The sequence below is a fragment of the Anser cygnoides genome, chromosome 17 (genome assembly GCF_040182565.1).
Source record: "Anser cygnoides isolate HZ-2024a breed goose chromosome 17, Taihu_goose_T2T_genome, whole genome shotgun sequence".
NCBI classification, from domain to species: Eukaryota; Metazoa; Chordata; class Aves; order Anseriformes; family Anatidae; genus Anser; species Anser cygnoides.
In genome coordinates this window covers 15927531-15999120 of record NC_089889.1, presented here as the reverse complement: position 1 = coordinate 15999120, position 71590 = coordinate 15927531, and the positions used below count along the sequence as shown (strand labels likewise).

The window sequence follows — 71590 nt, the reverse complement described above, 5'->3', positions numbered from 1 at the left end:
TGGCACCACCTGGGATGCAGCGCAGTGAGTCCAGAGAGTGCACTGGCACCACTGGGGATGCACTGCAGTGAGTCCAGAGAGTGCACTGGCACCACTGGGGATGCACTGCAGTGAGTCCAGAGAGTGCACTGGCACCACTGGGGATGCAGCGCAGTGACTCCAGAGAGTGCACTGGCACCCCTGGGGATGCAGTGCAGTGAGTCCAGAGAGTGCACTGGCACCACTGGGGATGCAGTGCAGTGAGTCCAGAGAGTGCACTGGCACCACTGGGGATGCAGCGCAGTGACTCCAGAGAGTGCACTGGCACCACTGGGGATGCACTGCAGTGAGTCCAGAGAGTGCACTGGCACCACTGGGGATGCAGTGCAGTGAGTCCAGAGAGTGCACTGGCACCACTGGGGATGCAGTGCAGTGAGTCCAGAGAGTGCACTGGCACCACTGGGGATGCAGTGCAGTGAGTCCAGAGAGTGCACTGGCACCACTGGGGATGCAGTGCAGTGAGTCCAGAGAGTGCACTGACACCACAGGGGATGCAGTGCAGTGAGTCCAGAGATTGCACTGGCACCACTGGTGATGCACTTCAGTGAGTCCAGAGAGTGCACTGGCACCACAGGGGATGCAGTTCAGTGAGTCCAGAGAGTGCACTGGCACCACTGGGGATGCAGTGCAGTGAGTCCAGAGAGTGCACTGACACCACAGGGGATGCACTGCAGTGAGTCCAGAGAGTGCACTGGCACCACTGGGGATGCAGTGCAGTGAATCCAGAGAGTGCACTGGCACCACTTTGGATGCAGTGCAGTGAGTCCACAGAGTGCACTGGCACCACTGGGGATGCACTGCAGTGAGTCCAGAGAGTGCACAGGCACCACTGGGGATGCAGTTCAGTGAGTCCAGAGAGTGCACTGGCACCACTGGGGATGCAGTGCAGTGAGTCCAGAGACTGCACTGGCACCACTGGGGATGCAGTGCAGTGAGTCCAGAGAGTGCACTGGCACCACTGGGGATGCACTGCAGTGAGTCCAGAGAGTACACAGGCACCACTGGGGATGCAGTGCAGTGAGTCCAGAGAGTGCACTGGCACCACTGGGGATGCAGTGCAGTGCCTCCAGAGAGTGCACTGGCACCACTGGGGATGCAGTGCAGTGAGTCCAGAGAGTGCACTGGCACCACCTGGGATGTAGTGCAGTGAGTCCAGAGAGTGCACTGGCACCACTGGGGATGCAGCGCAGTGAGTCCAGAGAGTGCACTGGCACCACTGGGGATGCACTGCAGTGACTCCAGAGAGTGCACTGGCACCACTGGGGATGCAGTGCAGTGAGTCCAGAGAGTGCACTGGCACCACTGGGGATGCAGTGCAGTGCTTCCAGAGAGTGCACTGGCACCACTGGGGATGCAGTGCAGTGAGTCCAGAGAGTGCACTGGCACCACCTGGGATGCAGTGCAGTGAGTCCAGAGAGTGCACTGGCACCACTGGGGATGCACTGCAGTGAGTCCAGGGAGTGCACTGGCACCACTGGGGATGCAGTGCAGTGAGTCCAGAGAGTGCACTGGCACCACTGGGGATGCAGTGCAGTGAGTCCAGAGAGTGCACTGACACCACAGGAGATGCACTGCAGTGAGTCCAGAGACTGCACTGGCACCACTGGGGATGCAGTGCAGTGAGTCCAGAGAGTGCACTGGCACCACTGGGGATGCAGTACAGTGAGTCCAGAGACTTCACAGGCACCACTGGGGATGCAGTGCAATGAGTCCAGAGAGTGCACTTCACCACTGGGGATGCAGTGCAGTGAGTCCAGAGAGTGCACTGGCACCACTGGGGATGCAGTGCAGTGAGTCCAGAGAGTGCACAGGCACCACTGGGGATGCAGTGCAGTGAGTCCAGAGAGTGCACTGGCACCACTGGGGATGCACTGCAGTGAGTCCAGAGAGTGCACTGGCACCACTGGGGACGCAGTGCAGTGAGGCCAGAGAGTGCACTGGCACCACTGGGAATGCAGTGCAGTGCCTCCAGAGAGTGCTCAGGCACCACTGGGGATGCACTGCAGTGAGTCCAGAGAGTGCACTGGCACCACTGGGGATGCAGTGCAGTGAGTCCAGAGAGTGCACTGGCACCACTGGGGATGCAGTGCAGTGACTCCAGAGAGTGCACTGGCACCACTGGGAATGCACTGCAGTGAGTCCAGAGAGTGCACTGACACCTTCGGGATGCAGTGCAGTGAGTCCAGAGACTGCACTGGCACCACTGGGGATGCACTGCAGTGAGTCCAGAGAGTGCACTGGCACCACTGGGGATGCAGTGCAGTGAGTCCAGAGAGTGCACTGGCACCACTGGGGATGCACTGCAGTGAGTCCAGTGAGTGCACTGGCACCACTGGGGATGCAGTGCAGTGAGTCCAGAGAGTGCACAGGCACCAGTCGGGATGCAGTGCAGTGAGTCCAGAGAGTGCACTGGCACCAATGGGGATGCACTGCAGTGACTCTAGAGAGTGCACTGGCACCTTGGGGATGCAGTGCAGTGAGTCCAGAGACTGCACTGGCACCTTGGGGATGCAGTGCAGTGAGTCCAGAGAGTGCACTGGCACCACTGGGGATGCACTGCAGTGAGTCCAGAGAGTGCACTGGCACCACTGGGGATGCAGTGCAGTGACTCCAGAGAGTGCACTGGCACCAATGGGGATGCACTGCAGTGACTCCAGAGAGTGCAGTGGCACCACTGGGGATGCAGTGCAGTGAGTCCAGAGAGTGCACTGGCACCACTGGGGATGCAGTGCAGTGAGTCCAGAGAGTGCACTGGCACCACTAGGGATGCACTGCAGTGAGTCCAGAGAGTGCACTGGCACCAACGGGGATGCACTACAGTGACTCCAGAGAGTGCAGTGGCACCACTGGGGATGCAGTGCAGTGAGTCCACAGAGTGCACTGGCACCACCTGGGATGCAGTGCAGTGAGTCCAGAGAGTGCACTGGCACCACTGGGGATGCACTGCAGTGACTCCAGAGAGTGCACTGGCACCACGGGGGATGCACTGCAGTGAGTCCAGAGAGTGCACTGGCACCACTGGGGATGCAGCGCAGTGAGTCCAGAGAGTGCACTGGCACCACTGGGGATGCAGTGCAGTGAGTCCAGAGAGTGCACTGGCACCACTGGGGATGCACTGCAGTGACTCTAGAGAGTGCACTGGCACCTTGGGGATGCAGTGCAGTGAGCCCAGAGACTGCACTGGCACCACTGGGGATGCAGTGCAGTGAGTCCAGAGAGTGCACTGGCACCACTGGGGATGCACTGCAGTGAGTCCAGAGAGTGCACTGGCACCACTGGGGATGCAGTGCAGTGACTCCAGAGAGTGCACTGGCACCAATGGGGATGCACTGCAGTGAGTCCAGAGAGTGCAGTGGCACCACTGGGGATGCACTGCAGTGAGTCCAGAGAGTGCACTGGCACCACTGGGGATGCAGTGCAGTGACTCCAGAGAGTGCACTGGCACCACTGGGGATGCAGTGCAGTGAGTCCAGAGAGTGCAGTGGCACCACTGGGGATACAGCGCAGTGAGTCCAGAGAGTGCACTGGCACCACTGGGGATGCAGCGCAGTGAGTCCAGAGAGTGCACAGGCACCACTGGGGATGCAGTGCAGTGAGTCCACAGAGTGCACTGACACCACAGGAGATGCACTGCAGTGAGTCCAGAGATTGCACTGGCACCACTGGTGATGCACTTCAGTGAGTCCAGAGACTGCACTGGCACCACTGGGGATGCAGTGCAGTGAGTCCAGAGAGTGCACTGACACCTTCGGGATGCAGTGCAGTGAGTCCAGAGACTGCACTGGCACCACTGGGGATGCACTGCAGTGAGTCCAGAGAGTGCACTGGCACCACTGGGGATGCAGTGCAGTGAGTCCAGAGAGTGCACTGGCACCACTGGGGATGCACTGCAGTGAGTCCAGTGAGTGCACTGGCACCACTGGGGATGCAGTGCAGTGAGTCCAGAGAGTGCACAGGCACCAGTCGGGATGCAGTGCAGTGAGTCCAAAGAGTGCACTGGCACCAATGGGGATGCACTGCAGTGACTCTAGAGAGTGCACTGGCACCTTGGGGATGCAGTGCAGTGAGTCCAGAGACTGCACTGGCACCTTGGGGATGCAGTGCAGTGAGTCCAGAGAGTGCACTGGCACCACTGGGGATGCACTGCAGTGAGTCCAGAGAGTGCACTGGCACCACTGGGGATGCACTGGCACCACTGCAGTGCAGTGAGTCTGCAGGCACCACTGGGGATGACTCCAGAGAGTGCACTGGCACCACTGGGGATGCACTGCAGTGACTCCAGAGAGTGCAGTGGCACCACTGGGGATGCAGTGCAGTGAGTCCAGAGAGTGCACTGGCACCACTGGGGATGCAGTGCAGTGAGTCCAGAGAGTGCACTGGCACCACTGGGGATGCACTGCAGTGAGTCCAGAGAGTGCACTGGCACCAATGGGGATGCACTGCAGTGACTCCAGAGAGTGCAGTGGCACCACTGGGGATGCAGTGCAGTGAGTCCACAGAGTGCACTGGCACCACCACTGGGGATGCACTGCAGTGGGATGCAGTGCAGTGAGTCCAGAGAGTGCACTGGCACCACTGGGGATGCAGTGCTGCAGTGACTCCAGAGAGTGCACTGGCACCACGGGGGATGCACTGCAGTGAGTCCAGAGAGTGCACTGGCACCACTGGGGATGCAGCGCAGTGAGTCCAGAGAGTGCACTGGCACCACTGGGGATGCAGCGCAGTGAGTCCAGAGAGTGCACTGGCACCACTGGGGATGCACTGCAGTGACTCTAGAGAGTGCACTGGCACCTTGGGGATGCAGTGCAGTGAGCCCAGAGACTGCACTGGCACCACTGGGGATGCAGTGCAGTGAGTCCAGAGAGTGCACTGGCACCACTGGGGATGCACTGCAGTGAGTCCAGAGAGTGCACTGGCACCACTGGGGATGCAGTGCAGTGACTCCAGAGAGTGCACTGGCACCAATGGGGATGCACTGCAGTGAGTCCAGAGAGTGCAGTGGCACCACTGGGGATGCACTGCAGTGAGTCCAGAGAGTGCACTGGCACCACTGGGGATGCAGTGCAGTGAGTCCAGAGAGTGCACTGGCACCACTGGGGATGCAGTGCAGTGAGTCCAGAGAGTGCACTGGCACCACTGGGGATGCAGCGCAGTGAGTCCAGAGAGTGCACTGGCACCACTGGGGATGCAGCGCAGTGAGTCCAGAGAGTGCACAGGCACCACTGGGGATGCAGTGCAGTGAGTCCAGAGAGTGCACTGACACCACAGGAGATGCACTGCAGTGAGTCCAGAGATTGCACTGGCACCACTGGTGATGCACTTCAGTGAGTCCAGAGACTGCACTGGCACCACTGGGGATGCAGTGCAGTGAGTCCAGAGAGTGCACTGGCACCACTGGGGATGCACTGCAGTGAGTCCAGAGAGTGCAGTGGCACCACTGGGTGCAGTGGCACCACTGGGGATGCAGTGCAGTGAGTCCAGAGAGTGCACTGGCACCACTGGGGATGCAGTGCAGTGAGTCCAGAGAGTGCAGTGGCACCACTGGGGATGCAGTGCAGTGAGTCCAGAGAGTGCACTGGCACCACTGGGGATGCACTGCAGTGACTCCAGAGAGTGCAGTGGCACCACTGGGGATGCAGTGCAGTGAGTCCACAGAGTGCACTGGCACCACTGGGGATGCACTGCAGTGAGTCCAGTGAGTGCACTGGCACCACTGGGGATGCACTGCAGTGACTCCAGAGAGTGCACTGGCACCACGGGGGATGCACTGCAGTGAGTCCAGAGAGTGCACTGGCACCACTGGGGATGCAGCGCAGTGAGTCCAGAGAGTGCACTGGCACCACTGGGGATGCAGCGCAGTGAGTCCAGAGAGTGCACTGGCACCAATGGGGATGCACTGCAGTGACTCTAGAGAGTGCACTGGCACCTTGGGGATGCAGTGCAGTGAGTCCAGAGAGTGCACTGTCACCACTGGGGATGCAGTGCAGTGAGTCCAGAGAGTGCACTGGCACCACTGGGGATGCACTGCAGTGAGTCCAGAGAGTGCAGTGGCACCACTGGGGATGCAGTGCAGTGAGTCCAGAGAGTGCACTGGCACCACTGGGGATGCACTGCAGTGACTCCAGAGAGTGCACTGGCACCACTGGGGATGCAGCGCAGTGAGTCCAGAGAGTGCACTGGCACCACTGGGGATGCAGCGCAGTGAGTCCAGAGAGTGCACTGGCACCACTGGGGATGCAGTGCAGTGAGTCCAGAGAGTGCACTGGCACCACTGGGGATGCACTGCAGTGACTCCAGAGAGTGCACTGGCACCACTGCGGATGCAGTGCAGTGAGTCCAGAGAGTGCACTGGCACCACTGGGGATGCAGTGCAGTGAGTCCAGAGAGTGCACTGGCACCACTGGGGATGCAGTGCAGTGAGTCCAGAGAGTGCACTGACACCACAGGAGATGCACTGCAGTGAGTCCAGAGATTGCACTGGCACCACTGGTGATGCACTTCAGTGAGTCCAGAGAGTGCACTGGCACCACTGGGGATGCAGTGCAGTGAGTCCAGAGAGTGCACTGGCACCACTGGGGATGCAGTACAGTGAGTCCAGAGACTTCACAGGCACCACTGGGGATGCAGTGCAATGAGTCCAGAGAGTGCACTGGCACCACTGGGGATGCACTGCAGTGACTCCAGAGAGTGCACTGGCACCACTGGGGATGCACTGCAGTGAGTCCAGAGCGTGCACTGTCACCACTGGGGATGCAGTGCAGTGAGTCCAGAGAGTGCACTGGCACCACTGGGGATGCACTGCAGTGAGTCCAGAGAGTGCACTGGCACCACTGGGGATGCACTGCAGTGAGTCCAGAGAGTGCACTGGCACCACTGGGGATGCAGTGCAGTGAGTCCAGAGAGTGCACTGGCACCACTGGGGATGCAGTGCAGTGAGTCCAGAGAGTGCACTGGCACCACTGGGGATGCACTGCAGTGAGTCCAAAGAGTGCACTGGCACCACTGGGGATGCAGTGCAGTGAGTCCAGAGAGTGCACTGGCACCACTGGGGATGCACTGCAGTGACTCCAGAGAGTGCACTGGCACCACTGGGGATGCAGTGCAATGGGTGCAGAGAGTGCACTGGCTCCACTGAGGATGCACTGCAGTGACTCCAGAGAGTGCACTGGCACCACTGGGGATGCACTGCAGTGAGTCCAGAGAGTGCACAGGCACCACTGGGGATGTACTGCAGTGAGGCCAGAGAGTGCACTGGCACCACTGGGGATGCAGTGCAGTGAGTCCAGAGAGTGCACTGGCACCACTGGGGATGCAGTGCAGTGAGTCCAGAGAGTGCACTGGAACCACTGGGGATGCACTGCAGTGAGTCCAGAGAGTGCACTGGCACCACTGGGGATGCAGTGCAGTGAGTCCAGAGAGTGCACTGGCACCACTGGGGATGCACTGCAGTGAGTCCAGAGAGTGCACTGGCACCACTGGGGATGCACTGCAGTGACTCCAGAGAGTGCACTGGCACCACTGGGGATGCAGTGCAGTGAGTCCAGAGAGTGCACTGGCACCTCTGGGGATGCAGTGCAGTGAGTCCAGAGAGTGCACTGGCACCACTGGGGATGCACTGCAGTGAGTCCAGAGAGTGCACTGGCACCACTGGGGATGCACTGCAGTGAGTCCAAAGAGTGCACTGGCACCACTGGGGATGCAGTGCAGTGAGTCCAGAGAGTGCACTGGCACCACTGGGGATGCAGTGCAGTGAATCCAGAGAGTGCACTGGCACCACTGGGGATGCAGTGCAGTGAGTCCAGAGAGTGCACTGGCACCACTGGGGATGCACTGCAGTGAGTCCAGAGAGTGCACTGGCACCACTGCGGATGCACTGCAGTGCGTCCTGTTGTGGTTTAACCCGGCTGGCAGCTAAAAACCACACAGCCGTTCGCTCACCGTCCCTCCTCCCTCTCTGGAATGGGGGAGAGAAACGGGATAGTGAAGCCCGTGAGTTGAGATAAAGACAGTTTATTAAGACAGGAATATAATAATAACAATAATAATAATAATAGTGATAATGATAATAGTATTAATAATAATAATGTGTAAGAAAACAAGTGATGCACAATGCAATTGCTCACCACCCGCTGACCGATGCCCAGCCTATCCCCGAGCAGCCGGCCCCCCACCCCGGCCAGCCACCCCTATATATTGTTTAGCATGACGTCAGATGGTATGGAATACCCCTTTGGCCATTTGGGTCAGCTGTCCTGGGTCTGTCCCCTCCCAGCTCCTGCTGCACCCCCAGCCTGCTCGCTGGCAGGACAGAGCGAGAAGCCGAAAAGTCCTTGGCCTGGTGTAAACACTGCTCTGCAACAATTAAAACATCAGCATGTTATCAGTGCTCTTCTCACCCTAATCCAAAACATAGCACCCTACCAGCTACTATGAGGGAAAATTAACTCTGTCCTAAATGGAACCAGGACAGATATCCACCCCTTATTCCATACCATTTATGTCATGCTCAGGTTACACTCTTTCCAATACATTCTGATTAATCACCATTTTCATCTATGATATATAGCAATCATGGTAGTGATGACATACAGTATTATATAATAATTAACATACTACAATTCAACTCATAGGCTATTCTCACCCAGTATCAAATCCCCTTGAGGTACACACCGGACCTCCCCATTCTTTTGCATTACCCACCAAGTGCATCCAGGTCCCTGAGCAAAAGCAATTCCATGAATGGGTTTGCCTTTTCCTGAGGCAGGAGTAGCCCAGACTGTTTTACCCAGCATGTTTCTTACGTGCACTACAGGAACTTTATCCCCTTCTACAGTGCGTAACAGGTTTGATTGGGCAGGTCCAGCTCGGTTGGCAGATCCCCTGGTATTGACTAACCAGGTGGCCTTTGCCAAATGTGTATCCCAGTTTTTGAATGTCCCAGCACCCAGTGCTTTCAGTGTAGTCTTCAACAGTCCATTGTATCGTTCAACTTTTCCAGAGGCTGGTGCATGATAGGGGATGTGATACACCCACTCAATACCATGTTCTTTGGCCCAAGTGTCTATAAGGTTATTTCGGAAATGAGTCCCGTTGTCTGACTCAATTCTCTCTGGGGTGCCATGTCGCCATAGGACTTGCTTTTCAAGGCCCAGGATAGTGTTCCGGGCGGTGGCTTGGGGCACAGGATATGTTTCCAGCCATCCGGTGGTTGCTTCCACCATTGTAAGTACGTGGCGCTTGCCGTTGCGGGTTTGAGGGAGTGTGATGTAATCAATCTGCCAGGCCTCTCCATATTTATATTTCAGCCATCGTCCTCCATACCAAAGAGGTTTTGACCGTTTGGCTTGCTTGATTGCAGCACATGTTTCACAGTCATGAATAACCTGTGCTATAGTGTCCATGGTCAGGTCCACTCCTCGATCACGAGCCCATCTGTAGGTTGCATCTCTACCTTGATGGCCTGAGGTGTCATGGGCCCATCGGGCTATAAATAATTCACCTTTATGTTGCCAGTCCAGGTCCACCTGAGCCACTTCAATCTTAGCAGCCTGATCCACCTGCTGGTTGTTTTGATGTTCTTCAGTAGCCCGATTCTTGGGCACATGAGCATCTACATGGCGTACCTTTACAACCAGGTTCTCTACCCGGGCAGCAATATCTTGCCACAATGCCGCAGCCCAGATGGGCTTGCCCCTGTGCTGCCAGTTGTTCTGCTTCCATTGCTGTAACCACCCCCACAGGGCATTTGCTACCATCCATGAATCAGTATAGAGATAGAGAACTGGCCACTTTTCTCGTTCAGCAATATCTAAAGCCAGCTGAATGGCTTTCACTTCTGCAAACTGACTCGATTCACCTTCTCCCTCAGCAGCTTCTGCAACTCGTCGTGTAGGACTCCATACAGCAGCTTTCCATCTCCGATGCTTTCCCACAATACGACAGGACCCGTCAGTGAACAAGGCATATTTCTTCTCATTTTCCGGTAGCTTGTTGTACAGTGGGGCTTCTTCAGCACGAACCACCTCCTCCTCTGATGATATCCCAAAGTATTTGCCTTCTGGCCAGTCCATAATCACCTCCAAGATTCCTGGGCGACTGGGGTTTCCTATTCGAGTTCGCTGAGTAATCAGTGCAACCCACTTGCTCCATGTAGCATCAGTTGCATGATGTGTAGAGGGGACCCTTCCTTTGAACATCCAGCCTAGTACCGGCAGTCGGGGTGCCAGGAGGAGCTGCGCTTCAGTACCGACCACTTCCGAAGCAGATCGAACTCCTTCATATGCTGCCAATATCTCCTTTTCAGTTGGAGTATAGCGGGCTTCAGATCCTCTGTATCCCCGACTCCAAAACCCCAGGGGTCGACCTCGAGTTTCCCCAGGTTCTTTCTGCCAGAGGCTCCAGGTGGGACCATTCTCCCCGGCTGCGGTGTAGAGCACATTCTTTACATCTGGTCCTGTTCGGACTGGCCCGAGGGCTACTGCATGAACTATTTCCTGCTTAATTTGTTCAAAGGCTTGTCGTTGCTCAGGGCCCCATTCAAAAGCATTCTTCTTACGGGTTACTTGGTAGAGCGGGTTTACAATCAGACTGTAATTTGGAATATGCATTCTCCAAAACCCCACGACACCTAGGAAAGTTTGTGTTTCTTTTTTGCTAGTTGGTGGAGACATAGCTGTTATCTTGTTGATCACATCCATTGGGATTTGATGACGTCCATCTTGCCATTTTATTCCTAAAAACTGGATCTCTCGTGCAGGTCCTTTAACTTTATTCTGTTTTATGGCAAAACCGGCCTTCAGAAGGATTTGGACTATTTTCTTCCCTTTCTCGAAAACTTCTTCTGCAGTGTCACCCCACACAATGATGTCATCGATGTACTGCAGGTGTTCAGGAGCTTCCCCCTGCTCCAGCGCAGACTGGATCAGTCCATGGCAAATGGTAGGGCTGTGTTTCCACCCCTGGGGCAGCCGATTCCAAATATATTGGACTCCCCTCCAAGTGAAAGCAAACTGTGGCCTGCATTGTGCTGCTAGAGGGATGGAGAAAAATGCATTAGAAAAATGCATTAGCGATATCAATTGTGGCATACCACTTGGCTGCCTTTGATTCCAGTTCATACTGGAGTTCTAGCATGTCTGGCACTGCAGCACTCAGTGGTGGCGTGACTTCGTTCAGGCCACGGTAGTCCACTGTTAGTCTCCACTCACCATTAGACTTTCGCACTGGCCATATGGGACTATTAAAAGGTGAATGAGTCTTGCTGATCACTCCTTGGCTCTCCAGTTGACGAATTAGCTTATGGATGGGACTCAGGGAGTCTCGGTTGGTGCGATATTGCCGCCAGTGCACAGTTGTGGTAGCGATCGGCACTTGCTGTTCTTCAACCCTCAGCAACCCCACAACAGAAGGGTCCTCTGAGAGACCAGGCAAGGTAGACAACTGTTTAATGTCCTCTGTCTCCAAGGCAGCTATGCCAAAAGCCCAGCGGAACCCTTTTGGGTCCTTGAAATATCCTCTTCTAAGATAGTCTATGCCAAGGATGCACGGAGCATCCGGGCCAGTCACAATACGGTGCTTTTGCCACTCATTGCCAGTTAGACTCACTTCAGCCTCCAATACAGTTAACTGCTGGGATCCCCCCGTCACACCATAAATACAGATGGGCTCTGGCCCTGTATAGCTTGATGGCATTAGAGTACATTGTGCACCGGTGTCTACCAAAGCCTTATACTTCTGTGCGTCTGACGTGCCAGGCCATCGAATCCACACAGTCCAATAAACTCGATTGTCCCTTTCCTCCCCCTGGCTGGAGGCAGGGCCCCTCTAGTCCTGGTCAGAATCTTCGTTTCTGTGTCTAAAGGACTGCCTGCTGGAAGTTGGAGCAGCAAACTTTTCAGAGAATTCCTTTTTCCCAATTGTTTTCCTTTGCAATTCACGTACCCGTGCCTCTAGGGTCGCAGTAGATTTTCCATCCCATTTTCTCATGTCCTCTCCATGGTCACGTAGGTAAAACCACAGGGTGGTGCTTGATGTGTGCCCACCATATTGTCTTCCTTGCATAGATGGACATTTACCCCTAATAGCTGAGACACTGGTTTGTACAGGTGGGGAGGAAAATAATCTCTCTTCAAGTTGGTGGATCTTTTCAGAAAGTTTCTCCAAAGTATTCTCTTTTAGCTGGTGGACACTGGTTCGTTCAGGTGGAGGGGAAGATAATCTTTCTTCAAGTTGGTGGATCTTTTCAGAAAGTTTCTCCAAAGCATTCTCTTTTAGCTGGTGGACACTGGTTCGTTCAGGTGGAGGGGAAGATAAATTCTCTTTAAGTTGGTGGACCTCTTCAGAGAGTTTCTCCACAGCCGAGACACAGGCCTGTAGGGAAGAGGAGAGATTTCCTTCGTACTGCCGGAGTAATTTAGCCACTTCATTCACTGGGGGATTCTCCTCCGCTTTCCAGGCTATTATTGCCAATGAGCTGGCATATGATGATGGTGCACTCCGTACAAACTTCCACCACATAGGTGGTGTACACTGGACTGCATCTGGATCTGCGGATGTTTGTGCGTCGTCTAGGGCCTTATAAATTACTTCCCGTACGGCCAATTCCCTCAGGTACTGAATTCCCTTCTCCATGGTGGTCCATTTGCCTGGTAGACATACAAGTTCTTCCTTGAAGGGATACCTTTCCTGCACAGCTGACAGGAGACGCCTCCAGAGACTGCGAGATCGTGCTCCATCTCCAATTGCTTTGTCAATGCATGCGTCCCTAGCAAGGGATCCCAGCCGCCTGGCTTCCTTGCCCTCTAATTCCACATAATCGGCTCCAGTGTCCCAGCACCGGAGTAGCCAGGTGACAAGCTGCTCACCTATACAGCAACCAAAATCTTTTCGCACATCTCGTAGCTCACGCTGGTATAGAGTCCGGGTAGTTACTGTTGATTTTTCGACATCCCCATCCTCATCTTCAGTCTCCTGCACCTTTGATGGCCCAGCCTCGTCTTCACTATGCCCAGACTTAGCAGAAGACTGTTTGCGTTCTAAACGACCTGAGCCTCTATACCATTTCTTCACCTTGTCTACAGGGTCAACTTGCACTGCTACAGCTCGTTTCTCTGACCCAGACGCAGGGTCTGCCACAGGGGTTGGAATGCCCTCTGCGGGGTCAACTTGCACTGCTACAGCTCGTTTCTCTGACCCAGACGCAGGGTCTGCCACAGGGGTTGGAATGCCCTCTGCGGGGTCAACTTGCACTGCTACAGCTCGTTTCTCTGACCCAGACGCAGGGTCTGCCACAGGGGTTGGAATGCCCTCTGCGGGGTCAACTTGCACTGCTACAGCTCGTTTCTCTGACCCAGACGCAGGGTCTGCCACAGGGGTTGGAATGCCCTCTGCGGGGTCAACTTGCACTGCTACAGCTCGTTTCTCTGACCCAGACGCAGGGTCTGCCACAGGGGTTGGAATGCCCTCTGCGGGGTCAACTTGCACTGCTACAGCTCGTTTCTCTGACCCAGACACAGGAGTGGGAGCGGCTGCCGAGGCTGGAGCGGATGCCGCGGCTGGAGCGGCTGGAGCGGCTGGAGCAGCTGGAGTGGCTGGAGCGGCTGGAGCAGTGCAGTGAGTCCAGAGAGTGCACTGGCACCACTGGGGATGCACTGCAGTGAGTCCAGAGAGTGCACTGGCACCACTGGGGATGAAGTGCAGTGAGTCCAGAGAGTGCACTGGCACCACTGGGGATGCAGTGCAGTGAGTCCAGAGAGTGCACTGTCACCACTGGGGATGAAGTGCAGTGACTCTAGAGAGTGCACTGGCACCACTGGGGATGCAGTGCAGTGAGTCCAGAGAGTGCACTGGCACCACTGGGGATGCACTGCAGTGAGTCCAGAGAGTGCACTGGCACCACTGGGGATGCACTGCAGTGAGTCCAGAGAGTGCACTGGCACCACTGGGGATGCACTGCAGTGAGTCCAGAGAGTGCACTGGCACCACTGGGGTTGCACTTCAGTGACTCCAGAGAGTGCAATGGCACCACTGGGGATGTAGTGCAGTGAGTCCAGAGAGTGCACTGGCACCACTGGGGATGCACTGCAGTGACTCTAGAGAGTCTCTCTCAACTTTGGCCCTACTTTGGACGTAGCTGCATGCCAGCTAGCTACCTTTGCTTCCTCCACAAAAGCTTCTCAAAATGTATGGGATTCTGCCTGAGACACATTTAGCTCTGGGTACCAGCTGCAAAGCCCTTCAGGGTAGGGACACCACAAGTTTGGCCAAGTTTACAGGGAAGTGTATGCCTGGTAGCTACCCTTGCCTTCTCACCTCGGCATGCTTCTGCAAAAGATTTGGCATCCTCCAACAGAGATTTTTTCTTTGGGGATCCTAATCTCGGATTCCCCTGGGCTAGGTAACAGAGAATTTGGGCTAATTTGGAGGTTGGTACATGCCGGTAGCATACTTTGCCTCACCAGATTGTACTTTTGAAAACGTTTCGCCTCCCTGCGGCTGTTCTGGACAAAAGCAGTGTACCCTTCTGGGGTAGATAACTGAATTTTGGCCTAATTGGGAATTATGCGCCTGCCCAGTAGCTACCCGTTCCTCCTCCCAGGCATACTTTCTGAAATGTTTTGGCCTCTTCCAGAGAGAGAGGGACTTGTGAATTCGGTCCGCAGAACCCTTCAGGCTAGGTACATGAGAACTTGGGCCTATTTTCGACGGAGATGCATGCCAAGAGGCTTCTCTTGCCTCTGCCTGATCTGCTTTGCCAAAATCTTGTGGCTACCTCCACATACAGATTTACTTTGGGATCCTGCCCTCAGATCGCTTCAGGCTAGGTACCTGACAACTTTGCCCAATTTGGGACGGAGATACCTGCCTGGGTACCTTCACTTCCCTTCCCTCATCTTGTTTTCCAAAACTTCTGGGCTAGCGCCAAATACACAACTGCTTATCAATACCAGCTGAAGACCCCTCCACGTTACGTCTCTCTCAACTTGTGCCCTACTTTGGACGTAGCTGCATGCCTGCTAGCAACCATCGCTTCCTCCACAAAAGTTTCTCAAAATGTATGGGATTCTGCCTGAGACACATTTAGCTCTGGGGACCAGCTGCAAAGCCCTTCAGGGTAGGGACACCACAAGTTTGGCCAAGTTTATGCATAACTGTATGCCTGGTAGCTACCCTTGCCTTCTCACCTCGGCATGCTTCTAGAAAAAAGATTTGGCTTCCTCCAACAGAGATTTTTTCTTTGAGGATCCTAAACCCCGATCCCTCTAGGCTAGGTAACAGAGAATTCTGGCTAGCTTGGACGTTGGTACATGCCCGCTAGCTACCTTTGCCTCCACCACATTGTACTTAGGGAAAATTTTGCCTTACCTGCGTTAGTTCTGGAAAAGCAGCTTACCTGTCTGGTATTTGTTACCTGCCTGTGTCTGCATGTCCTGTAGCTCTCACGGATTACCTCAAATTGCACGGAGGTTCCCCACTTTTTTCTCCATTTGTTTAGGTTTGCTCCTGTTTGACCCTTAAGGCTCTTTCCAAGCATCTCTTTGAGCCTTTCCTTTTGGCATTCTCTGAACACAGCTGAAACCTCGGCTTGCTGCCTCAAACTCCTCCAAGGCTGTTGCTCTAATTCCTTTGTGTCCATCGGTGTACGTTCCCAACCCTGCAACAATGGAATAGACAGTTTTTCTTTGATTTTGTTTTGTCTGGTTGTTTCTTTTCATTATGACCTTTTCTTTCTTTGGTCTTTCCTTCAATCCTACCACTTTTGTTAGTTTGAATCCTCCTCTTAGTTTTGTTGTTTCTTTGCTTTTTTCAGACATCAGCACCCCACCCCATTTTCCCTGTGCACTGCCTCCCTCATAGAATCCTACAATGCCTGGGGTTGGAAGGGACCTTAAAGACCATCCAGCTCGAGCCCACCTGCACTGGTGCCCCAGGACCCTGTTGGGAGCCGCACGTCTGGGCTGGGGCCAGCTCTGCCTTGGGGGTGACTGAGGCTGTGCCTGTCAGCCCTGCACTGGGACATGGCGGTTGCCTAGCACCACTCTGGGTCACAATATGCACTGCCCCTCACAGCACAGGGCTGCCATGTGGTCACGGTCCCTGTCCTTGGCTTCCCAAGGAGCTGCGTCCCCATGCTTGGTCCTGAGCGAGGTGCTGGATGTGCGAGTCCAGGAGTCCCCAAGTGCCACAGGGTGGACTTCTCTCTCTTTCCCCTGGAGCTGAACACTCTCTTTTGGTTCCACCATACCTGTGCCCCTGAGAAGCTCCACAGCCAGGACGTCCATGGCCCAGCTCTCTCAAGCTCACGGCTGGGCTGTCCTGCCCCAGGGGGTCCTGACAGGTGCCTGGAGCACACTGGAAAAGTTGGGCCTACATGCCTTAGTTCTGAACAAAAGCAGCATACCCAGGCTGTGACAAACCCTCTCTGGGCATCAGAACAGAATCTTGAAGTCTGCGGTGCCCAAAGTGAAACCTTTTTCTTCATTCCTTATAAAATAAACATTCAAGTTAACTCTTAAGGAGATAATGAGATTAAGGAAGTACATGCTAAACATAGAAGACTAAAATACGCAACCTTTTGCCCAAAATATGCTCATTGTCATCCCAGGGTGGGACAGATAAGCTTAGGATATAAAAGTGTTAGGAGGTAGTGGTAAAAAAATTAATGACAGCAAAACCCTAGAGTGAGGAAAAAAGGGAGAGCTGGGGGGTTGGGGGGGAGAAGAAAAATTGAAAACCTACAAGAGGCAGTCGATGTTCTGTGCTCCTTCTCCACCAAGACAGGGACACCTCCTTGGTAAGCTCTGCACCTTCACCTTCACTTTGGTGAGGAATACCTGCGGTAGCATTTATACGTTAAATAAACATATTAACTGCCTATTGGGTTAGGGGCATAGATTCATTTTAGCTGCCTATCGGGTCAGTGGAATAGACCCACAGAAAAGAGGACAATCCCTTGTCATGAAGAACTCAGGGTTCTCCCATTTGGCTGCACCTGTTCAAAAACCAGCCTGCATACAAGCGATGCAGGAGAAGGATCTCACGGAGATCCCCAAAGCTAGCCCTGATTGATCTGGCAAGGTTAACTCCCCCTTATCTGTAGCCTCCCAGACAGCATAAAGACACACGTAGCTAGTCTCCAAGACCACATACAAACTGCCTGTGCTATCAATGCTGCCCTGGATGCCACACAGCTGGCAGATCTGGTTTGCCAAAACCTTGTGGCTACCTCCACATACAGATTTACCTTGGGATCCTGCCCTCAGATCGCTTCAGGCTAGGTACCTGACAACTTTGCCCAATTTGGGATGGAGGTACCTGCCTGGGTACCTTCACTTCCCTTCCCTCATCTTGTTTTCCAAAACTTCTGGGCTAGCTCCAAATACACAAATGCTTATCAATACCAGCTGAAGACCCCTCCACGTTACGTCTCTCTCAACTTTGGCCCTACTTTGGACGTAGCTGCATGCCTGCTAGCTACCTTTGCTTCCTCCACAAAAGCTTCTCAAAATGTATGCGATTCTGCCTGAGACACATTTAGCTCCGGGGACCAGCTGCAAAGCCCTTCAGGGTAGGGACACCACAAGTTTGGCCAAGTTGATGCATAACTGTATGCCTGGTAGCTACCCTTGCCTTCTCACCTTGGCATGCTTCTAGAAAAAAGATTTGGCTTCCTCCAACAGAGATTTTTTCTTTGGGGATCCTAAACTCGGATTCCCCTGGGCTAGGTAACAGAGAATTTGGGCTACTTTGGAGGTTTTTACATGCCCGATAGCTACCTTTGCCTCCGCCAGATTGTACTTTTGAAAAATTTTCGCCTACCTGCGGCAGTTCTGGACAAAAGCAGCGTACCCGTCTGGGGTAGCTACCGGAATTTTGGCCAAATTGGGAATTATGTGCATGCCAAGTAGCTACCCGTTCCTCCTCCCAGGCATACTTTCTGAAATGTTTTGGGCCTCTCCCAGAGAGAGAGGGACTTGTGGATTCGGTCCGCAGAACCCTTCAGGCTAGGTACCTGAGAACTTTGCCCAATTTGGGACGGAGGTGCATGCGAAAAGGCTTCTCTTGCCTCCAATTATCTTCTTGCCAAAACTTTGTGGCTACCTCCACATACAGATTTACTTTGGGATCCTGCCCTCAGATCGCTTCAGGCTAGGTACCTGACAACTTTGCCCAATTTGGGACCGAGGTACCTGCCTGGGTACCTTCACTTCCCTTCCCTCATCTTGTTTTCCAAAACTCCTGGGCTAGCGCCAAATAAACAACTGCTTGTCAATACCAGCTGAAGACCCCTCCACGTTACGTCTCTCTCAACTTTGGCCCTACTTTGGACGTAGCTGAATGCCTGCTACCAACCATCGCTTCCTCCACAAAAGTTTCTCAAAATGTATGGGATTCTGCCTGAGACACTTTTAGCTCTGGGGACCAGCTGCAAAGCCCTTCAGGGTAGGGACACCACAAGTTTGGTCAAGTTTACAGGGAAGTGTATGCCTGGTAGCTACCCTTGCCTTCTCACCTTGGCATGCTTCTAGAAAAAAGACTTAGCTTCCTCCAACAGAGATTTTTTCTTTGTGGATACTAAACTCGGATTCCCCTGGGCTAGGTAACAGAGAATTTGGGCTAATTTGGAAGTTGGTACATGGCCGGTAGCATACTTTGCCTCCACCAGATTGTACTTTTGAAAAAGTTTTGCCTCCCTGCGGCAGTTCTGGACAAAAGCAGCGCACCCGTCTGGGGTAGCTACAGGAATTTTGGCCAAATTGGGAATTATGTGCATGCCCAGTAGCTACCCGTTCCTCCGCCCAGGCATACTTTCTGAAATGTTTTGGCCTCTTCCAGAGAGAGAGGGACTTGTGGATTCGGTCCGCAGAACCCTTCAGGCTAGGTACCTGAGAGCTTGGGCCAATTTTCGACGGAGGTGCATGCCAAGAGGCTTCTCTTGCCTCCCGCTTATCTTGGTTACCAAAACCTTGTGGCTACCTCCACATACAGATTTACTTTGGGATCCTGCCCTCAGATCGCTTCAGGCTAGGTACCTGACAACTTTGCCCAATTTCCGACGGAGGTACCTGCCTGGGTACCTTCACTTCCCTTCCCTCATCTTGTTTTCCAAAACTTCTGGGCTAGCTCCAAATAAACAACTGCTTGTCAATACCAGCTGAAGACCCCTCCACGTTACGTCTCTCTCAACTTTGGCCCTACTTTGGACGTAGCTGCATGCCTGCTCTGAACCATAGCTTACTCCACAAAAGCTTCTCAAAATGTATGGGATTCTGCCTGAGACACATTTAGCTCTGGGTACCAGCTGCAAAACCCTTCAGGGTAGGGACACCACAAGTTTGGCCAAGTTGATGCATAACTGTATGCCTGGTAGCTACCCTTGCCTTCTCACCTTGGCATGCTTCTAGAAAAAAGACTTAGCTTCCTCCAACAGAGATTTTTTCTTTGTGGATACTAAACTCGGATTCCCCTGGGCTAGGTAACAGAGAATTTGGGCTAATTTGGAAGTTGGTACATGGCCGGTAGCATACTTTGCCTCCACCAGATTGTACTTTTGAAAAAGTTTTGCCTCCCTGCGGCAGTTCTGGACAAAAGCAGCGCACCCGTCTGGGGTAGCTACAGGAATTTTGGCCAAATTGGGAATTATGTGCATGCCCAGTAGCTACCCGTTCCTCCGCCCAGGCATACTTTCTGAAATGTTTTGGCCTCTTCCAGAGAGAGAGGGACTTGTGGATTCGGTCCGCAGAACCCTTCAGGCTAGGTACCTGAGAGCTTGGGCCAATTTTCGACGGAGGTGCATGCCAAGAGGCTTCTCTTGCCTCCCGCTTATCTTGGTTACCAAAACCTTGTGGCTACCTCCACATACAGATTTACTTTGGGATCCTGCCCTCAGATCGCTTCAGGCTAGGTACCTGACAACTTTGCCCAATTTCCGACGGAGGTACCTGCCTGGGTACCTTCACTTCCCTTCCCTCATCTTGTTTTCCAAAACTTCTGGGCTAGCTCCAAATAAACAACTGCTTCTCAATACCAGCTGAAGACCCCTCCACGTTACGTCTCTCTCAACTTTGGCCCTACTTTGGACGTAGCTGCATGCCTGCTAGCTACCTCTGCTTCCTCCACAAAAGCTTCTCAAAATGTATGCGATTCTGCCTGAGACACATTTAGCTCTGGGGACCAGCTGCAAAGCCCTTCAGGGTAGGGACACCACAAGTTTGGTCAAGTTTACAGGGAAGTGTATGCCTGGTAGCTACCCTTGCCTTCTCACCTCGGCATGCTTCTAGAAAAAACATTTGGCTTCCTCCAACAGATTTTTCCTTTGGGGATCCTAAACTCGGATTCCCCTGGGCTAGGTAACAGAATTTTGGCTATTTTGGACGTTGGTACATGCCCGGTAGCATACTTTGCCTCCGCCAGACTGTACTTTTGAAAAAGTTTCGCCTCCCTGCGGCAGTTCTGGACAAAAGCAGTGTACCCATCTGGGGTAGCTACCTGAAGTTTGGCCAAATTGGGAATTATGTGCATGCCCAGTAGCTACCCGTTCCTCTTCCCAGGCATACTTTCTGAAATGTTTTGGCCTCTTCCAGAGAGAGAGGGACTTGTGGATTCTGTCCGCAGAACCCTTTCAGGATAGGTACCCAAGAACTTGGGCCAATTTTCTACGGAGGTGCATGCCAAGAGGCTTCTCTTGCCTCTGCCTGATCTGGTTTGCCAAAACCTTGTGGCTACCTCCACATACAGATTTACTTTGGGATCCTGCCCTCAGATCGCTTCAGGCTAGGTACCTGACAACTTTGCCCAATTTCCGACGGAGGTACCTGCCTGGGTACCTTCACTTCCCTTCGCTCATCTTGTTTTCCAAAACTTCTGGGCTAGCTCCAAATACACAACTGCTTATCCATACCAGCTGAAGACCCCTCCACGTTACATCTCTCTCAACTTTGGCCCGACTTTGGACGTAGCTGAATGCCTGCTACCAACCATCGCTTCCTCCACAAAAGTTTCTCAAAATGTATGGGATTCTGCCTGAGACACTTTTAGCTCTGGGGACCAGCTGCAAAGCCCTTCAGGGTAGGGACACCACAAGTTTGGTCAAGTTTACAGGGAAGTGTATGCCTGGTAGCTACCCTTGCCTTCTCACCTCGGCATGCTTCTAGAAAAAAGATTTGGCTTCCTCCAACAGAGATTTTTTCTTTGAGGATCCTAAACCCGGATCCCTCTAGGCTAGGTAACAGAGAATTCTGGCTAGCTTGGACGTTGGTACATGCCTGCTAGCTACCTTTGCCTCCACCACATTGTACTTAGGGAAAATTTTGCCTTACCTGCGTTAGTTCTGGAAAAGCAGCTTACCTGTCTGGTATTTGTTACCTGCCTGTGTCTGCATGTCCTGTAGCTCTCACGGATTACCTCAAATTGCACGGAGGTTCCCCACTTTTTTCTCCATTTGTTGAGGTCTGCTCCTGTTTGACCCTTAAGGCTCTTTCCAAGCATCTCTTTGAGCCTTTCCTTTTGGCATTCTCTGAACACAGCTGAAACCTCGGCTTGCTGCCTCAAACTCCTCCAAGGCTGTTGCTCTAATTCCTTTGTGTCCATCGGTGTACGTTCCCAACCCTGCAACAATGGAATAGACAGGTTTTCTTTGATTTTGTTTTGTCTGGTTGTTTCTTTTCAATATGACCTTTTCTTTCTTTTGTCTTTCCTTCAATCCTACCACTTTTGTTAGTTTGAATCCTCCTCTTAGTTTTGTTGTTTCTTTGCTTTTTTCAGACATCAGCACCCCACCCCATTTTCCCTGTGCACTGCCTCCCTCATAGAATCCTACAATGCCTGGGGTTGGAAGGGACCTTAAAGACCATCCAGCTCGAGCCCACCTGCACTGGTGCCCCAGGACCCTGTTGGGAGCCGCACGTCTGGGCTGGGGCCAGCTCTGCCTTGGGGGTGACTGAGGCTATGCCTGTCAGCCCTGCACTGGGACATGGCGGTTGCCTAGCACCACTCTGGGTCGCAATATGCACTGCCCCTTACAGCACAGGGCTACCATGTGGTCACGGTCCCTGTCCTTGGCTTCCCAAGGAGCTGCGTCCCCATGCTTGGTCCTGAGCGAGGTGCTGGATGTGCGAGTCCAGGAGTCCCCAAGTGCCACAGGGTGGACTTCTCTCTCTTTCCCCTGGAGCTGAACACTCTCTTTTGGTTCCACCATACCTGTGCCCCTGAGAAGCTCCACAGCCAGGACGTCCATGGCCCAGCTCTCTCAAGCTCACGGCTGGGCTGTCCTGCCCCAGGGGGTCCTGACAGGTGCCTGGAGCACACTGGAAAAGTTGGGCCTACATGCCTTAGTTCTGAACAAAAGCAGCATACCCAGGCTGTGACAAACCCTCTCTGGGCATCAGAACAGAATCTTGAAGTCTGCGGTGCCCAAAGTGAAACCTTTTTCTTCATTCCTTATAAAATAAACATTCAAGTTAACTCTTAAGGAGATAATGAGATTAAGGAAGTACATGCTAAACATAGAAGACTATAATACGCAACTTTTTGCCCAAAATATGCTCATTGTCATCCCAGGGTGGGACAGATAAGCTTAGGATATAAAAGTGTTAGGAGGTAGTGGTAAAAAAGTTAATGACAGCAAAACCCTAGAGTGAGGAAAAAAGGAAAAGCTGGGGGACTGGGGGGGAAAAGAAAAATTGAAAACCTACAAGAGGCAGTCGATGTTCTGTGCTCCTTCTCCACCAAGACAGGGACACCTCCTTGGTAAGCTCTGCACCTTCACCTTCACTTTGGTGAGGAATACCTGCGGTAGCATTTATACGTTAAATAAACATATTAACTGCCTATTGGGTTAGGGGCATAGATTCATTTTAGCTGCCTATCGGGTCAGTGGAATAAACCCACAGGAAAGAGGACAATCCCTTGTCATGAAGAACTCAGGGTTCTCCCATTTGGCTGCATCTGTTCAAAAACCAGCCTGCATACAAGCGATGCAGGAGAAGGATCTCACTGAGATCCCCAAAGCTAGCCCTGATTACTCTGGCAAGGTTAACTCCCCCTTATCTGTAGCCTCCCAGACAGCAAAAAGACACACTTTGCTAGTCTCCAAGACCACATACAAACTGCCTGTGCTATCAATGCTGCCCTGGATGCCACACAGCTGGCAGATCTGGTTTGCCAAAACCTTGTGGCTACCTCCACATACAGATTTACTTTGGGATCCTGCCCTCAGATCGCTTCAGGCTAGGTACCTGACAACTTTGCCCAATTTGGACCGAGGTACCTGCCTGGGTACCTTCACTTCCCTTCCCTCATCTTGTTTTCCAAAACTTCTGGGCTAGCTCAAATAAACAACTGCTTGTCAATACCAGCTGAAGACCCCTCCACCTTACGTCTATCTCAACTTTAGTCCTACTTTGGACGTAGCTGCATGCCTGCTCTGAACCATAGCTTACTCCACAAAAGCTTCTCAAAATGTATGGGATTCTGCCTGAGACACATTTAGCTCTGGGTACCAGCTGCAAAACCCTTCAGGGTAGGGACACCACAAGTTTGGCCAAGTTGATGCATAACTGTATGCCTGGTAGCTACCCTTGCCTTCTCACCTTGGCATGCTTCTAGAAAAAAGACTTAGCTTCCTCCAACAGAGATTTTTTCTTTGTGGATACTAAACTCGGATTCCCCTGGGCTAGGTAACAGAGAATTTGGGCTAATTTGGAAGTTGGTACATGGCCGGTAGCATACTTTGCCTCCACCAGATTGTACTTTTGAAAAAGTTTTGCCTCCCTGCGGCAGTTCTGGACAAAAGCAGCGCACCCGTCTGGGGTAGCTACAGGAATTTTGGCCAAATTGGGAATTATGTGCATGCCCAGTAGCTACCCGTTCCTCCGCCCAGGCATACTTTCTGAAATGTTTTGGCCTCTTCCAGAGAGAGAGGGACTTGTGGATTCGGTCCGCAGAACCCTTCAGGCTAGGTACCTGAGAGCTTGGGCCAATTTTCGACGGAGGTGCATGCCAAGAGGCTTCTCTTGCCTCCCGCTTATCTTGGTTACCAAAACCTTGTGGCTACCTCCACATACAGATTTACTTTGGGATCCTGCCCTCAGATCGCTTCAGGCTAGGTACCTGACAACTTTGCCCAATTTCCGACGGAGGTACCTGCCTGGGTACCTTCACTTCCCTTCCCTCATCTTGTTTTCCAAAACTTCTGGGCTAGCTCCAAATAAACAACTGCTTCTCAATACCAGCTGAAGACCCCTCCACGTTACGTCTCTCTCAACTTTGGCCCTACTTTGGACGTAGCTGCATGCCTGCTAGCTACCTCTGCTTCCTCCACAAAAGCTTCTCAAAATGTATGCGATTCTGCCTGAGACACATTTAGCTCTGGGGACCAGCTGCAAAGCCCTTCAGGGTAGGGACACCACAAGTTTGGCCAAGTTGATGCATAACTGTATGCCTGGTAGCTACCCTTGCCTTCTCACCTCGGCATGCTTCTAGAAAAAACATTTGGCTTCCTCCAACAGAGATTTTTTCTTTGGGGATCCTAAACTCGGATTCCCCTGGGCTAGGTAACAGAGAATTTGGGCTACTTTGGAGGTTGGTACATGCCCAGTAGAATATTTTGCCTCTGCCAGATTGTACTTAGGAAAAGGTTTCACCTCCATGCGGCAGTTCTGGACAAAAGCAGCGTACCCGTCAGGGGTAGCTACAGGAATTTTGGCCAAACTAGGAATTATGTGCATGCCCAGTAGCTACCCGTTCCTCCTCCCAGGCATACTTTCTGAAATGTTTTGGCCTCTTCCAGAGAGAGAGGGACTTGTGGATTCGGTCCGCAGAACCCTTCAGGCTGGGTACCTGAGAACTTGGGCCAATTTTCGACGGAGGTGCATGCCAAGAGGCTTCTCTTGCCTCTGCCTCATCTGGTTTGCCAAAACCTTGTGGCTACCTCCACATACAGATTTACTTTGGGATCCTGCCCTCAGATCGCTTCGGAGTAGGTACCTGACAACTTTGCCCATTTTGGGACCGAGATACCTGCCTGGGTACCTTCACTTCCCTTCCCTCATCTTGTTTTCCAAAACTTCTGGGCTAGCTCCAAATAAACAGCTGCTTGTCAATACCAGCTGAAGACCCCTCCACGTTACGTCTCTCTCAATTTGGCCCTACTTTGGACGTAGCTGCATGTCTGCTAGCTACCTTTGCTTCCTCCACAAAAGCTTCTCAAAATGTATGGGATTCTGCCTGAGACACATTTAGCTCTGGGTACCAGCTGCAAAGCCCTTCAGGGTAGGGACACCACAAGTTTGGCCAACTTTATGCATAACTGTATGCCTGGTAGCTACCCTTGCCTTCTCACCTCGGCATGCTTCTAGAAAAAAGATTTGGCTTCCTCCAACAGAGATTTTTTCTTTGAGGATCCTAAACTCGGATACCTCTGGGCTAGGTAACAAAATTTTGACTATTTTGGACGTTGGTACATGCCCGGTAGAATACTTTGCCTCCGCCAGACTGTACTTTTGAAAAAGTTTCGCCTCCCTGCAGCAGTTCTGGATAAAAGCAGTGTACCCGTCTGGCGTAGCTACCGGAATTTTGGCCAAATTGGGAATTATGTGCATGCCCAGTAGCTACCCGTTCCTCCTCCCAGGCATACTTTCTGAAATGTTTTGGCCTCTTCCAGAGAGAGAGGGACTTGTGGATTCTCACCGCAGAACCCTTCAGGATAGGTACCTGAGAACTTGGGCCAATTTTCGACGGAGGTGCATGCCAAGAGGCTTCTCTTGCCTCTGCCTGATCTGGTTTGCCAAAACCTTGTGGCTACCTCCACATACAGATTTACTTTGGGATCCTGCCCTCAGATCGCTTCAGGCTAGGTACCTGACAACTTTGCCCAATTTTCGACGGAGGTACCTGCCTGGACACCTTCACTTCCCTTCCCTCATCTTCTTTTCCAAAACTTTTGGGCTAGCTCCAAATAAACAACTGCTTGTCAATACCAGCTGAAGACCCCTCCACGTTACGTCTCTCTCAACTTTGGTCCTACTTTGGACGTAGCTGCATGCCTGCTAGCTACCCTTGCTTCCTCCACAAAAGTTTCTCAAAATGTATGAAATTCTGCCTGAGACACATTTAGCTCTGGGGACCAGCTGCAAAGCCCTTCAGGGTAGGGACACCACAAGTTTGGCCAAGTTGATGCATAACTGTATGCCTGGTAGCTACCCTTGCCTTCTCACCTTGGCATGCTTCTAGAAAAAAGATTTGGCTTCCTCCAACAGAGATTTTTTCTTTGGGGATCCTAAACTCGGATACCTCTGGGCTAGGTAACAGAGAATTTGGGCTAATTTTGAGGATTTTACATGCCCGGTAGCATACTTTGCCTCTGCCAGATTGTACTTTTGAAAAAGTATTGCCTACCTGTGGCAGTTCTGGACAAAAGCAGCGTACCCGTCTGCGGTAGCTACCTGAGTTTGAGCCAAATTGGGAATTATGTGCATGCCCAGTAGCTATCCGTTCCTCCTCCCAGGCATACTTTCTGAAATGTTTTGGCCTCTTCCAGAGAGAGAGGGACTTGTGGATTCGGTCCGCAGAACCCTTCAGGATCGGTACCTGAGGACTTTGCCCAATTTTCGATGGAGGTGCATGCCAAGAGGCTTCTCTTGCCTCTCCCTGATCTGCTTTGCCAAAATTTTGTGGCTACCTCCACACATACAGATTTACTTTGGGATCCTGCCCTCAGATCGCTTCAGGCTAGGTACCTGACAACTTTGTCCAATTTGGGACCGATGTACCTGCCTGAGAACTTTCACTTCCCTTCCCTCATCTTGTTTTCCAAAACTTCTGGGCTAGCACCAAATACACAACTGCTTGTCAATACCAGCTGAAGACCCCTCCACGTTACGTCTCTCTCAACCTTGGCCCTACTCTGGACGTAGCTGCATGCCTGCTAGCAACCATCTCTTCCTCCACAAAAGCTTCTCAAAATGTTTGGGATTATTCCTGGGAGAGATTTACCTCTGGGTACCAGCTGCAAAGCCCTTCAGGGTAGGGACACCACAAGTTTGGCCAAGTTTATGCATAACTGTATGCCTGGTAGCTACCCTTGCCTTCTCACCTCGGCATGCTTCATCAAAAGATTTGGCTTCCTCCAACAGAGATTTTTTCTTTGGATCCTAAACTCGGATTCCCCTGGGCTAGGTAACAGAGAATTTGGGCTACTTTGGAGGTTTTTACATGCCCGGTAGCTACCTTGGCCTCCGCCACATTGTACTTTTGAAAAAGTTTTGTCTCCCTGCGGCAGTTCTGGATAAAAGCACCGTATCTGTCTGGGGTAGCTACCTGAATTTTGGCCAAATTGGGAATTATGTGCATGCCCAGTAGCTACCCGTTCCTCCTCCCAGGCATACTTTCTGAAATGTTTTGGACATCTTCCAGAGAGAGAGGGAATTGTGGATTCGGTCCACAGAACCCTTCAGGCTGGGTACCTGAGAACTTGGGCCAATTTTCGACGGAGGTTGCATGCCAAGAGGCTTCTCTTGCCTCCCGCTTATCTTGGTTGCCAAAACCTTGTGGCTACCTCCACATACAGATTTACTTTGGGATCCTGCCCTCAGATCACTTCAGGCTAGGTACCTGACAACTTTGCCCAATTTCCGACGGAGGTACCTGCCTGGGTACCTTCACTTCCCTTCCCTCATCTTCTTTTCCAAAACTTCTGGGCTAGCTCCAAATAAACAGCTGCTTGTCAATACCAGCTGAAGACCCCTCCACGTTACGTCTCTCTCAACTTTGGCCCTACTTTGGACATAGCTGTATGCCTGCTAGCTACCTCTGCTTCCTCCACAAAAGTTTCTCAAAATGTATGGGATTCTGCCTGTGACACATTTAGCTCTGGGGACCAGCTGCAAAGCCCTTCAGGGAAGGGACACCACAAGTTTGGCCAAGTTTATGCATAACTGTATGCCTGGTAGCTACCCTTGCCTTCTCACCTTGGCATGCTTCTGCAAAATTTTTGTCTACCTCCAACAGAGATTTTTTCTTTGGGGATCCTAAACTCGGATTCCTCTGGGCTAGGTATCAGAGAATTTGGGATAGTTTGGAGGTTTTTACATGGCCACTATCTAACTTTGCCTCACCAGATTGTACTTTTGAAAACGTTTCGCCTCCCTGCGGCAGTTCTGGACAAAAGCAGCGTACCAGTCTGGGGTAGCTACCTGAATTTCGGCCAAATTGGGAATTATGTGCATGCCCAGTAGCTACCCGTTCCTCCTCCCAGGCATACTTTCTGAAATGTTTTGGCCTCTTCCAGAGAGAGAGGGACTTGTGGATTCTCACCGCAGAACCCTTCAGGCTAGGTACCTGAGAACTTTGCCCAATTTTCGATGGAGCTGCATGCCAAGAGGCTTCTCTTGCCACTGCCTGATCTGGTTTGCCAAACCCTTGTGGCTACCTCCACATACAGATTTACTTTGGGATCCTGCCCTCAGATCGCTTCAGCGTAGGTACCTGACAACTTTGCCCAATTTGGGACGGAGGTACCCGCCTGGGTACCTTCACTTCCCTTCCCTCATTTTTTTTTCCAAAACTTCTGGGCTAGCTCCAAATACAAAACTGCTTGTCAATGCCAGCTGAAGACCCCTCCACGTTACGTCTCTCTCAACTTTGGTCCTACATTAGACACAGCTGCATGCCTGCTAGTAACCATCGCTTCCTCCACAAAAGTTTCTCAAAATGTATGGGATTCTGCCTGAGACACATTTAGCTCTGGGGACCAGCTGCAAAACCCTTCAGGGTAGGGACACCACAAGTTTGGCCAAGTTTATGCATAACTGTATGCCTGGTAGCTACCCTTGCCTTCTCACCTCGGCATGCTTCTAGAAAAAAGATTTGGCTTCCTCCAACAGAGATTTTTTCTTTGGGGATCCTAAACTCGGATTCCCCTGGGCTAGGTAACAGAGAATTTGGGCTACTTTGGAGGTTGGTACATGGCCGGTAGCATACTTTGCCTCCGCCAGATGGTACTTAGGAAAACGTTTCGCCTCCCTGCGGCTGTTCTGGATAAAAGCAGCGTACCCGTCAGGGGTAGCTACAGGAATTTTGGCCAAATTGCGAATTATGTGCATGCCCAGTAGCTACCCGTTCCTCCTCCCAGGCATACTTTCTGAAATGTTTTGGCCTCTTCCAGAGAGAGAGGGACTTGTGGATTCGGTCCGCAGAACCCTTCAGGCTAGGTACCTGAGAACTTTGCCCAATTTTCGACGCAGGTGCATGCCAAGAGGCTTCTCTTGCCTCCCGCTTATCTTGGTTAACAAAACCTTGTGGCTACCTCCACATACAGATTTACTTTGGGATCCTGCCCTCAGATCGCTTCAGGCTACGTACCTGACAACTTTGCCCAATTTGGGACCGAGGTACCTGCCTGGGTACCTTCACTTCCCTTCCCTCATCTTGTTTTCCAAAACTTCTGCGCTAGCTCCAAATACACAACTGCTTGTCAATACCAGCTGAAGATCCCTCCACGTTACGTCTCTCTCAACTTTGGCCCTACTTTGGACATAGCTTTATGCCTGCTAGCTACCTCTGCTTCCTCCACAAAAGTTTCTCAAAATGTATGGGATTCTGCCTGAGACACATTTAGCTCTGGGGACCAGCTGCAAAGCCCTTCAGGGAAGGGACACCACAAGTTTGGCCAAGTTTATGCATAACTGTATGCCTGGTAGCTACCCTTGCCTTCTCACCTCGGCATGCTTCTAGAAAAAAGATTTGGCTTCCTCCAACAGAGATTTTTTCTTTGGGGATCCTAAACTCGGATTCCCCTGGGCTAGGTAACAGAGAATTTGGGCTACTTTGGAGGTTGGTACATGGCCGGTACCATACTTTGCCTCCGCCAGATTGTACTTTTGAAAACGTTTCGCCTCCGTGCGGCTGTTCTGGACAAAAGCAGCGTACCTGTCAGGGGTAGCTACAGGAATTTTGGCCAAATTGCGAATTATGTGCATGCCCAGTAGCTACCCATTCCTCCTCCCAGGCATACTTTCTGAAATGTTTTGGCCTCTTCCAGAGAGAGAGGGACTTGTGGATTCGGTCCGCAGAACCCTTCAGGATAGGTACCTGAGAACTTTGCCCAATTTTCGATGGAGCTGCATGCCAAGAGGCTTCTCTTGCCACTGCCTGATCTGGTTTGCCAAAACCTTGTGGCTACCTCCACATACAGATTTACTTTGGGATCCTGCCCTCAGATCGCTTCAGCGTAGGTACCTGACAACTTTGCCCAATTTGGGACCGAGGTACCTGCCTGGGTACCTTCACTTCCCTTCCCTCATCTTCTTTTCCAAAACTTCTGGGCTAGCTCCAAATAAACAACTGCTTGTCAATACCAGCTGAAGACCCCTCCACGTTACGTCTCTCTCAACTTTGGCCCTACTTTGGACGTAGCTGCATGCCTGCTAGCTACCTTTGATTCCTCCACAAAAGCTTCTCAAAATGTATGGGATTCTGCCTGTGATACGTTTAGCTCTGGGTACCAGCTGCAAAGCCCTTCAGGGTAGGGACACCACAAGTTTGGCCAAGTTTATGCATAACTGTATGCCTGGTAGCTACCCTTGCCTTCTCACCTCGGCATGCTTCTAGAAAAAAGATTTGGCTTCCTCCAACGGAGATTTTTCCTTTGGGGATCCTAAACTCGGATTCCCCTGGGCTAGGTAACAGAGAATTTGGGCTAGTTTGGACGTTGGTACATGCCCGGTAGCATACTTTGCCTCCGCCAGACTGTACTTTTGAAAACGTTTCGCCTCCCTACAGCATTTCTGGACAAAAGCAGCGTACCCATCTGGGGTAGCTACCTGAATTTTGGCCTAATTGGGAATTATGTGCATGCCCAGTAACTACCCGTTCCTCCTCCCAGGCATACTTTCTGAAATGTTTTGGCCTCTTCCAGAGAGAGAGGGACTTGTGGATTCGTTCCGCAGAACCCTTCAGGATAGGTACCTGAGAACTTTGCCCAATTTTCGACGCAGGTGCACGCCAAGGGGCTTCTCTTGCCTCTGCCTCATCTGGTTTGCCAAAACCTTGCGACTACCTCCACATACAGATTTACTTTGGGATCCTGCCCTCAGATCGCTTCAGGCTAGGTACCTGACAACTTTGCCCAATTTGGGACTGAGGTACCTGCCTGGGTACCTTCACTTCCCTTCCCTCATCTTGTTTTCCAAAACTTCTGGGCTAGCGCCAAATAAACAACTGCTTGTCAATACCAGCTGAAGACCCCTCCAAGTTACGTCTCTCTCAACTTTGGCCCTACTTTGGACATAGCTGCATGCCTGCTAGCAACCATCGCTTCCTCCACAAAAGTTTCTCAAAATGTATGGGATTCTGCCTGAGATACATTTAGCTCTGGGGACCAGCTGCAAATCCCTTCAGGGTAGGGACACCACAAATTTGGCCAAGTTTATGCATAACTGTATGCCTGGTAGCTACCTTTGACTTCTCACTTTGGCATGCTTCTAGAAAAAAGATTTGGCTTTCTCCAACAGAGATTTTTCCTTTGGGGATCCTAAACTCGGATTCCCCTGGGCTAGGTAACAGAATTTTGGCTATTTTGGACATTGGTACATGCCCGGTAGCATACTTTGCCTCCGCCAGATTGTACTTTTGAAAAAATTTTGCCTCCCTGCGGAAGTTCTGGACAAAAGCAGCGTACCCGTCTGGGATAGCTACCTGAATTTTGGCCTAATTGGGAATTATGTGAATGCCCAGTAGCTACCCGTTCCTCCTCCCAGGCATACTTCCTGAAATGATTTGACCTCTTCCAGAGAGAGAGGGACTTGAGGATTCTCACCACAGAACCCTTCAGGCTAGGTACCTGAGAACTTGGGCCAATTTGGGACGGAGGTGCATGCGAAAATGCTTCTCTTGCCTCTGCCTGATCTGGTTTGCCAAAACCTTGTGGCTACCTCCACATACAGATTTACTTTGGGTTCCTGCCCTCAGATCTCTTCAGGCTAGGTACCTGACAACTTTGCCCAATTTGGGATGGTGGTACCTGCCTGGGTACCTTCACTTCCCTTCCCTCATCTTGTTTTCCAAAACTTCTGGGCTAGCTCCAAATAAACAACTGCTTGTCAATATCAGCTGAAGATCCCTCCACGTTACGTCTCTCTCAACTTGTGCCCTACTTCGGACGTAGCTGCATGCCTGCTAGCAACCATCGCTTCCTCCACAAAAGTTTCTCAAAATGTATGGGATTCTGCCTGAGACACATTTAGCTCTGGGTACCAGCTGCAAAACCCTTCAGGGTAGGGACACCACAAGTTTGGCCAAGCTGATGCATAACTGTATGCCTGGTAGCTACCCTTGCCTTCTCACCTCGGCATGCTTCTAGAAAAAAGATTTGGCTTCCTCCAACAGAGATTTTTTCTTTGGGGATCCTAAACTCGGATTCCCCTGGGCTAGGTAACAGAGAATTTGGGCTACTTTGGAGGTTGGTACATGGCCGGTAGCATACTTTGCCTCCGCCAGATTGTACTTAGGAAAACGTTTCACCTCCCTGCGGCTGTTCTGGACAAAAGCAGCGTACCCGTCAGGGGTAGCTACAGGAATTTTGGCCAAATTGGGAATTATGTGCATGCCCAGTAACTACCCGTTCCTCCTCCCAGGCATACTTTCTGAAATGTTTTGGGCCTCTTCCAGAGAGAGAGGGACTTGTGGATTCGGTCCGCAGAACCCTTCAGGCTGGGTACCTGAGAACTTGGGCCAATTTTCGACGGAGGTGCATGCCAAGAGGCTTCTCTTGCCTCCCGCTTATCTTGGTTGCCAAAACCTTGTGGCTACCTTCACATACAGATTTAGTTTGGGATCCTGCCCTCAGATCGCTTCAGGCTAGGTACCTGACAACTTTGCCCAATTTGGGACCGAGGTACCTGCCTGGGTACCTTCACTTCCCTTACCTCATCTTCTTTTCCAAAACTTCTGGGCTAGCTCCAAATAAACAACTCCTTGTCAATACCAGCTGAAGATCCCTCCACGTTACGTCTCTCTCAACTTTGGCCCTACTTTGGACATAGCTGTATGCCTGCTAGCTACCTCTGCTTCCTCCACAAAAGTTTCTCAAAATGTATGGGATTCTGCCTGAGACACATTTAGCTCTGGGGACCAGCTGCAAAGCCCTTCAGGGAAGGGACACCACAAGTTTGGCCAAGTTTATGCATAACTGTATGCCTGGTAGCTACCCTTGCCTTCTCACCTTGGCATGCTTCTGCAAAATTTTTGTCTACCTCCAACAGAGATTTTTTCTTTGGGGATCCTAAACTCGGATTCCTCTGGGCTAGGTATCAGAGAATTTGGGATAGTTTGGAGGTTTTTACATGCCCACTATCTAACTTTGCCTCACCAGATTGTACTTTTGAAAACGTTTCGCCTCCCTACCGCAGTTCTGGACAAAAGCAGCGTACCAGTCTGGGGTAGCTACCTGAATTTCGGCCAAATTGGGAATTATGTGCATGCCCAGTAGCTACCCGTTCCTCCTCCCAGGCATACTTTCTGAAATGTTTTGGCCTCTTCCAGAGAGAGAGGGACTTGTGGATTCTCACCACAGAAGCCTTCAGGATAGGTACCTGAGAACTTTGCCCAATTTTCGACGGAGGTTGCATGCCAAGAGGCTTCTCTTGCCTCTGCCTGATCTGGTTAACAAAACCTTGTGGCTACCTCCACATACAGATTTACTTTGGGATCCTGCCCTCAGATCGCTTCAGGCTAGGTACCTGACAACTTTGCCCAATTTGGGACCGAGGTACCTGCCTGGGTACCTTCACTTCCCTTCCCTCATCTTCTTTTCCAAAACTTCTGGGCTAGCTCCAAATACACAACTGCTTGTCAATACCAGCTGAAGACCCCTCCACGTTACGTCTCTCTCAACTTTGGTCCTACATTAGACGCAGCTGCATGCCTGCTAGCTACCTCTGCTTCCTCCACAAAAGCTTCTCAAAATGTATGCGATTCTGCCTGAGACACATTTAGCTCTGGGGACCAGCTGCAAAGCCCTTCAGGGTAGGGACACCACAAGTTTGGCCAAGTTTATGCATAACTGTATGCCTGGTAGCTACCCTTGCCTTCTCACCTCGGCATGCTTCTAGAAAAAACATTTGGCTTCCTCCAACAGAGATTTTTTCTTTGGGGATCCTAAACTCGGATTCCCCTGGGCTAGGTAACAGAGAATTTGGGCTACTTTGGAGGTTGGTACATGCCCAGTAGAATATTTTGCCTCTGCCAGATTGTACTTAGGAAAAGGTTTCACCTCCATGCGGCAGTTCTGGACAAAAGCAGCGTACCCGTCAGGGGTAGCTACAGGAATTTTGGCCAAATTGCGAATTATGTGCATGCCCAGTAGCTACCCGTTCCTCCTCCCAGGCATACTTTCTGAAATGTTTTGGCCTCTTCCAGAGAGAGAGGGACTTGTGGATTCTGTCCGCAGAACCCTTCAGGATAGGTACCCAAGAACTTTGCCCAATTTTCGACGGAGGTTGCATGCCAAGGGGCTTCTCTTGCCTCTGCCTGATCTGGTTAACAAAACCTTGTGGCTACCTCCACATACAGATTTACTTTGGGATCCTGCCCTCAGATCGCTTCGGAGTAGGTACCTGACAACTTTGCCCATTTTGGGACCGAGGTACCTGCCTGGGTACCTTCACTTCCCTTCCCTCATCTTGTTTTCCAAAACTTCTGGGCTAGCTCCAAATAAACAGCTGCTTGTCAATACCAGCTGAAGACCCCTCCACGTTACGTCTCTCTCAACTTTGGCCCTACTTTGGATGTAGCTGCATGTCTGCTAGCTACCTTTGCTTCCTCCACAAAAGCTTCTCAAAATGTATGCGATTCTGCCTGAGACACATTTAGCTCTGGGGACCAGCTGCAAAGCCCTTCAGGGTAGGGACACCACAAGTTTGGCCAAGTTTATGCATAACTGTATGCCTGGTAGCTACCCTTGCCTTCTCACCTCGGCATGCTTCTAGAAAAAACATTTGGCTTCCTCCAACAGAGATTTTTTCTTTGGGGATCCTAAACTCGGATTCCCCTGGGCTAGGTAACAGAGAATTTGGGCTAGTTTGGACGTTGGTACATGCCCACTAGCATACTTTGCCTCCGCCAGACTGTACTTTTGAAAAAGTTTCGCCTCCCTACAGCATTTTTGGTCAAAAGCAGCGTACCCATCTGGGGTAGCTACCTGAATTTTGGCCTAATTGGGAATTATGTGCATGCCCAGTAGCTACCCGTTCCTCCTCCCAGGCATACTTTCTGAAATGTTTTGGCCTCTTCCAGAGAGAGAGGGACTTGTGGATTCTGTCCGCAGAACCCTTCAGGATAGGTACCCAAGAACTTTGCCCAATTTTCGACGGAGGTTGCATGCCAAGGGGCTTCTCTTGCCTCTGCCTGATCTGGTTAACAAAACCTTGTGGCTACCTCCACATACAGATTTACTTTGGGATACTGCCCTCAGATCGCTTCAGGCTAGGTACCTGACAACTTTGCCCAATTTGGGACCGAGGTACCTGCCTGGGTACCTTCACTTCCCTTCCCTCATCTTCTTTTCCAAAACTTCTGGGCTAGCTCCAAATACACAACTGCTTGTCAATACCAGCTGAAGACCCCTCCACGTTACGTCTCTCTCAACTTTGGCCCTACTTTGGACGTAGCTGCATGCCTGCTAGCTACCTCTGCTTCCTCCACAAAAGCTTCTCAAAATGTATGCGATTCTGCCTGAGACACATTTAGCTCTGGGGACCAGCTGCAAAGCCCTTCAGGGTAGGGACACCACAAGTTTGGCCAAGTTTATGCATAACTGTATGCCTGGTAGCTACCCTTGCCTTCTCACCTCGGCATGCTTCTAGAAAAAACATTTGGCTTCCTCCAACAGAGATTTTTTCTTTGGGGATCCTAAACTCGGATTCCCCTGGGCTAGGTAACAGAGAATTTGGGCTACTTTGGAGGTTGGTACATGCCCAGTAGAATACTTTGCCTCTGCCAGATTGTACTTAGGAAAAGGTTTCACCTCCATGCGGCAGTTCTGGACAAAAGCAGCGTACCCGTCAGGGGTAGCTACAGGAATTTTGGCCAAATTGCGAATTATGTGCATGCCCAGTAGCTACCCGTTCCTCCTCCCAGGCATACTTTCTGAAATGTTTTGGCCTCTTCCAGAGAGAGAGGGACTTGTGGATTCGGTCCGCAGAACCCTTCAGGCTAGGTACCTGAGAACTTGGGCCAATTTTCGACGGAGGTGCATGCCAAGAGGCTTCTCTTGCCTCTGCCTCATCTGGTTTGCCAAAACCTTGCGACTACCTCCACATACAGATTTACTTTGGGATCCTGCCCTCAGATCGCTTCAGGCTACGTACCTGACAACTTTGCCCAATTTGGGACTGAGGTACCTGCCTGGGTACCTTCACTTCCCTTCCCTCATCTTGTTTTCCAAAACTTCTGGGCTAGCTCCAAATAAACAACTGCTTGTCAATACCAGCTGAAGACCCCTCCACGTTACGTCTCTCTCAACTTTGGCCCTACTTTGGACGTAGCTGCATGCCTGCTAGCTACCTCTGCTTCCTCCACAAAAGCTTCTCAAAATGTATGCGATTCTGCCTGAGACACATTTAGCTCTGGGGACCAGCTGCAAATCCCTTCAGGGTAGGGACACCACAAGTTTGGCCAACTTTATGCATAACTGTATGCCTGGTAGCTACCCTTGACTTCTCACTTTGGCATGCTTCTAGAAAAAAGATTTGGCTTTCTCCAACAGAGATTTTTCCTTTGGGGATCCTAAACTCGGATTCCCCTGGGCTAGGTAACAGAATTTTGGCTATTTTGGACATTGGTACATGCCCGGTAGCATACTTTGCCTCCGCCAGATTGTACTTTTGAAAAAATTTTGCCTCCCTGCAGAAGTTCTGGACAAAAGCAGCGTACCAGTCTGGGATAGCTACCTGAATTTTGGCCTAATTGGGAATTATGTGAATGCCCAGTAGCTACCCGTTCCTCCTCCCAGGCATACTTCCTGAAATGATTTGACCTCTTCCAGAGAGAGAGGGACTTGAGGATTCTCACCACAGAACCCTTCAGGCTAGGTACCTGAGAACTTGGGCCAATTTTCGACGGAGGTGCATGCGAAAATGCTTCTCTTGCCTCTGCCTGATCTGGTTTGCCAAAACCTTGTGGCTACCTCCACATACAGATTTACTTTGGGTTCCTGCCCTCAGATCTCTTCAGGCTAGGTACCTGACAACTTTGCCCAATTTGGGATGGTGGTACCTGCCTGGGTACCTTCACTTCCCTTCCCTCATCTTGTTTTCCAAAACTTCTGGGCTAGCTCCAAATACACAACTGCTTGTCAATACCAGCTGAAGACCCCTCCACGTTACGTCTCTCTCAACTTTGGCCCTACTTTGGACGTAGCTGCATGCCTGCTAGCTACCTCTGCTTCCTCCACAAAAGCTTCTCAAAATGTATGCGATTCTGCCTGAGACACATTTAGCTCTGGGGACCAGCTGCAAAGCCCTTCAGGGTAGGGACACCACAAGTTTGGCCAAGTTTATGCATAACTGTATGCCTGGTAGCTACCCTTGCCTTCTCACCTCGGCATGCTTCTAGAAAAAACATTTGGCTTCCTCCAACAGAGATTTTTTCTTTGGGGATCCTAAACTCGGATTCCCCTGGGCTAGGTAACAGAGAATTTGGGCTACTTTGGAGGTTGGTACATGCCCAGTAGAATATTTTGCCTCTGCCAGATTGTACTTAGGAAAAGGTTTCACCTCCATGCGGCAGTTCTGGACAAAAGCAGCGTACCCGTCAGGGGTAGCTACAGGAATTTTGGCCAAATTGCGAATTATGTGCATGCCCAGAAGCTACCCGTTCCTCCTCCCAGGCATACTTTCTGAAATGTTTTGGCCTCTTCCAGAGAGAGAGGGACTTGTGGATTCGGTCCGCAGAACCCTTCAGGCTGGGTACCTGAGAACTTGGGCCAATTTTCGACGGAGGTGCATGCCAAGAGGCTTCTCTTTCCTCTGCCTCATCTGGTTTGCCAAAACCTTGCGACTACCTCCACATACAGATTTACTTTGGGATCCTGCCCTCAGATCGCTTCGGAGTAGGTACCTGACAACTTTGCCCATTTTGGGACCGAGATACCTGCCTGGGTACCTTCACTTCCCTTCCCTCATCTTGTTTTCCAAAACTTCTGGGCTAGCTCCAAATAAACAGCTGCTTGTCAATACCAGCTGAAGACCCCTCCACGTTACGTCTCTCTCAATTTGGCCCTACTTTGGACGTAGCTGCATGTCTGCTAGCTACCTTTGCTTCCTCCACAAAAGCTTCTCAAAATGTATGGGATTCTGCCTGAGACACATTTAGCTCTGGGTACCAGCTGCAAAGCCCTTCAGGGTAGGGACACCACAAGTTTGGCCAACTTTATGCATAACTGTATGCCTGGTAGCTACCCTTGCCTTCTCACCTCGGCATGCTTCTGCAAAAGATTTGGCTTCCTCCAACGGAGATTTTTCCTTTGGGGATCCTAAACTCGGATTCCCCTGGGCTAGGTAACAGAGAATTTGGGCTAGTTTGGACGTTGGTACATGCCCGGTAGCATACTTTGCCTCCGCCAGACTGTACTTTTGAAAAAGTTTCGCCTCCCTACAGCATTTTTGGTCAAAAGCAGCGTACCCATCTGGGGTAGCTACCTGAATTTTGGCCTAATTGGGAATTATGTGCATGCCCAGTAGCTACCCGTTCCTCCTCCCAGGCATACTTTCTGAAATGTTTTGGCCTCTTCCAGAGAGAGAGGGACTTGTGGATTCTGTCCGCAGAACCCTTCAGGATAGGTACCCAAGAACTTGGGCCAATTTTCGACGGAGGTTGCATGCCAAGGGGCTTCTCTTGCCTCTGCCTGATCAGGTTAACAAAACCTTGTGGCTACCTCCACATACAGATTTACTTTGGGATCCTGCCCTCAGATCGCTTCAGGCTAGGTACCTGACAACTTTGCCCAATTTGGGACCGAGGTACCTGCCTGGGTACCTTCACTTCCCTTCCCTCATCTTCTTTTCCAAAACTTCTGGGCTAGCTCCAAATACACAACTGCTTGTCAATACCAGCTGAAGACCCCTCCACGTTACGTCTCTCTCAACTTTGGCCCTACTTTGGACGTAGCTGCATGCCTGCTAGCTACCTCTGCTTCCTCCACAAAAGCTTCTCAAAATGTATGCGATTCTGCCTGAGACACATTTAGCTCTGGGGACCAGCTGCAAAGCCCTTCAGGGTAGGGACACCACAAGTTTGGCCAAGTTTATGCATAACTGTATGCCTGGTAGCTACCCTTGCCTTCTCACCTCGGCATGCTTCTAGAAAAAACATTTGGCTTCCTCCAACAGAGATTTTTTCTTTGGGGATCCTAAACTCGGATTCCCCTGGGCTAGGTAACAGAGAATTTGGGCTACTTTGGAGGTTGGTACATGCCCAGTAGAATATTTTGCCTCTGCCAGATTGTACTTAGGAAAAGGTTTCACCTCCATGCGGCAGTTCTGGACAAAAGCAGCGTACCCGTCAGGGGTAGCTACAGGAATTTTGGCCAAATTGCGAATTATGTGCATGCCCAGTAGCTACCCGTTCCTCCTCCCAGGCATACTTTCTGAAATGTTTTGGCCTCTTCCAGAGAGAGAGGGACTTGTGGATTCGGTCCGCAGAACCCTTCAGGCTAGGTACCTGAGAACTTGGGCCAATTTTCGACGGAGGTGCATGCCAAGAGGCTTCTCTTGCCTCTGCCTCATCTGGTTTGCCAAAACCTTGTGGCTACCTCCACATACAGATTTACTTTGGGATCCTGCCCTCAGATCGCTTCGGAGTAGGTACCTGACAACTTTGCCCATTTTGGGACCGAGATACCTGCCTGGGTACCTTCACTTCCCTTCCCTCATCTTGTTTTCCAAAACTTCTGGGCTAGCTCCAAATAAACAGCTGCTTGTCAATACCAGCTGAAGACCCCTCCACGTTACGTCTCTCTCAATTTGGCCCTACTTTGGACGTAGCTGCATGTCTGCTAGCTACCTTTGCTTCCTCCACAAAAGCTTCTCAAAATGTATGGGATTCTGCCTGAGACACATTTAGCTCTGGGTACCAGCTGCAAAGCCCTTCAGGGTAGGGACACCACAAGTTTGGCCAACTTTATGCATAACTGTATGCCTGGTAGCTACCCTTGCCTTCTCACCTCGGCATGCTTCTAGAAAAAAGATTTGGCTTCCTCCAACAGAGATTTTTTCTTTGAGGATCCTAAACTCGGATACCTCTGGGCTAGGTAACAAAATTTTGACTATTTTGGACGTTGGTACATGCCCGGTAGAATACTTTGCCTCCGCCAGACTGTACTTTTGAAAAAGTTTCGCCTCCCTGCAGCAGTTCTGGATAAAAGCAGTGTACCCGTCTGGCGTAGCTACCGGAATTTTGGCCAAATTGGGAATTATGTGCATGCCCAGTAGCTACCCGTTCCTCCTCCCAGGCATACTTTCTGAAATGTTTTGGCCTCTTCCAGAGAGAGAGGGACTTGTGGATTCTCACCGCAGAACCCTTCAGGATAGGTACCTGAGAACTTGGGCCAATTTTCGACGGAGGTGCATGCCAAGAGGCTTCTCTTGCCTCTGCCTGATCTGGTTTGCCAAAACCTTGTGGCTACCTCCACATACAGATTTACTTTGGGATCCTGCCCTCAGATCGCTTCAGGCTAGGTACCTGACAACTTTGCCCAATTTTCGACGGAGGTACCTGCCTGGACACCTTCACTTCCCTTCCCTCATCTTCTTTTCCAAAACTTTTGGGCTAGCTCCAAATAAACAACTGCTTGTCAATACCAGCTGAAGACCCCTCCACGTTACGTCTCTCTCAACTTTGGTCCTACTTTGGACGTAGCTGCATGCCTGCTAGCTACCCTTGCTTCCTCCACAAAAGTTTCTCAAAATGTATGAAATTCTGCCTGAGACACATTTAGCTCTGGGGACCAGCTGCAAAGCCCTTCAGGGTAGGGACACCACAAGTTTGGCCAAGTTGATGCATAACTGTATGCCTGGTAGCTACCCTTGCCTTCTCACCTTGGCATGCTTCTAGAAAAAAGATTTGGCTTCCTCCAACAGAGATTTTTTCTTTGGGGATCCTAAACTCGGATACCTCTGGGCTAGGTAACAGAGAATTTGGGCTAATTTTGAGGATTTTACATGCCCGGTAGCATACTTTGCCTCTGCCAGATTGTACTTTTGAAAAAGTATTGCCTACCTGTGGCAGTTCTGGACAAAAGCAGCGTACCCGTCTGCGGTAGCTACCTGAGTTTGAGCCAAATTGGGAATTATGTGCATGCCCAGTAGCTATCCGTTCCTCCTCCCAGGCATACTTTCTGAAATGTTTTGGCCTCTTCCAGAGAGAGAGGGACTTGTGGATTCGGTCCGCAGAACCCTTCAGGATAGGTACCTGAGGACTTTGCCCAATTTTCGATGGAGGTGCATGCCAAGAGGCTTCTCTTGCCTCTCCCTGATCTGCTTTGCCAAAATTTTGTGGCTACCTCCACACATACAGATTTACTTTGGGATCCTGCCCTCAGATCGCTTCAGGCTAGGTACCTGACAACTTTGTCCAATTTGGGACCGATGTACCTGCCTGAGAACTTTCACTTCCCTTCCCTCATCTTGTTTTCCAAAACTTCTGGGCTAGCACCAAATACACAACTGCTTGTCAATACCAGCTGAAGACCCCTCCACGTTACGTCTCTCTCAACCTTGGCCCTACTCTGGACGTAGCTGCATGCCTGCTAGCAACCATCTCTTCCTCCACAAAAGCTTCTCAAAATGTTTGGGATTATTCCTGGGAGAGATTTACCTCTGGGTACCAGCTGCAAAGCCCTTCAGGGTAGGGACACCACAAGTTTGGCCAAGTTTATGCATAACTGTATGCCTGGTAGCTACCCTTGCCTTCTCACCTCGGCATGCTTCATCAAAAGATTTGGCTTCCTCCAACAGAGATTTTTTCTTTGGATCCTAAACTCGGATTCCCCTGGGCTAGGTAACAGAGAATTTGGGCTACTTTGGAGGTTTTTACATGCCCGGTAGCTACCTTGGCCTCCGCCACATTGTACTTTTGAAAAAGTTTTGTCTCCCTGCGGCAGTTCTGGATAAAAGCACCGTATCTGTCTGGGGTAGCTACCTGAATTTTGGCCAAATTGGGAATTATGTGCATGCCCAGTAGCTACCCGTTCCTCCTCCCAGGCATACTTTCTGAAATGTTTTGGACATCTTCCAGAGAGAGAGGGACTTGTGGATTCGGTCCACAGAACCCTTCAGGCTGGGTACCTGAGAACTTGGGCCAATTTTCGACGGAGGTTGCATGCCAAGAGGCTTCTCTTGCCTCCCGCTTATCTTGGTTGCCAAAACCTTGTGGCTACCTCCACATACAGATTTACTTTGGGATCCTGCCCTCAGATCACTTCAGGCTAGGTACCTGACAACTTTGCCCAATTTCCGACGGAGGTACCTGCCTGGGTACCTTCACTTCCCTTCCCTCATCTTCTTTTCCAAAACTTCTGGGCTAGCTCCAAATAAACAGCTGCTTGTCAATACCAGCTGAAGACCCCTCCACGTTACGTCTCTCTCAACTTTGGCCCTACTTTGGACATAGCTGTATGCCTGCTAGCTACCTCTGCTTCCTCCACAAAAGTTTCTCAAAATGTATGGGATTCTGCCTGTGACACATTTAGCTCTGGGGACCAGCTGCAAAGCCCTTCAGGGAAGGGACACCACAAGTTTGGCCAAGTTTATGCATAACTGTATGCCTGGTAGCTACCCTTGCCTTCTCACCTTGGCATGCTTCTGCAAAATTTTTGTCTACCTCCAACAGAGATTTTTTCTTTGGGGATCCTAAACTCGGATTCCTCTGGGCTAGGTATCAGAGAATTTGGGATAGTTTGGAGGTTTTTACATGGCCACTATCTAACTTTGCCTCACCAGATTGTACTTTTGAAAACGTTTCGCCTCCCTGCGGCAGTTCTGGACAAAAGCAGCGTACCAGTCTGGGGTAGCTACCTGAATTTCGGCCAAATTGGGAATTATGTGCATGCCCAGTAGCTACCCGTTCCTCCTCCCAGGCATACTTTCTGAAATGTTTTGGCCTCTTCCAGAGAGAGAGGGACTTGTGGATTCTCACCGCAGAACCCTTCAGGCTAGGTACCTGAGAACTTTGCCCAATTTTCGATGGAGCTGCATGCCAAGAGGCTTCTCTTGCCACTGCCTGATCTGGTTTGCCAAACCCTTGTGGCTACCTCCACATACAGATTTACTTTGGGATCCTGCCCTCAGATCGCTTCAGCGTAGGTACCTGACAACTTTGCCCAATTTGGGACGGAGGTACCCGCCTGGGTACCTTCACTTCCCTTCCCTCATTTTTTTTTCCAAAACTTCTGGGCTAGCTCCAAATACAAAACTGCTTGTCAATGCCAGCTGAAGACCCCTCCACGTTACGTCTCTCTCAACTTTGGTCCTACATTAGACACAGCTGCATGCCTGCTAGTAACCATCGCTTCCTCCACAAAAGTTTCTCAAAATGTATGGGATTCTGCCTGAGACACATTTAGCTCTGGGGACCAGCTGCAAAACCCTTCAGGGTAGGGACACCACAAGTTTGGCCAAGTTTATGCATAACTGTATGCCTGGTAGCTACCCTTGCCTTCTCACCTCGGCATGCTTCTAGAAAAAAGATTTGGCTTCCTCCAACAGAGATTTTTTCTTTGGGGATCCTAAACTCGGATTCCCCTGGGCTAGGTAACAGAGAATTTGGGCTACTTTGGAGGTTGGTACATGGCCGGTAGCATACTTTGCCTCCGCCAGATGGTACTTAGGAAAACGTTTCGCCTCCCTGCGGCTGTTCTGGATAAAAGCAGCGTACCCGTCAGGGGTAGCTACAGGAATTTTGGCCAAATTGCGAATTATGTGCATGCCCAGTAGCTACCCGTTCCTCCTCCCAGGCATACTTTCTGAAATGTTTTGGCCTCTTCCAGAGAGAGAGGGACTTGTGGATTCGGTCCGCAGAACCCTTCAGGCTAGGTACCTGAGAACTTTGCCCAATTTTCGACGCAGGTGCATGCCAAGAGGCTTCTCTTGCCTCCCGCTTATCTTGGTTAACAAAACCTTGTGGCTACCTCCACATACAGATTTACTTTGGGATCCTGCCCTCAGATCGCTTCAGGCTACGTACCTGACAACTTTGCCCAATTTGGGACCGAGGTACCTGCCTGGGTACCTTCACTTCCCTTCCCTCATCTTGTTTTCCAAAACTTCTGCGCTAGCTCCAAATACACAACTGCTTGTCAATACCAGCTGAAGATCCCTCCACGTTACGTCTCTCTCAACTTTGGCCCTACTTTGGACATAGCTTTATGCCTGCTAGCTACCTCTGCTTCCTCCACAAAAGTTTCTCAAAATGTATGGGATTCTGCCTGAGACACATTTAGCTCTGGGGACCAGCTGCAAAGCCCTTCAGGGAAGGGACACCACAAGTTTGGCCAAGTTTATGCATAACTGTATGCCTGGTAGCTACCCTTGCCTTCTCACCTCGGCATGCTTCTAGAAAAAAGATTTGGCTTCCTCCAACAGAGATTTTTTCTTTGGGGATCCTAAACTCGGATTCCCCTGGGCTAGGTAACAGAGAATTTGGGCTACTTTGGAGGTTGGTACATGGCCGGTACCATACTTTGCCTCCGCCAGATTGTACTTTTGAAAACGTTTCGCCTCCGTGCGGCTGTTCTGGACAAAAGCAGCGTACCCGTCAGGGGTAGCTACAGGAATTTTGGCCAAATTGCGAATTATGTGCATGCCCAGTAGCTACCCATTCCTCCTCCCAGGCATACTTTCTGAAATGTTTTGGCCTCTTCCAGAGAGAGAGGGACTTGTGGATTCGGTCCGCAGAACCCTTCAGGATAGGTACCTGAGAACTTTGCCCAATTTTCGATGGAGCTGCATGCCAAGAGGCTTCTCTTGCCACTGCCTGATCTGGTTTGCCAAAACCTTGTGGCTACCTCCACATACAGATTTACTTTGGGATCCTGCCCTCAGATCGCTTCAGCGTAGGTACCTGACAACTTTGCCCAATTTGGGACCGAGGTACCTGCCTGGGTACCTTCACTTCCCTTCCCTCATCTTCTTTTCCAAAACTTCTGGGCTAGCTCCAAATAAACAACTGCTTGTCAATACCAGCTGAAGACCCCTCCACGTTACGTCTCTCTCAACTTTGGCCCTACTTTGGACGTAGCTGCATGCCTGCTAGCTACCTTTGATTCCTCCACAAAAGCTTCTCAAAATGTATGGGATTCTGCCTGTGATACGTTTAGCTCTGGGTACCAGCTGCAAAGCCCTTCAGGGTAGGGACACCACAAGTTTGGCCAAGTTTATGCATAACTGTATGCCTGGTAGCTACCCTTGCCTTCTCACCTCGGCATGCTTCTAGAAAAAAGATTTGGCTTCCTCCAACGGAGATTTTTCCTTTGGGGATCCTAAACTCGGATTCCCCTGGGCTAGGTAACAGAGAATTTGGGCTAGTTTGGACGTTGGTACATGCCCGGTAGCATACTTTGCCTCCGCCAGACTGTACTTTTGAAAACGTTTCGCCTCCCTACAGCATTTCTGGACAAAAGCAGCGTACCCATCTGGGGTAGCTACCTGAATTTTGGCCTAATTGGGAATTATGTGCATGCCCAGTAACTACCCGTTCCTCCTCCCAGGCATACTTTCTGAAATGTTTTGGCCTCTTCCAGAGAGAGAGGGACTTGTGGATTCGTTCCGCAGAACCCTTCAGGATAGGTACCTGAGAACTTTGCCCAATTTTCGACGCAGGTGCACGCCAAGGGGCTTCTCTTGCCTCTGCCTCATCTGGTTTGCCAAAACCTTGCGACTACCTCCACATACAGATTTACTTTGGGATCCTGCCCTCAGATCGCTTCAGGCTAGGTACCTGACAACTTTGCCCAATTTGGGACTGAGGTACCTGCCTGGGTACCTTCACTTCCCTTCCCTCATCTTGTTTTCCAAAACTTCTGGGCTAGCGCCAAATAAACAACTGCTTGTCAATACCAGCTGAAGACCCCTCCAAGTTACGTCTCTCTCAACTTTGGCCCTACTTTGGACATAGCTGCATGCCTGCTAGCAACCATCGCTTCCTCCACAAAAGTTTCTCAAAATGTATGGGATTCTGCCTGAGATACATTTAGCTCTGGGGACCAGCTGCAAATCCCTTCAGGGTAGGGACACCACAAATTTGGCCAAGTTTATGCATAACTGTATGCCTGGTAGCTACCTTTGACTTCTCACTTTGGCATGCTTCTAGAAAAAAGATTTGGCTTTCTCCAACAGAGATTTTTCCTTTGGGGATCCTAAACTCGGATTCCCCTGGGCTAGGTAACAGAATTTTGGCTATTTTGGACATTGGTACATGCCCGGTAGCATACTTTGCCTCCGCCAGATTGTACTTTTGAAAAAATTTTGCCTCCCTGCGGAAGTTCTGGACAAAAGCAGCGTACCCGTCTGGGATAGCTACCTGAATTTTGGCCTAATTGGGAATTATGTGAATGCCCAGTAGCTACCCGTTCCTCCTCCCAGGCATACTTCCTGAAATGATTTGACCTCTTCCAGAGAGAGAGGGACTTGAGGATTCTCACCACAGAACCCTTCAGGCTAGGTACCTGAGAACTTGGGCCAATTTGGGACGGAGGTGCATGCGAAAATGCTTCTCTTGCCTCTGCCTGATCTGGTTTGCCAAAACCTTGTGGCTACCTCCACATACAGATTTACTTTGGGTTCCTGCCCTCAGATCTCTTCAGGCTAGGTACCTGACAACTTTGCCCAATTTGGGATGGTGGTACCTGCCTGGGTACCTTCACTTCCCTTCCCTCATCTTGTTTTCCAAAACTTCTGGGCTAGCTCCAAATAAACAACTGCTTGTCAATATCAGCTGAAGATCCCTCCACGTTACGTCTCTCTCAACTTGTGCCCTACTTCGGACGTAGCTGCATGCCTGCTAGCAACCATCGCTTCCTCCACAAAAGTTTCTCAAAATGTATGGGATTCTGCCTGAGACACATTTAGCTCTGGGTACCAGCTGCAAAACCCTTCAGGGTAGGGACACCACAAGTTTGGCCAAGTTGATGCATAACTGTATGCCTGGTAGCTACCCTTGCCTTCTCACCTCGGCATGCTTCTAGAAAAAAGATTTGGCTTCCTCCAACAGAGATTTTTTCTTTGGGGATCCTAAACTCGGATTCCCCTGGGCTAGGTAACAGAGAATTTGGGCTACTTTGGAGGTTGGTACATGGCCGGTAGCATACTTTGCCTCCGCCAGATTGTACTTAGGAAAACGTTTCACCTCCCTGCGGCTGTTCTGGACAAAAGCAGCGTACCCGTCAGGGGTAGCTACAGGAATTTTGGCCAAATTGGGAATTATGTGCATGCCCAGTAACTACCCGTTCCTCCTCCCAGGCATACTTTCTGAAATGTTTTGGGCCTCTTCCAGAGAGAGAGGGACTTGTGGATTCGGTCCGCAGAACCCTTCAGGCTGGGTACCTGAGAACTTGGGCCAATTTTCGACGCAGGTGCATGCCAAGAGGCTTCTCTTGCCTCCCGCTTATCTTGGTTGCCAAAACCTTGTGGCTACCTTCACATACAGATTTAGTTTGGGATCCTGCCCTCAGATCGCTTCAGGCTAGGTACCTGACAACTTTGCCCAATTTGGGACCGAGGTACCTGCCTGGGTACCTTCACTTCCCTTACCTCATCTTCTTTTCCAAAACTTCTGGGCTAGCTCCAAATAAACAACTCCTTGTCAATACCAGCTGAAGATCCCTCCACGTTACGTCTCTCTCAACTTTGGCCCTACTTTGGACATAGCTGTATGCCTGCTAGCTACCTCTGCTTCCTCCACAAAAGTTTCTCAAAATGTATGGGATTCTGCCTGAGACACATTTAGCTCTGGGGACCAGCTGCAAAGCCCTTCAGGGAAGGGACACCACAAGTTTGGCCAAGTTTATGCATAACTGTATGCCTGGTAGCTACCCTTGCCTTCTCACCTTGGCATGCTTCTGCAAAATTTTTGTCTACCTCCAACAGAGATTTTTTCTTTGGGGATCCTAAACTCGGATTCCTCTGGGCTAGGTATCAGAGAATTTGGGATAGTTTGGAGGTTTTTACATGCCCACTATCTAACTTTGCCTCACCAGATTGTACTTTTGAAAACGTTTCGCCTCCCTACCGCAGTTCTGGACAAAAGCAGCGTACCAGTCTGGGGTAGCTACCTGAATTTCGGCCAAATTGGGAATTATGTGCATGCCCAGTAGCTACCCGTTCCTCCTCCCAGGCATACTTTCTGAAATGTTTTGGCCTCTTCCAGAGAGAGAGGGACTTGTGGATTCTCACCACAGAAGCCTTCAGGATAGGTACCTGAGAACTTTGCCCAATTTTCGACGGAGGTTGCATGCCAAGAGGCTTCTCTTGCCTCTGCCTGATCTGGTTAACAAAACCTTGTGGCTACCTCCACATACAGATTTACTTTGGGATCCTGCCCTCAGATCGCTTCAGGCTAGGTACCTGACAACTTTGCCCAATTTGGGACCGAGGTACCTGCCTGGGTACCTTCACTTCCCTTCCCTCATCTTCTTTTCCAAAACTTCTGGGCTAGCTCCAAATACACAACTGCTTGTCAATACCAGCTGAAGACCCCTCCACGTTACGTCTCTCTCAACTTTGGTCCTACATTAGACGCAGCTGCATGCCTGCTAGCTACCTCTGCTTCCTCCACAAAAGCTTCTCAAAATGTATGCGATTCTGCCTGAGACACATTTAGCTCTGGGGACCAGCTGCAAAGCCCTTCAGGGTAGGGACACCACAAGTTTGGCCAAGTTTATGCATAACTGTATGCCTGGTAGCTACCCTTGCCTTCTCACCTCGGCATGCTTCTAGAAAAAACATTTGGCTTCCTCCAACAGAGATTTTTTCTTTGGGGATCCTAAACTCGGATTCCCCTGGGCTAGGTAACAGAGAATTTGGGCTACTTTGGAGGTTGGTACATGCCCAGTAGAATATTTTGCCTCTGCCAGATTGTACTTAGGAAAAGGTTTCACCTCCATGCGGCAGTTCTGGACAAAAGCAGCGTACCCGTCAGGGGTAGCTACAGGAATTTTGGCCAAATTGCGAATTATGTGCATGCCCAGTAGCTACCCGTTCCTCCTCCCAGGCATACTTTCTGAAATGTTTTGGCCTCTTCCAGAGAGAGAGGGACTTGTGGATTCTGTCCGCAGAACCCTTCAGGATAGGTACCCAAGAACTTTGGCCCAATTTTCGACGGAGGTTGCATGCCAAGGGGCTTCTCTTGCCTCTGCCTGATCTGGTTAACAAAACCTTGTGGCTACCTCCACATACAGATTTACTTTGGGATCCTGCCCTCAGATCGCTTCGGAGTAGGTACCTGACAACTTTGCCCATTTTGGGACCGAGGTACCTGCCTGGGTACCTTCACTTCCCTTCCCTCATCTTGTTTTCCAAAACTTCTGGGCTAGCTCCAAATAAACAGCTGCTTGTCAATACCAGCTGAAGACCCCTCCACGTTACGTCTCTCTCAATTTGGCCCTACTTTGGATGTAGCTGCATGTCTGCTAGCTACCTTTGCTTCCTCCACAAAAGCTTCTCAAAATGTATGCGATTCTGCCTGAGACACATTTAGCTCTGGGGACCAGCTGCAAAGCCCTTCAGGGTAGGGACACCACAAGTTTGGCCAAGTTTATGCATAACTGTATGCCTGGTAGCTACCCTTGCCTTCTCACCTCGGCATGCTTCTAGAAAAAACATTTGGCTTCCTCCAACGGAGATTTTTCCTTTGGGGATCCTAAACTCGGATTCCCCTGGGCTAGGTAACAGAGAATTTGGGCTAGTTTGGACGTTGGTACATGCCCGGTAGCATACTTTGCCTCCGCCAGACTGTACTTTTGAAAAAGTTTCGCCTCCCTACAGCATTTTTGGTCAAAAGCAGCGTACCCATCTGGGGTAGCTACCTGAATTTTGGCCTAATTGGGAATTATGTGCATGCCCAGTAGCTACCCGTTCCTCCTCCCAGGCATACTTTCTGAAATGTTTTGGCCTCTTCCAGAGAGAGAGGGACTTGTGGATTCTGTCCGCAGAACCCTTCAGGATAGGTACCCAAGAACTTTGCCCAATTTTCGACGGAGGTTGCATGCCAAGGGGCTTCTCTTGCCTCTGCCTGATCTGGTTAACAAAACCTTGTGGCTACCTCCACATACAGATTTACTTTGGGATACTGCCCTCAGATCGCTTCAGGCTAGGTACCTGACAACTTTGCCCAATTTGGGACCGAGGTACCTGCCTGGGTACCTTCACTTCCCTTCCCTCATCTTCTTTTCCAAAACTTCTGGGCTAGCTCCAAATACACAACTGCTTGTCAATACCAGCTGAAGACCCCTCCACGTTACGTCTCTCTCAACTTTGGCCCTACTTTGGACGTAGCTGCATGCCTGCTAGCTACCTCTGCTTCCTCCACAAAAGCTTCTCAAAATGTATGCGATTCTGCCTGAGACACATTTAGCTCTGGGGACCAGCTGCAAAGCCCTTCAGGGTAGGGACACCACAAGTTTGGCCAAGTTTATGCATAACTGTATGCCTGGTAGCTACCCTTGCCTTCTCACCTCGGCATGCTTCTAGAAAAAACATTTGGCTTCCTCCAACAGAGATTTTTTCTTTGGGGATCCTAAACTCGGATTCCCCTGGGCTAGGTAACAGAGAATTTGGGCTACTTTGGAGGTTGGTACATGCCCAGTAGAATATTTTGCCTCTGCCAGATTGTACTTAGGAAAAGGTTTCACCTCCATGCGGCAGTTCTGGACAAAAGCAGCGTACCCGTCAGGGGTAGCTACAGGAATTTTGGCCAAATTGCGAATTATGTGCATGCCCAGTAGCTACCCGTTCCTCCTCCCAGGCATACTTTCTGAAATGTTTTGGCCTCTTCCAGAGAGAGAGGGACTTGTGGATTCGGTCCGCAGAACCCTTCAGGCTGGGTACCTGAGAACTTGGGCCAATTTTCGACGGAGGTGCATGCCAAGAGGCTTCTCTTGCCTCTGCCTCATCTGGTTTGCCAAAACCTTGCGACTACCTCCACATACAGATTTACTTTGGGATCCTGCCCTCAGATCGCTTCAGGCTACGTACCTGACAACTTTGCCCAATTTGGGACCGAGGTACCTGCCTGGGTACCTTCACTTCCCTTCCCTCATCTTGTTTTCCAAAACTTCTGGGCTAGCTCCAAATAAACAACTGCTTGTCAATACCAGCTGAAGACCCCTCCACGTTACGTCTCTCTCAACTTTGGCACTACTTTGGACGTAGCTGCATGCCTGCTAGCTACCTCTGCTTCCTCCACAAAAGCTTCTCAAAATGTATGCGATTCTGCCTGAGACACATTTAGCTCTGGGGACCAGCTGCAAAGCCCTTCAGGGTAGGGACACCACAAGTTTGGCCAAGTTTATGCATAACTGTATGCCTGGTAGCTACCCTTGCCTTCTCACCTCGGCATGCTTCTAGAAAAAAGATTTGGCTTCCTCCAACAGAGATTTTTTCTTTGGGGATCCTAAACTCGGATTCCCCTGGGCTAGGTAACAGAGAATTTGGGCTACTTTGGAGGTTGGTACATGCCCAGTAGAATATTTTGCCTCTGCCAGATTGTACTTAGGAAAAGGTTTCACCTCCATGCGGCAGTTCTGGACAAAAGCAGCGTACCCGTCAGGGGTAGCTACAGGAATTTTGGCCAAATTGCGAATTATGTGCATGCCCAGTAGCTACCCGTTCCTCCTCCCAGGCATACTTTCTGAAATGTTTTGGCCTCTTCCAGAGAGAGAGGGACTTGTGGATTCGGTCCGCAGAACCCTTCAGGCTGGGTACCTGAGAACTTGGGCCAATTTTCGACGGAGGTGCATGCCAAGAGGCTTCTCTTGCCTCTGCCTCATCTGGTTTGCCAAAACCTTGCGACTACCTCCACATACAGATTTACTTTGGGATCCTGCCCTCAGATCGCTTCAGGCTACGTACCTGACAACTTTGCCCAATTTGGGACCGAGGTACCTGCCTGGGTACCTTCACTTCCCTTCCCTCATCTTGTTTTCCAAAACTTCTGGGCTAGCTCCAAATAAACAACTGCTTGTCAATACCAGCTGAAGACCCCTCCACGTTACGTCTCTCTCAACTTTGGCACTACTTTGGACGTAGCTGCATGCCTGCTAGCTACCTCTGCTTCCTCCACAAAAGCTTCTCAAAATGTATGCGATTCTGCCTGAGACACATTTAGCTCTGGGGACCAGCTGCAAAGCCCTTCAGGGTAGGGACACCACAAGTTTGGCCAAGTTTATGCATAACTGTATGCCTGGTAGCTACCCTTGCCTTCTCACCTCGGCATGCTTCTAGAAAAAAGATTTGGCTTCCTCCAACAGAGATTTTTTCTTTGGGGATCCTAAACTCGGATTCCCCTGGGCTAGGTAACAGAGAATTTGGGCTACTTTGGAGGTTGGTACATGCCCAGTAGAATATTTTGCCTCTGCCAGATTGTACTTAGGAAAAGGTTTCACCTCCATGCGGCAGTTCTGGACAAAAGCAGCGTACCCGTCAGGGGTAGCTACAGGAATTTTGGCCAAATTGCGAATTATGTGCATGCCCAGTAGCTACCCGTTCCTCCTCCCAGGCATACTTTCTGAAATGTTTTGGCCTCTTCCAGAGAGAGAGGGACTTGTGGATTCGGTCCGCAGAACCCTTCAGGCTGGGTACCTGAGAACTTGGGCCAATTTTCGACGGAGGTGCATGCCAAGAGGCTTCTCTTGCCTCTGCCTCATCTGGTTTGCCAAAACCTTGCGACTACCTCCACATACAGATTTACTTTGGGATCCTGCCCTCAGATCGCTTCAGGCTACGTACCTGACAACTTTGCCCAATTTGGGACCGAGGTACCTGCCTGGGTACCTTCACTTCCCTTCCCTCATCTTGTTTTCCAAAACTTCTGGGCTAGCTCCAAATAAACAACTGCTTGTCAATACCAGCTGAAGACCCCTCCACGTTACGTCTCTCTCAACTTTGGCCCTACTTTGGACGTAGCTGCATGCCTGCTAGCTACCTCTGCTTCCTCCACAAAAGCTTCTCAAAATGTATGGGATTCTGCCTGAGACACATTTAGCTCTGGGGACCAGCTGCAAAGCCCTTCAGGGTAGGGACACCACAAGTTTGGCCAAGTTGATGCATAACTGTATGCCTGGTAGCTACCCTTGCCTTCTCACCTCGGCATGCTTCTAGAAAAAAGATTTGGCTTCCTCCAACAGAGATTTTTTCTTTGGGGATCCTAAACTCGGATTCCCCTGGGCTAGGTAACAGAGAATTTGGGCTACTTTGGAGGTTGGTACATGCCCAGTAGAATATTTTGCCTCTGCCAGATTGTACTTAGGAAAAGGTTTCACCTCCATGCAGCAGTTCTGGACAAAAGCAGCGTACCCATCTGGGGTAGCTACAGGAATTTTGGCCAAATTGGGAATTATGTGCATGCCCAGTAGCTACCCGTTCCTCCTCCCAGGCATACTTTCTGAAATGTTTTGGCCTCTTCCAGAGAGAGAGGGACTTGTGGATTCGGTCCGCAGAACCCTTCAGGATAGGTACCTGAGAACTTAGGCCAATTTTCGACGGAGGTGCATGCCAAGAGGCTTCTCTTTCCTCTGCCTCATCTGGTTTGCCAAAACCTTGCGGCTACCTCCACATACAGATTTACTTTGGGATCCTGCCCTCAGATCGCTTCGGAGTAGGTACCTGACAACTTTGCCCATTTTGGGACCGAGGTACCTGCCTGGGTACCTTCACTTCCCTTCCCTCATCTTGTTTTCCAAAACTTCTGGGCTAGCTCCAAATAAACAGCTGCTTGTCAATACCAGCTGAAGACCCCTCCACGTTACGTCTCTCTCAATTTGGCCCTACTTTGGATGTAGCTGCATGTCTGCTAGCTACCTTTGCTTCCTCCACAAAAGCTTCTCAAAATGTATGCGATTCTGCCTGAGACACATTTAGCTCTGGGTACCAGCTGCAAAGCCCTTCAGGGTAGGGACACCACAAGTTTGGCCAAGTTTATGCATAACTGTATGCCTGGTAGCTACCCTTGCCTTCTCACCTCGGCATGCTTCTAGAAAAAAGATTTGGCTTCCTCCAACGGAGATTTTTCCTTTGGGGATCCTAAACTCGGATTCCCCTGGGCTAGGTAACAGAGAATTTGGGCTAGTTTGGACGTTGGTACATGCCCGGTAGCATACTTTGCCTCCGCCAGACTGTACTTTTGAAAAAGTTTCGCCTCCCTACAGCATTTTTGGTCAAAAGCAGCGTACCCATCTGGGGTAGCTACCTGAATTTTGGCCTAATTGGGAATTATGTGCATGCCCAGTAGCTACCCGTTCCTCCTCCCAGGCATACTTTCTGAAATGTTTTGGCCTCTTCCAGAGAGAGAGGGACTTGTGGATTCTGTCCGCAGAACCCTTCAGGATAGGTACCCAAGAACTTTGCCCAATTTTCGACGGAGGTTGCATGCCAAGGGGCTTCTCTTGCCTCTGCCTGATCTGGTTAACAAAACCTTGTGGCTACCTCCACATACAGATTTACTTTGGGATCCTGCCCTCAGATCGCTTCAGGCTAGGTACCTGACAACTTTGCCCAATTTGGGACCGAGGTACCTGCCTGGGTACCTTCACTTCCCTTCCCTCATCTTCTTTTCCAAAACTTCTGGGCTAGCTCCAAATACACAACTGCTTGTCAATACCAGCTGAAGACCCCTCCACGTTACGTCTCTCTCAACTTTGGCCCTACTTTGGACGTAGCTGCATGCCTGCTAGCTACCTCTGCTTCCTCCACAAAAGCTTCTCAAAATGTATGCGATTCTGCCTGAGACACATTTAGCTCTGGGGACCAGCTGCAAAGCCCTTCAGGGTAGGGACACCACAAGTTTGGCCAAGTTGATGCATAACTGTATGCCTGGTAGCTACCCTTGCCTTCTCACCTCGGCATGCTTCTAGAAAAAAGATTTGGCTTCCTCCAACAGAGATTTTTTCTTTGGGGATCCTAAACTCGGATTCCCCTGGGCTAGGTAACAGAGAATTTGGGCTACCTTGGAGGTTGGTACATGGCCGGTAGCATACTTTGCCTCCGCCAGATGGTACTTAGGAAAACGTTTCGCCTCCCTGCGGCTGTTCTGGACAAAAGCAGCGTACCCGTCAGGGGTAGCTACAGGAATTTTGGCCAAATTGCGAATTATGTGCATGCCCAGTAGCTACCCGTTCCTCCTCCCAGGCATACTTTCTGAAATGTTTTGGCCTCTTCCAGAGAGAGAGGGACTTGTGGATTCGGTCCGCAGAACCCTTCAGGATAGGTACCTGAGAACTTTGCCCAATTTTCGACGCAGGTGCACGCCAAGAGGCTTCTCTTGCCTCTGCCTGATCTGGTTAACAAAACCTTGTGGCTACCTCCACATACAGATTTACTTTGGGATCCTGCCCTCAGATCGCTTCAGGCTAGGTACCTGACAACTTTGCCCAATTTGGGACCGAGGTACCTGCCTGGGTACCTTCACTTCCCTTCCCTCATCTTCTTTTCCAAAACTTCTGGGCTAGCGCCAAATAAACAACTGCTTGTCAATACCAGCTGAAGACCCCTCCAAGTTACGTCTCTCTCAACTTTGGCCCTACTTTGGACATAGCTGCATGCCTGCTAGCAACCATCGCTTCCTCCACAAAAGTTTCTCAAAATGTATGGGATTCTGCCTGAGATACATTTAGCTCTGGGTACCAGCTGCAAATCCCTTCAGGGTAGGGACACCACAAATTTGGCCAAGTTTATGCATAACTGTATGCCTGGTAGCTACCTTTGACTTCTCACTTTGGCATGCTTCTAGAAAAAAGATTTGGCTTTCTCCAACAGAGATTTTTCCTTTGGGGATCCTAAACTCGGATTCCCCTGGGCTAGGTAACAGAATTTTGGGCTACTTTGGAGGTTGGTACATGCCCGGTAGCATACTTTGCCTCCGCCAGATTGTACTTTTGAAAAAATTTTGCCTCCCTGCGGAAGTTCTGGACAAAAGCAGCGTACCCGTCTGGGATAGCTACCTGAATTTTGGCCTAATTGGGAATTATGTGAATGCCCAGTAGCTACCCGTTCCTCCTCCCAGGCATACTTCCTGAAATGATTTGACCTCTTCCAGAGAGAGAGGGACTTGAGGATTCTCACCACAGAACCCTTCAGGCTAGGTACCTGAGAACTTGGGCCAATTTGGGACGGAGGTGCATGCGAAAATGCTTCTCTTGCCTCTGCCTGATCTGGTTTGCCAAAACCTTGTGGCTACCTCCACATACAGATTTACTTTGGGTTCCTGCCCTCAGATCTCTTCAGGCTAGGTACCTGACAACTTTGCCCAATTTGGGATGGTGGTACCTGCCTGGGTACCTTCACTTCCCTTCCCTCATCTTGTTTTCCAAAACTTCTGGGCTAGCTCAAATAAACAACTGCTTTTCAATATCAGCTGAAGATCCCTCCACGTTACGTCTCTCTCAACTTGTGCCCAACTTTGGACGTAGCTGCATGCCTGCTAGCAACCATCGCTTCCTCCACAAAAGTTTCTCAAAATGTATGGGATTCTGCCTGAGACACATTTAGCTCTGGGTACCAGCTGCAAAACCCTTCAGGGTAGGGACACCACAAGTTTGGCCAAGTTTATGCATAACTGTATGCCTGGTAGCTACCCTTGCCTTCTCACCTCGGCATGCTTCTAGAAAAAAGATTTGGCTTCCTCCAACAGAGATTTTTTCTTTGGGGATCCTAAACTCGGATTCCCCTGGGCTAGGTAACAGAGAATTTGGGCTACTTTGGAGGTTGGTACATGGCCGGTAGCATACTTTGCCTCCGCCAGATTGTACTTAGGAAAACGTTTCACCTCCATGCGGCAGTTCTGGACAAAAGCAGCGTACCCGTCAGGGGTAGCTACAGGAATTTTGGCCAAATTGCGAATTATGTGCATGCCCAGTAGCTACCCGTTCCTCCTCCCAGGCATACTTTCTGAAATGTTTTGGCCTCTTCCAGAGAGAGAGGGACTTGTGGATTCGGTCCGCAGAACCCTTCAGGATAGGTACCTGAGAACTTTGCCCAATTTTCGATGGAGGTGCATGCCAAGAGGCTTCTCTTGCCACTGCCTAATCTGGTTTGCCAAAACCTTGTGGCTACCTCCACATACAGATTTACTTTGGGATCCTGCCCTCAGATCGCTTCGGAGTAGGTACCTGACAACTTTGCCCATTTTGGGACCGAGGTACCTGCCTGGGTACCTTCACTTCCCTTCCCTCATCTTGTTTTCCAAAACTTCTGGGCTAGCTCCAAATAAACAGCTGCTTGTCAATACCAGCTGAAGACCCCTCCACGTTATGTCTCTCTCAATTTGGCCCTACTTTGGATGTAGCTGCATGTCTCCTAGCTACCTTTGCTTCCTCCACAAAAGCTTCTCAAAATGTATGGGATTCTGCCTGTGATACGTTTAGCTCTGGGTACCAGCTGCAAAGCCCTTCAGGGTAGGGACACCACAAGTTTGGCCAACTTTATGCATAACTGTATGCCTGGTAGCTACCCTTGCCTTCTCACCTCGGCATGCTTCTAGAAAAAAGATTTGGCTTCCTCCAACGGAGATTTTTCCTTTGGGGATCCTAAACTCGGATTCCCCTGGGCTAGGTAACAGAGAATTTGGGCTAGTTTGGACGTTGGTACATGCCCGGTAGCATACTTTGCCTCCGCCAGACTGTACTTTTGAAAAAGTTTCGCCTCCCTACAGCATTTCTGGACAAAAGCAGTGTACCCATCTGGGGTAGCTACCTGAATTTTGGCCTAATTGGGAATTATGTGCATGCCCAGTAACTACCCGTTCCTCCTCCCAGGCATACTTTCTGAAATGTTTTGGCCTCTTCTAGAGAGAGAGGGACTTGTGGATTCTGTCCGCAGAACCCTTCAGGATAGGTACCTGAGAACTTGGGCCAATTTTCGATGGAGGTGCATGCCAAGAGGCTTCTCTTGCCTCTGCCTGATCTGCTTTGCCAAAACCTTGTGGCTACCTCCACATACAGATTTACTTTGGGATCCTGCCCTCAGATCGCTTCAGCGTAGGTACCTGACAACTTTGCCCAATTTGGGACCGAGGTACCTGCCTGGGTACCTTCACTTCCCTTCCCTCATCTTGTTTTCCAAAACTTCTGGGCTAGCTCCAAATAAACAACTGCTTGTCAATACCAGCTGAGTACCCCTCCACATTACGTCTCTCTCAACTTTGGTCCTACATTAGACGCAGCTGCATGCCTGCTAGCAACCATTGCTTCCTCCACAAAATTTTCTCAAAATGTATGCGATTCTGCCTGAGACACATTTAGCTCTGGGGACCAGCTGCAAAGCCCTTCAGGGTAGGGACACCACAAGTTTGGCCAAGTTGATGCATAACTGTATGCCTGGTAGCTACCCTTGCCTTCTCACCTCGGCATGCTTCTAGAAAAAAGATTTGGCTTCCTCCAACAGAGATTTTTTCTTTGGGGATCCTAAACTCGGATTCCCCTGGGCTAGGTAACAGAGAATTTGGGCTACCTTGGAGGTTGGTACATGGCCGGTAGCATACTTTGCCTCCGCCAGATGGTACTTAGGAAAACGTTTCGCCTCCCTGCGGCTGTTCTGGACAAAAGCAGCGTACCCGTCAGGGGTAGCTACAGGAATTTTGGCCAAATTGCGAATTATGTGCATGCCCAGTAGCTACCCGTTCCTCCTCCCAGGCATACTTTCTGAAATGTTTTGGCCTCTTCCAGAGAGAGAGGGACTTGTGGATTCGGTCCGCAGAACCCTTCAGGATAGGTACCTGAGAACTTTGCCCAATTTTCGACGCAGGTGCACGCCAAGAGGCTTCTCTTGCCTCTGCCTCATCTGGTTTGCCAAAACCTTGCGACTACCTCCACATACAGATTTACTTTGGGATCCTGCCCTCAGATCGCTTCAGGCTAGGTACCTGACAACTTTGCCCAATTTGGGACCGAGGTACCTGCCTGGGTACCTTCACTTCCCTTCCCTCATCTTCTTTTCCAAAACTTCTGGGCTAGCGCCAAATAAACAACTGCTTGTCAATACCAGCTGAAGACCCCTCCAAGTTACGTCTCTCTCAACTTTGGCCCTACTTTGGACATAGCTGCATGCCTGCTAGCAACCATCGCTTCCTCCACAAAAGTTTCTCAAAATGTATGGGATTCTGCCTGAGATACATTTAGCTCTGGGTACCAGCTGCAAATCCCTTCAGGGTAGGGACACCACAAATTTGGCCAAGTTTATGCATAACTGTATGCCTGGTAGCTACCTTTGACTTCTCACTTTGGCATGCTTCTAGAAAAAAGATTTGGCTTTCTCCAACAGAGATTTTTCCTTTGGGGATCCTAAACTCGGATTCCCCTGGGCTAGGTAACAGAATTTTGGCTATTTTGGACATTGGTACATGCCCGGTAGCATACTTTGCCTCCGCCAGATTGTACTTTTGAAAAAATTTTGCCTCCCTGCGGAAGTTCTGGACAAAAGCAGCGTACCCGTCTGGGATAGCTACCTGAATTTTGGCCTAATTGGGAATTATGTGAATGCCCAGTAGCTACCCGTTCCTCCTCCCAGGCATACTTCCTGAAATGATTTGACCTCTTCCAGAGAGAGAGGGACTTGAGGATTCTCACCACAGAACCCTTCAGGCTAGGTACCTGAGAACTTGGGCCAATTTGGGACGGAGGTGCATGCGAAAATGCTTCTCTTGCCTCTGCCTGATCTGGTTTGCCAAAACCTTGTGGCTACCTCCACATACAGATTTACTTTGGGTTCCTGCCCTCAGATCTCTTCAGGCTAGGTACCTGACAACTTTGCCCAATTTGGGATGGTGGTACCTGCCTGGGTACCTTCACTTCCCTTCCCTCATCTTGTTTTCCAAAACTTCTGGGCTAGCTCAAATAAACAACTGCTTGTCAATATCAGCTGAAGATCCCTCCACGTTACGTCTCTCTCAACTTGTGCCCTACTTTGGACGTAGCTGCATGCCTGCTAGCAACCATCGCTTCCTCCACAAAAGTTTCTCAAAATGTATGGGATTCTGCCTGAGACACATTTAGCTCTGGGTACCAGCTGCAAAACCCTTCAGGGTAGGGACACCACAAGTTTGGCCAACTTTATGCATAACTGTATGCCTGGTAGCTACCCTTGCCTTCTCACCTCGGCATGCTTCTAGAAAAAAGATTTGGCTTCCTCCAACAGAGATTTTTTCTTTGGGGATCCTAAACTCGGATTCCCCTGGGCTAGGTAACAGAGAATTTGGGCTACTTTGGAGGTTGGTACATGCCCAGTAGAATATTTTGCCTCTGCCAGATTGTACTTAGGAAAAGGTTTCACCTCCATGCGGCAGTTCTGGACAAAAGCAGCGTACCCGTCAGGGGTAGCTACAGGAATTTTGGCCAAATTGCGAATTATGTGCATGCCCAGTAGCTACCCGTTCCTCCTCCCAGGCATACTTTCTGAAATGTTTTGGCCTCTTCCAGAGAGAGAGGGACTTGTGGATTCGGTCCGCAGAACCCTTCAGGCTGGGTACCTGAGAACTTGGGCCAATTTTCGACGGAGGTGCATGCCAAGAGGCTTCTCTTGCCTCTGCCTCATCTGGTTTGCCAAAACCTTGCGACTACCTCCACATACAGATTTACTTTGGGATCCTGCCCTCAGATCGCTTCGGAGTAGGTACCTGACAACTTTGCCCATTTTGGGACCGAGATACCTGCCTGGGTACCTTCACTTCCCTTCCCTCATCTTGTTTTCCAAAACTTCTGAGCTAGCTCCAAATAAACAGCTGCTTGTCAATACCAGCTGAAGACCCCTCCACGTTACGTCTCTCTCAATTTGGCCCTACTTTGGACGTAGCTGCATGTCTGCTAGCTACCTTTGCTTCCTCCACAAAAGCTTCTCAAAATGTATGGGATTCTGCCTGAGACACATTTAGCTCTGGGGACCAGCTGCAAAGCCCTTCAGGGTAGGGACACCACAAGTTTGGCCAACTTTATGCATAACTGTATGCCTGGTAGCTACCCTTGCCTTCTCACCTCGGCATGCTTCTGCAAAAGATTTGGCTTCCTCCAACGGAGATTTTTCCTTTGGGGATCCTAAACTCGGATTCCCCTGGGCTAGGTAACAGAGAATTTGGGCTAGTTTGGACGTTGGTACATGCCCGGTAGCATACTTTGCCTCCGCCAGACTGTACTTTTGAAAAAGTTTCGCCTCCCTACAGCATTTTTGGTCAAAAGCAGCGTACCCATCTGGGGTAGCTACCTGAATTTTGGCCTAATTGGGAATTATGTGCATGCCCAGTAGCTACCCGTTCCTCCTCCCAGGCATACTTTCTGAAATGTTTTGGCCTCTTCCAGAGAGAGAGGGACTTGTGGATTCTGTCCGCAGAACCCTTCAGGATAGGTACCCAAGAACTTTGCCCAATTTTCGACGGAGGTTGCATGCCAAGGGGCTTCTCTTGCCTCTGCCTGATCTGGTTAACAAAACCTTGTGGCTACCTCCACATACAGATTTACTTTGGGATCCTGCCCTCAGATCGCTTCAGGCTAGGTACCTGACAACTTTGCCCAATTTGGGACCGAGGTACCTGCCTGGGTACCTTCACTTCCCTTCCCTCATCTTCTTTTCCAAAACTTCTGGGCTAGCTCCAAATACACAACTGCTTGTCAATACCAGCTGAAGACCCCTCCACGTTACGTCTCTCTCAACTTTGGCCCTACTTTGGACGTAGCTGCATGCCTGCTAGCTACCTCTGCTTCCTCCACAAAAGCTTCTCAAAATGTATGCGATTCTGCCTGAGACACATTTAGCTCTGGGGACCAGCTGCAAAGCCCTTCAGGGTAGGGACACCACAAGTTTGGCCAAGTTTATGCATAACTGTATGCCTGGTAGCTACCCTTGCCTTCTCACCTCGGCATGCTTCTAGAAAAAACATTTGGCTTCCTCCAACAGAGATTTTTTCTTTGGGGATCCTAAACTCGGATTCCCCTGGGCTAGGTAACAGAGAATTTGGGCTACTTTGGAGGTTGGTACATGCCCAGTAGAATATTTTGCCTCTGCCAGATTGTACTTAGGAAAAGGTTTCACCTCCATGCGGCAGTTCTGGACAAAAGCAGCGTACCCATCTGGGGTAGCTACAGGAATTTTGGCCAAATTGCGAATTATGTGCATGCCCAGTAGCTACCCGTTCCTCCTCCCAGGCATACTTTCTGAAATGTTTTGGCCTCTTCCAGAGAGAGAGGGACTTGTGGATTCGGTCCGCAGAACCCTTCAGGATAGGTACCTGAGAACTTGGGCCAATTTTCGACGGAGGTGCATGCCAAGAGGCTTCTCTTTCCTCTGCCTCATCTGGTTTGCCAAAACCTTGTGGCTACCTCCACATACAGATTTACTTTGGGATCCTGCCCTCAGATCGCTTCGGAGTAGGTACCTGACAACTTTGCCCATTTTGGGACCGAGGTACCTGCCTGGGTACCTTCACTTCCCTTCCCTCATCTTGTTTTCCAAAACTTCTGGGCTAGCTCCAAATAAACAGCTGCTTGTCAATACCAGCTGAAGACCCCTCCACGTTACGTCTCTCTCAATTTGGCCCTACTTTGGATGTAGCTGCATGTCTGCTAGCTACCTTTGCTTCCTCCACAAAAGTTTCTCAAAATGTATGCGATTCTGCCTGAGACACATTTAGCTCTGGGGACCAGCTGCAAAGCCCTTCAGGGTAGGGACACCACAAGTTTGGCCAAGTTTATGCATAACTGTATGCCTGGTAGCTACCCTTGCCTTCTCACCTCGGCATGCTTCTAGAAAAAAGATTTGGCTTCCTCCAACGGAGATTTTTCCTTTGGGGATCCTAAACTCGGATTCCCCTGGGCTAGGTAACAGAGAATTTGGGCTAGTTTGGACGTTGGTACATGCCCGGTAGCATACTTTGCCTCCGCCAGACTGTACTTTTGAAAAAGTTTCGCCTCCCTACAGCATTTTTGGTCAAAAGCAGCGTACCCATCTGGGGTAGCTACCTGAATTTTGGCCTAATTGGGAATTATGTGCATGCCCAGTAGCTACCCGTTCCTCCTCCCAGGCATACTTTCTGAAATGTTTTGGCCTCTTCCAGAGAGAGAGGGACTTGTGGATTCTGTCCGCAGAACCCTTCAGGATAGGTACCCAAGAACTTTGCCCAATTTTCGACGGAGGTTGCATGCCAAGGGGCTTCTCTTGCCTCTGCCTGATCTGGTTAACAAAACCTTGTGGCTACCTCCACATACAGATTTACTTTGGGATCCTGCCCTCAGATCGCTTCAGGCTAGGTACCTGACAACTTTGCCCAATTTGGGACCGAGGTACCTGCCTGGGTACCTTCACTTCCCTTCCCTCATCTTCTTTTCCAAAACTTCTGGGCTAGCTCCAAATACACAACTGCTTGTCAATACCAGCTGAAGACCCCTCCACGTTACGTCTCTCTCAACTTTGGCCCTACTTTGGACGTAGCTGCATGCCTGCTAGCTACCTCTGCTTCCTCCACAAAAGCTTCTCAAAATGTATGGGATTCTGCCTGAGACACATTTAGCTCTGGGGACCAGCTGCAAAGCCCTTCAGGGTAGGGACACCACAAGTTTGGCCAAGTTTATGCATAACTGTATGCCTGGTAGCTACCCTTGCCTTCTCACCTCGGCATGCTTCTAGAAAAAAGATTTGGCTTCCTCCAACAGAGATTTTTTCTTTGGGGATCCTAAACTCGGATTCCCCTGGGCTAGGTAACAGAGAATTTGGGCTACTTTGGAGGTTGGTACATGCCCAGTAGAATATTTTGCCTCTGCCAGATTGTACTTAGGAAAAGGTTTCACCTCCATGCGGCAGTTCTGGACAAAAGCAGCGTACCCGTCAGGGGTAGCTACAGGAATTTTGGCCAAATTGCGAATTATGTGCATGCCCAGTAGCTACCCGTTCCTCCTCCCAGGCATACTTTCTGAAATGTTTTGGCCTCTTCCAGAGAGAGAGGGACTTGTGGATTCGGTCCGCAGAACCCTTCAGGCTGGGTACCTGAGAACTTGGGCCAATTTTCGACGGAGGTGCATGCCAAGAGGCTTCTCTTGCCTCTGCCTGATCTGGTTTGCCAAAACCTTGTGGCTACCTCCACATACAGATTTACTTTGGGATCCTGCCCTCAGATCGCTTCGGAGTAGGTACCTGACAACTTTGCCCATTTTGGGACCGAGATACCTGCCTGGGTACCTTCACTTCCCTTCCCTCATCTTGTTTTCCAAAACTTCTGGGCTAGCTCCAAATAAACAGCTGCTTGTCAATACCAGCTGAAGACCCCTCCACGTTACGTCTCTCTCAATTTGGCCCTACTTTGGACGTAGCTGCATGTCTGCTAGCTACCTTTGCTTCCTCCACAAAAGCTTCTCAAAATGTATGGGATTCTGCCTGAGACACATTTAGCTCTGGGGACCAGCTGCAAAGCCCTTCAGGGTAGGGACACCACAAGTTTGGCCAACTTTATGCATAACTGTATGCCTGGTAGCTACCCTTGCCTTCTCACCTCGGCATGCTTCTGCAAAAGATTTGGCTTCCTCCAACGGAGATTTTTCCTTTGGGGATCCTAAACTCGGATTCCCCTGGGCTAGGTAACAGAGAATTTGGGCTAGTTTGGACGTTGGTACATGCCCGGTAGCATACTTTGCCTCCGCCAGACTGTACTTTTGAAAAAGTTTCGCCTCCCTACAGCATTTTTGGTCAAAAGCAGCGTACCCATCTGGGGTAGCTACCTGAATTTTGGCCTAATTGGGAATTATGTGCATGCCCAGTAGCTACCCGTTCCTCCTCCCAGGCATACTTTCTGAAATGTTTTGGCCTCTTCCAGAGAGAGAGGGACTTGTGGATTCTGTCCGCAGAACCCTTCAGGATAGGTACCCAAGAACTTTGCCCAATTTTCGACGGAGGTTGCATGCCAAGGGGCTTCTCTTGCCTCTGCCTGATCTGGTTAACAAAACCTTGTGGCTACCTCCACATACAGATTTACTTTGGGATCCTGCCCTCAGATCGCTTCAGGCTAGGTACCTGACAACTTTGCCCAATTTGGGACCGAGGTACCTGCCTGGGTACCTTCACTTCCCTTCCCTCATCTTCTTTTCCAAAACTTCTGGGCTAGCTCCAAATAAACAGCTGCTTGTCAATACCAGCTGAAGACCCCTCCACGTTACGTCTCTCTCAACTTTGGCCCTACTTTGGACGTAGCTGCATGCCTGCTAGCTACCTCTGCTTCCTCCACAAAAGCTTCTCAAAATGTATGCGATTCTGCCTGAGACACATTTAGCTCTGGGGACCAGCTGCAAAGCCCTTCAGGGTAGGGACACCACAAGTTTGGCCAAGTTGATGCATAACTGTATGCCTGGTAGCTACCCTTGCCTTCTCACCTCGGCATGCTTCTAGAAAAAACATTTGGCTTCCTCCAACAGAGATTTTTTCTTTGGGGATCCTAAACTCGGATTTCCCTGGGCTAGGTAACAGAGAATTTGGGCTACTTTGGAGGTTGGTACATGCCCAGTAGAATATTTTGCCTCTGCCAGATTGTACTTAGGAAAAGGTTTCACCTCCATGCGGCAGTTCTGGACAAAAGCAGCGTACCCGTCAGGGGTAGCTACAGGAATTTTGGCCAAATTGCGAATTATGTGCATGCCCAGTAGCTACCCGTTCCTCCTCCCAGGCATACTTTCTGAAATGTTTTGGCCTCTTCCAGAGAGAGAGGGACTTGTGGATTCGGTCCGCAGAACCCTTCAGGATAGGTACCTGAGAACTTGGGCCAATTTTCGACGGAGGTGCATGCCAAGAGGCTTCTCTTGCCTCTGCCTCATCTGGTTTGCCAAAACCTTGCGACTACCTCCACATACAGATTTACTTTGGGATCCTGCCCTCAGATCGCTTCAGGCTAGGTACCTGACAACTTTGCCCAATTTGGGACCGAGGTACCTGCCTGGGTACCTTCACTTCCCTTCCCTCATCTTCTTTTCCAAAATTCTGGGCTAGCTCAAATAAACAACTGCTTGTCAATACCAGCTGAAGACCCCTCCAAGTTACGTCTCTCTCAACTTTGGTCCTACTTTGGACGTAGCTGCAAGCCTGCTAGCAACCATCGCTTCCTCCAAAAAAGCTTCTCAAAATGTGTGGGATTCTGCCTGAGATACATTTAGCTCTGGGTACCAGCTGCAAATCCCTTCAGGGTAGGGACACCACAAATTTGGCCAAGTTTATGCATAACTGTATGCCTGGTAGCTACCTTTGACTTCTCACCTTGTCATGCTTCTAGAAAAAAGATTTAGCTTCCTCGAACAGAGATTTTTCCTTTGGGGATCCTAAACTCGGATTCCCCTGGGCTAGGTAACAGAATTTTGGCTATTTTGGACGTTGGTACATGCCCGGTAGAATACTTTGCCTCCGCCAGATTGTACTTTTGAAAAAATTTTGCCTCCCTGCTGAAGTTCTGGACAAAAGCAGCGTACCCGTCTGGGATAGCTACCTGAATTTTGGCCTAATTGGGAATTATGTGCATGCCCAGTAGCTACCCGTTCCTCCTCCCAGGCATACTTTCTGAAATGATTTGGCCTCTTCCAGAGAGAGAGGGACGTGTGGATTCTCACCGCAGAACCCTTCAGGATAGGTACCTGAGAACTTGGGCCAATTTTCGACGGAGGTGCATGCGAAAAGGCTTCTCTTGCCTCTGCCTGATCTGGTTTGCCAAAACCTTGTGGCTACCTCCACATACAGATTTACTTTGGGATCCTGCCCTCAGATTGCTTCAGGCTAGGTACCTGACAACTTTGCCCAATTTGGGACGGAGGTACCTGCCTGAGTACCTTCACTTCCCTTCCCTCATCTTGTTTTCCAAAACTTCTGGGCTAGCTCCAAATACACAACTGCTTGTCAATACCAGCTGAAGACCCCTCCACGTTACGTCTCTCTCAACTTTGGCCCTACTTTGGACGTAGCTGCATGCCTGCTAGCTACCTCTGCTTCCTCCACAAAAGCTTCTCAAAATGTATGGGATTCTGCCTGAGACACATTTAGCTCTGGGGACCAGCTGCAAAGCCCTTCAGGGTAGGGACACCACAAGTTTGGCCAAGTTTATGCATAACTGTATGCCTGGTAGCTACCCTTGCCTTCTCACCTCGGCATGCTTCTAGAAAAAAGATTTGGCTTCCTCCAACAGAGATTTTTTCTTTGGGGATCCTAAACTCGGATACCTCTGGGCTAGGTAACAGAGAATTTGGGCTACTTTGGAGGTTGGTACATGCCCGCTAGAATACTTTGCCTCACCAGATTGTACTTTTGAAAACGTTTCGCCTCCCTGCGGCTGTTCTGGACAAAAGCAGTGTACCCGTCTGGGGTAGCTACAGGAATTTTGGCCAAACTAGGAATTATGTGCATGCCCAGTAGCTACCCGTTCCTCCTCCCAGGCATACTTTCTGAAATGTTTTGGCCTCTTCCAGAGAGAGAGGGACTTGTGGATTCTGTCCGCAGAACCCTTCAGGCTTGGTACCCAAGAACTTTGCCCAATTTTCGACGCAGGTGCATGCCAAGAGGCTTCTCTTGCCTCTGCCTGATCTGGTTTGCCAAAACCTTGTGGCTACCTCCACATACAGATTTACTTTGGGATCCTGCCCTCAGATCGCTTCAGGCTAGGTACCTGACAACTTTGCCCAATTTGGGAAGGAAGTACCTGCCTGGGTACCTTCACTTCCCTTCCATCATCTTCTTTTCCAAAATTCTGGGCTAGCTCAAATAAACAACTGCTTGTCAATACCAGCTGAAGACCCCTCCAAGTTACGTCTCTCTCAACTTTGGCCCTACTTTGGACGTAGCTGCATTCCTGCTAGCAACCATCGCTTCCTCCACAAAAGCTTCTCAAAATGTATAGGATTCTGCCTGAGACACATTTAGCTCTGGGGACCAGCTGCAAAGCCCTTCAGGGTAGGGACACCACAAGTTTGGCCAAGTTTATGCATAACTGTATGCCTGGTAGCTACCCTTGCCTCCTCACCTCGGCATGCTTCTAGAAAAAAGATTTGGCTTCCTCCAACAGAGATTTTTTCTTTGGGGATCCTAAACTCCGATACCTCTGGGCTAGGTAACAGAGAATTTGGGCTACTTTGGAGGTTGGTACATGGCCGGTACCATACTTTGCCTCCGCCAGATTGTACTTTAGAAAAAGTTTTGCCTCCCTACAGCATTTCTGGACAAAAGCAGCGTACCCGTCTGGGGTAGCTACCGGAACTTTGGCCAAATTGGGAATTATGTGCATGCCCAGTAGCTATCCGTTCCTCCTCCCAGGCATACTTTCTGAAATGTTTTGGCCTCTTCCAGAGAGAGAGGGACTTGTGGATTCCGTCCGCAGAACCCTTCAGGATAGGTACCCAAGAACTTGGGCCAATTTTCGACGGAGGTGCATGCCAAGAGGCTTCTCTTGCGTCCCGCTTATCTTGGTTAACAAAACCTTGTGGCTACCTCCACATACAGATTTACTTTGGGATCCTGCCCTCAGATCACTTCAGGGTAGGTACCTGACAACTTTGCCCAATTTGGAACCGAGGTACCCGCCTGCGTACCTTCACTTCCCTTCGCTCATCTTATTTTCCAAAACTTCTGGGCTAGCTACAAATAAACAACTGCTTGTCAATACCAGCTGAACATCCCTCCACGTTACGTCTCTCTCAACTTTGGCCCTACTTTGGACATAGCTGTATGCCTGCTAGCTACCTCTGCTTCCTCCACAAGAGGTTCTCAAAATGTATGGGATTCTGCCTGAGACACATTTAGCTCTGGGGACCAGCTGCAAAGCCCTTCAGGGAAGGGACACCACAAGTTTGGCCAAGTTTATGCATAACTGTATGCCTGGTAGCTACCCTTGCCTTCTCACCTTGGCATGCTTCTGCAAAATTTTTGTCTACCTCCAACAGAGATTTTTCCTTTGGGGATCCTAAACTCGGATTCCTCTGGGCTAGGTATCAGAGAATTTGGGATAGTTTGGAGGTTTTTACATGCCCACTAGCTAACTTTGCCTAACCAGATTGTACTTTTGAAAACGTTTCGCCTCCCTACCGCAGTTCTGGACAAAAGCAGCGTACCCATCTGGGGTAGCTACAGGAATTTCGGCCAAAATTGGGAATTATGTGCATGCCCAGTAGCTACCCGTTCCTCCTCCCAGGCATACTTTCTGAAATGTTTTGGCCTCTTCCAGAGAGAGAGGGACTTGTGGATTCCGTCCGCAGAACCCTTCAGGATAGGTACCTGAGAACTTTGCCCAATTTTCAACGGAGGTGCATGCCAAGAGGCTTCTCTTGCCTCCGCTTATCTTGGTTCCCAAAACCTTGTGGCTACCTCCACATACAGATTTACTTTGGGATCCTGCCCTCAGATCGCTTCAGGCTAGGTACCTGATAACTTTGCCCAATTTTCGACGGAGGTACCTGCCTGGACACCTTCACTTCCCTTCCCTCATCTTGTTTTCCAAAACTTCTGGGCTAGCTCCAAATACACAACTGCTTGTCAATACCAGCTGAAGACCCCTCCACGTTACGTCTCTCTCAACTTTGGTCCTACTTTGGACGTAGCTGCATTCCTGCTAGCAACCATCGCTTCCTCCACAAAAGCTTCTCAAAATGTATGCGATTCTGCCTGAGACACATTTAGCTCTGGCTACCAGCTGCAAAACCCTTCAGGGTAGGGACACCACAAGTTTGGCCAAGTTTATGCATAACTGTATGCCTGGTAGCTACCCTTGCCTTCTCACCTTGGCATGCTTCTAGAAAAAAGATTTGGCTTCCTCCAACAGAGATTTTTCCTTTGGGGATCCTAAACTCGGATACCTCTGGGCTACGTAAAAAAATTTTGACTATTTTAGACGTTGGTACATGCCCGGTAGCATACTTTGCCTCCGCCAGACTGTACTTTTGAAAAAGTTTCGCCTCCCTGCCGCAGTTCTGGACAAAAGCAGCGTACCCGTCTTGGGTAGCTACCTGAATTTTGGCCAAATTGGGAATTATGTGCATGCCCAGTACCTACCCGTTCCTCCTCCCAGGCATACTTTCTGAAATGTTTTGGCCTCTTCCAGAGAGAGAGGGACTTGTGGATTCTCACCGCAGAACCCTTCAGGATTGGTACCTGAGAACTTGGGCCAATTTTCGACGGAGGTGCATGCCAAGAGGCTTCTCTTGCCACTGCCTGATCTGGTTTGCCAAACCCTTGTGGCTACCTCCACATACAGATTTACTTTGGGATCCTGCCCTCAGATTGCTTCAGGCTAGGTACCTGACAACTTTGCCCAATTTGGGACCGAGGTACCCGCTTGGGTACCTTCACTTCCCTTCCCTCATCTTGTTTTCCAAAACTTCTGGGCTAGCTCAAATACACAACTGCTTGTCAATACCAGCTGAAGACCCCTCCACGTTACGTCTCTCTCAACTTTGGCCCTACTTTGGACGTAGCTGCATGCCTGCTAGCTACCTCTGCTTCCTCCACAAAAGTTTCTCAAAATGTATGGGATTCTGCCTGAGACACATTTAGCTCTGGGGACCAGCTGCAAAGCCCTTCAGGGTAGGGACACCACAAGTTTGGCCAAGTTTATGCATAACTGTATGCCTGGTAGCTACCCTTGCCTTCTCACCTCGGCATGCTTCTAGAAAAAAGATTTGGCTTCCTCCAACAGAGATTTTTTCTTTGAGGATCCTAAACCCCGATCCCTCTAGGCTAGGTAACAGAAAATTCTGGCTAATTTGGACGGTGGTACATGCCCGCTAGCTACCTTTGCCTCCACCACATTGTACTTAGGGAAAAGTTTGCCTTACCTGCATTACTTCTGGAAAGGCAGCTTACCTGTCTGGTATTTGTTACCTGCCTGTGTCTGCATGTCCTGTAGCTCTCACGGATTACCTCAAATTGCACGGAGGTTCCCCACTTTTTTCTCCATTTGTTGAGGTCTGCTCCTGTTTGACTCTTAAGGCTCTTTCCAAGCATCTCTTTGAGCCTTTCCTTTTGGCATTCTCTGAACACAGCTGAAACCTCGGCTTGCTGCCTCAAACTCCTCCAAGGCTGTTGCTCTAATTCCTTTGTGTCCATCGGTGTACGTTCCCAACCCTGCAACAATGGAATAGACAGGTTTTTGTTTGATTTTGTTTTGTCTGGTTGTTTCTTTTCATTATGACCTTTTCTTTCTTTGGTCTTTCCTTCAATCCTACCACTTTTGTTAGTTTGAATCCTCCTCTTAGTTTTGTTTTCTTTGCTTTTTTCAGACATCAGCACCCCACCCCATTTTCCCTGTGCACTGCCTCCCTCATAGAATCCTACAATGCCTGGGGTTGGAAGGGACCTTAAAGACC

The 71590-nt window shown here is 50.3% G+C and overlaps 2 long non-coding RNA genes across 3 annotated transcripts; both read right to left on the bottom strand.

The window, feature by feature from the left end:
* Positions 1 to 23603: 23603 nt before the first annotated feature.
* Positions 23604 to 37892, bottom strand: LOC136786535 (uncharacterized). Its single transcript, XR_010825441.1, has 2 exons — positions 33718 to 37892; positions 23604 to 32844 (listed from the first exon to the last, which is right to left on the bottom strand). It is a non-coding gene; the product is annotated as an uncharacterized lncRNA (long non-coding RNA).
* A 9771-nt stretch (positions 37893 to 47663) lies between these two features.
* Positions 47664 to 71104, bottom strand: LOC136786534 (uncharacterized). 2 transcript variants are annotated; one of them, XR_010825439.1, is made up of 3 exons: positions 62701 to 71104; positions 49573 to 61824; positions 47664 to 48695 (listed from the first exon to the last, which is right to left on the bottom strand). It is a non-coding gene; the product is annotated as an uncharacterized lncRNA (long non-coding RNA). The 2 variants fall into 2 exon arrangements; XR_010825440.1 differs by having other exon boundaries at positions 49573 to 60839; positions 61713 to 71102.
* Positions 71105 to 71590: the final 486 nt, after the last annotated feature.